The sequence below is a fragment of the Oncorhynchus masou genome, chromosome 17 (assembly GCF_036934945.1).
Source record: "Oncorhynchus masou masou isolate Uvic2021 chromosome 17, UVic_Omas_1.1, whole genome shotgun sequence".
Lineage (NCBI taxonomy): Eukaryota > Metazoa > Chordata > Actinopteri > Salmoniformes > Salmonidae > Oncorhynchus > Oncorhynchus masou.
The window spans coordinates 26,528,872-26,600,960 of record NC_088228.1 but is presented as its reverse complement, the minus strand read 5'-3'; the positions used below and the strand labels follow the sequence as shown (position 1 = coordinate 26,600,960).

Sequence of the window (72,089 nt, the reverse complement as noted above, 5' to 3'; positions counted from 1 at the left end):
GTTTGAACATGTATAAACCACGAGGTTGGCAATATACTGCCAAATGGGCACTAGAGTCTTCTATCTATCTCTATGGTGAGGTCATGAATGATTAACCTGTCCAGATGGGCCCTTTCAGGACAGTAGCAGAGTGGCACTTTGCTTGCTGATGATGACCCAGGTGAGTTACACAAAAAGGGACAGAAGGTCAATGGTTGACCAATGTCAGGGCCTGATGGGAGCAGAGACTCTTGAACCTTTCCCTAGTGATTCAGCCATTGACTTTCTTTGGTTCTTAGAAAACAGTCACTATCATTTCTGATATGTTCATATTACTTATTTTTGTTCATTTCTCACCATTTTATGTCAGAGGCAGACACATGGCATATGTTCAGAACAAAGGAAAATAGCCTTTTTCACAGCCCTTCTACCATTATCGGTAGGCAAGCCAGGACGCACACTGTTTAAATGGCCAAAATGTTGATAGATGTTCTCAAATGAACACATTTTGAATAGCACCAATGTCATAATTTGTTTTGCACAGTAATAGAGGTGAAATATGTTGTGGGTAGCTGTTTCAAACTCATTGTACAGTAACTATATATGGACATTAGATCAATTATGTAAAGGCTTATTCATTCACATTCACTATCATATTATATTTGTATATGTTTAATTATACTTTTATTGTGTACTACTTCAAAGCAATTTGTGTACCACAGTTATTATAGACAAAATACTAAACATACATTCTGCATATACAATATGGATGGCAAGACATACTGTATTAATGCAACATAGATAAATATGAAAATGTCTTAGATAACTAAGAAAAACTCTTGCTTAAGGCCTTTTGGTGACATTCACAGTTTGTCCACTCCAATAGAACTCTTCTCAATAACAAATGGTCAATGACGTGATGTTACACTGGGTACATTGGCCATAACTGTAGTTGACGTCCGGCACATTGTCTAGGAAGGTGCTACCTTTCACAGATGGAAAATCAGACCTAACCACCATTTTGACTGATGTTGGGTGCACTACAACCTGGACTCGGGGCTAGACGTAACACTCCCCAACGAGCTCGGGAGAGGCGAGAGTCAAGTCATGCGTCCTCCCAAAACATGACCTGCCAAGCCGCACTCCTTAACACCCACCCCCTTAACGCGGAAGCCAGCTGCACCAATGTGTCGGAGAAAACACTGTTCAACTGACGACCGAAATCAGCCTGCAGGCGCCCTGACAGCCACAAGGAGTCGCTAGAGAGCAATGAGCCAAGCAAAAACCCCTACCGGCCAAACCCTCCCCTAACCCGGACGACGCTGGGTCAGCTGTGCACCGCCCAATGGGACTCCCGGTCACGGCCGGTAGTGACACAGCCTGGGATCAAACCCCAGGCTGTAGTGACGCCGCACCACTGCGATGTAGTGCCTTAGACCGCTGTTCCAAACGGGAGGCCGTGCAAGTGTTTTTTAATGATATGGTCACACTGTTTTTCAAGTGGCGAGTACTGAAAGAGGTATAGGACTCCCTTACCCTTAAAGGAATTGACTTTGTTGGGGAGGGGACGGTGCATCTGTGTGTTAGTATGTTAGTCACATGTAATATCAAATTATTGTCACATGCGCCGAATACAGGTGTAGACTTTACAGTGAAAGGCTTACTTACAAGCCCTTAACAACAATGCAGTTTTTCAGAAAATACCTAACAAATAAAAAAATAAAGAGATAAGATTAACAAAAAAATTAAAGAGCAGCAGTAAATAACAATAGCGGGGCTATATACAGGGGGAACCGATGTCGAGGTAATATGTACATGTTGTTAGAGTTAATAAAGTAACTATGCATAGATAATAACAGAGAGTAGCAGCACCGTCGGAGAGAGAGGGGGGGGGGGGGTGCAAATAGTCTGGGTAGCCATTTGATTAGATGTTCAGGAGTCTTTTGCTTGGGGTAGAAGCTATTTAGGAGCCTCTTGGACCTAAACTTGGCATTCCGGTACTGCTTGTCGTGCAGTAGCAGAGAGAACAGTCTATGACTAGGGTGGCTGGAGTCTGACAATTTTTAGGGCCTTCCTCTGACACTGCCTGTGATAGAGGTCCTGGATGGCAGGAAGCTTGGCCCCAGTGATGTAAAGGGCCGTACGCACTACCCGCTGTAGTGCCTTGCGGTCAGAGGCCGAGCAGTTGACATACCAGGCAGTGATGCAACCGGTCAGGATGCTCTCGATGGTGCAGCTGTAGAACATTTTGAAGATCTGAGGTCCCATGCCAAATCAGGTCAGTCTGAGGGGGGAATAGGTTGCCGTGCCCTCTTCATGACTGTCTTGGTATGTTTGGACCATGATAGTTTGTTGGTGATGTGGAAGCCAAGGAAATTCAAGCTCTCGACCGGCTTCCCTACAGCTCAGTGAGAATGGGGATGGGGGCATGTTCGGTCCTCCATTTCCTGTAGTCCACAATAAAATCCAATCAAATCAAATTTATTTATATAGCCCTTCGTACATCAGCTGATATCTCAAAGTGCTGTACAGAAACCCAGCCTAAAACCCCAAACAGCAAGCAATGCAGGTGTAGAAGCACGGTGGCTAGGAAAAACCTAGAAAGGCCAAAACCTAGGAAGAAACCTAGAGAGAAACCAGGCTATGTGGGGTGGCCAGTCCTCTTCTGGCTGTGCCGGGTGGAGATTATAACAGAACAAGGCCAAGATGTTCAAAAGTTAAGACACTTGCCAGTTGGTCAGCACATGCTTGGAGTACATGTCCTGGTAATCCATCCGGCCCTGTGGCCTTGTAAATGTTGAACTGTTTGAAGGTCTTACTCATATCGGCTATGGAGAGCGTGATCACACAGTCTTCCGGAACAGCTGATGCTCTCATGCATATTTCAGTGTTACGAGCATTGAAGTTATTTAGCTCTTCTGGTAGGCTCGGGTCACTGGGCAGCTCTCGGCTGTGCTTCCCTTTGTAGTCTGTAATAGTTTGCAAGCCCTGCCACATCCGACGAGTGTCGGAGCCGATGTAGTACGAGTCGATCTTAGTCCTGTATTGACGCTTTGCCTGTTTGATGGTTCGTCGGAGGGCATAGCGGGATTTCTCATAAGCTTCCGGGTTAGAGTCCCGCTCCTTGAAAGCAGCAGCTCTACCCTTTAGCTCAGTGCGAGTGTTGCCTGTAATCCATGACTTGTGCTTGGGTATATACATACAGTCACTGTGGGGACGACGTCCTCGATGCACTTATTGATAAAGCCAGTGACTGATGTAGTGTACTCCTCAATGCCATCGGAAGAATCCCGCAACATATTCCAGTCTATGCTAGCAAAGCAGTCCTGTAGTTTAGCATCTGCTTCATCTGACCACTTTCTTATTGACCAAGTCACTGGTGCTTCCTGCTTTAATTTTAGCTTGGAAGCAGGAATCAGGAGGAAAGAATTATGGTCAGATTTGCAAAATCGAGGACGAGGGAGAGCTTTGTATGTGTCTCTGTGTGTGTGGAGTTAAGGTGGTCTAGAATGTTTTTACCTCTGGTTGCACATTTGACATGTTGATAGAAATAAGGTCAAACTGATTTAAGTTTCCCTGCATTAAAGTCCCTAGCCACTAGGAGAACCGCCTCTGGGTGAGCATTTTCCTGTTTGCTTATGGCGGTATACAGCTCATTGAGCGTGGTTTTAGTGCCAACATCGGTCTGTTGTGGTATGTAGACAGCTACGAAAAGTACAGATGAAAACTCTCTAGGTAGATAGTGTGGTATACAGCTTATCATGTGATACTCTACCTCAGGCGAGCAAAACCTCGAGACTTCATTCCCTGATCCTCACTAGACACCCTGATCTTTTGCCTCAAAATCTCTGTTTCCTTCTCCAGCTAATCCAGCGAATAACGGGGATCTGGGCCTGGTCGGGTGTCCCTCCTGTCAGACTCGTTGAAGAACTCTTCATCCAGTTTGAGGTGAGCAATCGCAGATCTGATTTCCAGAAGCAATTTTTGGTCATAAGAGACGGTAGCAGCAACATTATGTACAAAACAAAGTTACGATCAACGCAAAAAAAAAATGAACAAAAAAGCATGGTTGGCTAACAGCCGATAAGACGGCAGCCCTCCCCTCCGGCACCATCATGGGTTATGACAGCATTGGCCCGATTATGATGAAACGGTGAATGATGTGTCTTGCCATAGAGATCCGTCATTAACAAAATGACACTTATTGACCCAAGTCGGGAGCTTATAGTAATGAACTGAAATGTGTTAGTCACATGCAATATCTAAATTGGCCCAAGGTGGGGTGCTGCATCATTCGTGGGGGACGTCATGTTCACCCCTGTACAGTTGGTGGCAGCAATACAACATGAGTTATGGTACGTCATAAAACCTAACAGAAGAAGAGCAAAAGCCATAGTGAAACAGTGCAAAAGGGCTGTCAGCTCTAGAGATTGTAAATGCCTAAATGTTCTGGAAAGTGTGAGGTTCTATCTCTCTCTCTCTCTCTCTCTCTCTCTCTCTCTCTCTCTCTCTCTCTCTCTCTCTCTCTCTCTCTCTCTCGCAAGGTGTCAAGTAAAATAAAGGCACGTGAAAGACAGATCATAAGGAAAATATATTTTTGTCTCAGATCACAAAATCTCTCTTTGGCCTCAATGAAAAGTACTACATCTGTGGAAAACCAGGCACAGCTCATCACCCATTTAACACCATCCCTACTGTGAAGCATGGTGGTGGCAGCAACATGCTATGGGGATGCTTTTCAGCAGCAAGGAAATACAGGTAAATCATTGATGAGATCCTGCTTCTGAGTGCAAACAACCTTAGACTAGGGGCGAAGATTTACATTCCACCAGGACAATGACCCCAAGCATAAATCCAAAACAACATTGGAATGGCTTCAGAACAATAATGGGAAAGTCCTCTAATGGCACTGCCAATCCCAGACTTGAATACCATTGAAAAAAGTTTAGAAAGTCTTGAAGATTGCTGTTCACCGCCGCTCCCCATCTAAATTAGCAGAGCTTGAGAAAATTTGCAAAAAATAATGGGAGAAAATCCCCAAATCCAGATGTGCAAAGCTGATACAGACATACTCAGGACGACTCATAGCTATAATCGCCGACAAAGGGGCTTCTACAAAGTATTGACTCATTGGTGAGAATACTTACAGTATGTAAATGAGACACCGCATTTCATTTTCAAAACATTTGCAAAAACATATTTTTTTAAATTAAGGCTGTAACAGAACAAAATGTGGAGGGGTATGAATACTTTCTGAAAGCACTGTATGTACAGTTGAAGTCAGAAGTTTACATATACTTAGGTTGGAGTCATTAACACTCGTCTTTCAACCACTCCACAAATTTATTGTTAACAAACTATAGTTTTGGCAAGTTTCTACTTTGTGCATGACACAAGTCATTTTCCCAACAATTGTTTACAGACAGATGAAATGAAATCATGAAATCATCATGAAATCAGCCAAGAAAAAAGTTTAGACCTCCACAAGTCTGGTTCATTTTTGGGAACAATTTCCAAACTCCTGAAGGTACCACGTTCATCTGTACAAACAATAGTATGCAAGTATAAACACCATGGGACCACACAGCCATCATACCGCTCAGGAAGGAGATGCGTTCTGTCTCCTAGAGATGAATGTACTTTGGTGCGAAAAGTGCAAATCAATCCCAGAACAATAGCAAAGGACCTTGTGAAGATGCTAGAGAAAACAGGTACAAAAGTATCTATATACACAGTAAAATGAATCCTATATAGACTACGGTTTGCAACTGTGCATGGGGACAAATATTGTACTTTTGGAGAAATGTCCCCTGGTCTGATGAAACAAAAATAGAATTGTTTGGCCATGATGACCCTTGTTATGTCTGGAGGAAAAAGGGGGAGGCTTGCAAGCCGAAGAACACCATCCCAACCGTGAGGCACGGGGGTGGCAGGATCATGTTGCGGGGGTGCTTTGCTGCAGGAGGGACTGGTGCACTTCACAAAATAGATGGCGTCATAAGGGAGGAAAATTATGCAGCATCTCAAGACTTCAGTCAGGAAGTTAAAGCTTGGTCACAAAATGGGTCTTCCAAATAGACAATGACCCCAAGCATACTTCCAAAGTTGTGGCAAAATGGCTTAAGGACAACAAAGTCAAGGTATTGGAGTGGCCATCCTGACCTCGATCATATAGAAAATTTGTGGGCAGAACTGAAAAAGCGTGTGCGAGCAAGGAGGCTGACTCATCAGCTCTGTCAGGAGGAATGGGCCAAAATTCACCCAACTTATTGTGGGAAGCTTGTGGAAGGCTACCCAAAATGTTTGACCCAAGTAAAACAATTTAAAGGCAATGCTACCAAATACTAATTGAGTGTATGTAAACTTCTGACCCACTGGGAATGTGATGAAAGAAATAATAGCTGAAATAAATCATTCTCTCTACCATTATTCTGACATTTCACATTCTTAAAATAAAGTGGTGATCCTAACTGATCTAAGACAGGTAATTTTTACTAAAATTGAATGTCACGAATTGTGAAAAAACAAAGTTTAAATGTATTTGGCTAAGGTGTATGTAAACTTCCGACTTCAACTGTACATACACACACCTTTTCTGAATGGCCCCAGAGTCTGCAACACCACTAAGAAAGGGGCACCACCAAGCAAGCGGCACCATGAAGACCAAGCAGCTCTCCAAACAGGTCAGGGACAAAGTTGTGGAGAAGTACAGATCAGGGTTGGGTTATAAAAAAATATCAGAAACATTGAACATCCCACAAAGCACCGTTAAATCCATTATTAAAAAATGGAAAGAATATGGCACCACAAATCTTCCAATAGAGGGCCGCCCACCAAAACTCACAAACCAGGCAAGGAGGGCATTAATCAAAGAGGCAACAAAGAGACCAAAGATAATCCCGAAGGAGCTGCAAATCTCCACAGCAGAGATTGGAGTATCTGTCCGTAGGACCAATTTAAGCAGTACACTCCACAGAGCTGGGCTTTACAGAAGAGTGGCCAGAAAAAAAGTCATTGTTTAAAGGAAAAACTGCTGTTCGCCAGTAGACATGTTGTGTACATCAAATGATACAAACTCCCCCAAAAAATACCTTTTAATTCCAGGTTGTAAGGCAACAAACACGAAAAAGGAGGTGAATACTTTCGAAAGGCACTGCATGTATTTCCGTCTCTTGGCTTGAGTTTGTCTTTCAGATTGGATTGAATACTGCAGCTCAGTCGTACTCAACAAATATTAATATATCATTTCCAGCCATTCACATTTTGGACCTTTTTTGCTCAGATAGATGGACACCCTTCCACACAATAATATGGAATTGCCATGTTCACGGAAAATAAAAGTCCAATTCAGAGCAGACCGAATGAAGATGCACATTATTACATTTCCCTGCTGGTATTTTAGAGGTCATTAAGATGCCAAAGGGCATGTCAAGTTGTGATTACACTTTGAACAGTTATTATTTACTTTAGAAGGGTTAAATACCAGCGTAGCCTATTGGCTAATCCCATAGCAGTGTACCACCACCACCACAGATTATTTTGTCTCAAACAGTGTTGTCAATCAAGTAACTGATCACGAAGAACTGTGTTAGTGGAGGGTATTATCTTTTTGTATTTATATTGAAAGGATTCTGATAGTGTATGATTTTACTATTTGATAACAATCTGATTGTAAATTGGTGTACAATTCTGTCTATGGCTGCAATAAACCAATACTACTAGCCTAAAGAAAAATGTGTCTGTTCAAAATGCTTTCGTTTTGATTATCACGACTCAGGATATGACCCAGATGCAGACACAGGAAGCAGATGGTTTGGTTCTCTGAATAGTTATAACAAAGGGTCAGGCAAAAGGGCAGGTTGAGGGCAGGCAGAGGTTCGTAATCGAAGGCAGAGTCAAAAAGGGGGCATAACGGCAGGCAGGCTCAGGCCAGGCAGAAAGGTCGAGAAACGGCAAGACTAGAAAACAAGAACTAGAGCAACGGGAAACACACAGACCTGACAAAACAAGACAAACTGGCCGACAGGCAGAAAACGCAGGTATAAATACACAGGGAATAATAGGAGACACCTGGTGGGGTGTGGAGACAAGCACAAGACCGGTAAAACAGATCAGGGTGTGACAGCCCCCCCCCCCCCCTCCCGCCAGGGGCACCACCTGGTATCCTACCTGGGCCCATACCTGGTTGAACGGGGTACCGGTACTCAGCGATCAGGGTTGGGTCCAGGATGTTCCTATAGGGGACCCAGCACTTCTCCTCCGAGCCATAACCCTCCCAGTCAACCAGGTACTGGAATTCCCTGCCCAGATTTCGAACACTCAGGAAGCGACTCACAGTACGCCCGATGGCTGTCTTATTAGATTCCTGCCAACAAATCATTGTTTCCCAGACAACCATGTGGCCTTCAGAAACTCTGGCACCAAACAGAATAAACCTAATTGTGTATTTCCAATTCAGACTGATGCTTTACACAGTATGCTTTGCACATCCAGCAGTAAGGAGTGGCATATGCCTAAGCAGGACGCTTTGATCAAAGTAGGTACCAGTGATGTGTTCACACTGTGGCAGGGGAAAAGGATCCATGCCGAAGGGTTATTGATCTATGACTAAATATCTTTATTTATTTATTTATCTCTCGCTCTTTAAGATGTATTGTGTGTAGACGTTCTGAAATTAAGCTACATACCAGCAGCTGCAGGATGTGTGAGCAGAACCCGTCAGCTTAAGTAGACCGCCAAATAAGGTAGGCGTGATTGTTACTAGCATCTAATTGTGCTTTCTAAGCTGATGCTCAGCTGAGGTGGGCACTTGGGTTCCCTTTCTGAACTGGCTTATCTTTATATGCACGTTGGAATATTTAAATGAACAAAACTATGACGAGGTGCAGTAACTACTGTGAAAGCACAATTGGGAGATTTCAGCATGAAAGCTGAAATCTCCCTCCCTCTCTCGCTCTCTCGCTCTCTCCCTCTATCCCTCCCTCTCTCTCTCTCTCTCTCTCTCTCTCTCCCTCTCTCTATCTCTCTCTCTCTCTCTCTCTCCCTCTCTCCCTCTATCCCTCCCTCCCTCTCTCTCTCTCTCTCTCTCTCTCTCTCTCTCTCCCTCCCTCTCTCGCTCTCTCCCTCTCTCTCTCTCTCTCTCTCTCCCTCCCTCTTTCGCTCTCTCCCTCTATCCCTCCCTCTCTCTCTCTCTCTCTCTCTCTCTCTCTCTCTCCCTCCTCTCTCTCTCTCTCTCTCTCTCTCTCCCTCTATCCCTCCCTCTCTCTCTCGCTCTCTCCCTCTATCCCTCTCTCTCTCTCTCTCTCTCTCTCTCCCTCCCTCTCTCTCTCTCTCTCTCTCTCTCTCTCTCCCTAAAAGGTCCCTGTAGAGGATTATATCTGCAGGTTCCTTTAGAAGCGGTGGCCTCTCTCTGCCTCCATTATCTTGTCATTTGAGGAGGATTATGTTCTGGAGCACACGCGGTCCAGACGGGGGCTAAAGAACTGTGACAGCTTACAATAATTGCTAAGCTAATTAGTGGGAACGAGCTCAGCATCACCCTTCTCCCTGCTCTCCCTGATCAGGCCTGAACTGATGAATATGGTTTGATTAATGCATGCAGTGGAGGGGTGGATATTTTTGGCACGTTCCTTTTCACTGAAACAAGTTCAAAGCCATCGTAATGGCCTATATGACACTTCTGTCTGATTAGAATACACTGAGTTCGCTTGAATGGAGTCATTCTGATGGGGAAAACACCTGGGGCGTAGACTTCTAATAGGGGGAAATAACTCATGGAAATGATTATGTAGGGAAATTAGTCAAATCAAATCTAATCAAATTGTATTTGCCATAGCAGATGTTAATGCGAGTGTAGCGAAATGCTTGTGCTTCTGGTTCCGACCGTGCAGTAATATCTAACAAGTAATCGAACAGTTCAGCAACTTCTACCTAATACACACAAATCTAAAAGGGGTGAATGAGAATATGTACATAAAAATATATGGACGAGCGATGGAAGAGAGGCATAGGCAAGGTGCAATAGATGGTATAAAATACAATATAAACAGATGAAGTCTGAACTTAGGATGGATTCATTAACACTCGTTTTTCAACCACTCCACACATTTCTTGTTAACAAACTATAGTTTTTGCAAGTCTGTTAGGACATCTACTTTGTGCATGACACAAGTCATTTTTCCAACAATTGTTTACAGACAGATTATTTCACTGTATCACAATTCCAGTGGATCAGAAGTTTACATACACACATACACAAGTTGACTGTGCCTTTAAACAACTTGGAAAATTCCAGAAAATGATGCCATGGCTTTAGAAGCTTCTGATTGGCTAATTGGAGGTATACCTGTGCATCTATTTCAAGGCCTACCTTCAAACACACTGCCTTTTTGACCTTAATCCTACAGACAATTTTTTGGCAGAACTGAAAAAGTGTGTGTGAGCAAGGAGGCCCACAAACCTGACTCAGTTACACCAGCTCTGTTAGGAGGAATGGGCCAAAATTCAACTTATTGGAGGAAGCCTGTGGAAGGCTACCTGAAACGTTTGACCCAAGTTAAACAATTTAAAGGCAATGCTACCAAATACTAATTGAGTGTATGTAAACTTCTGACCCACTGGGAATGTGATGAAAGAAATAAAAGCTGAAAAAAGCCTTCTCTCTACTATTATTCTGACTTTTTACATTCTTAAAATAAAGTGGTGATCCTAACTGACCTAAGACAGGGACTTTTTACTAAGATTAAATAGTGAAAAACTGAGTTAATATGTATTTGGCTATGGTGTATGTAAACTTCTGACTTCAACTGTACATATGATGTGAGTAATGTAAGATATGTAAACATTATTTAGTGCCATTATTTAAAGTGATTAGTGATCCATTTGGTAAAGTGGCCAGTCATTTGGTCTCCATGTAGGCAGCAGCCTCTCTGAGTTAGTGATTGCTGTTTAGCAGTCTGATGGCCTTGAGATAGACGTTGTTCTTCAGTGTCTTAGTCCCAGCTGTGATGCACCTGTACTGACCTCGCCTTCTGGATGGTAGCAGTGTGAACAGGCAGTGGCTCGGGTGGTTGATGTCTTTGATGATCTTTTTTGCCTTCCTGTGACATCGGGTGCTATAGGTTTCATGGAGGGCAGGTAGTTTGCCACTGGTGATGCGTTGTGCAGACAGCACCACCCTCTGGAGAGCCTTGAAGGCTGAGGGAGGAGCAGTTGCCGTACACGGCTGTGATACAGCTCGACAGGATGCTCTGAATTGTGGATCTGTAAAAGTTAGTCAGGGTTTTGGGTGACAAGCCAAATTTCTTCAGCTCCTGAGATTGAAGAGGCACTGTTGTGCCCTCTTCACCACGCTGTCTGTGTGGGTGGACCATTTCAGTTTGTCAGTGATGTGTACTCCGAGGAACTTAAAACTTTCCACCTTCTCCACTACTGTCCCGTCAATGTGGATAGGGGGGTGCACCCTCTGCTGTTTCCTGATCCACGATCATCTCCTTTGTTTTGTTGACGTTGAGTGTGAGGTTATTTACCTGACACCACACTCCGAGGGCCCTCACATCCTCCCTGTAGGCCGTCTAGTCATTGTTGGTAATCATGCCTACTACTGTTGTGTCATCTGCAAACATGATGATTGAGTTGGAGGAGTGCATTGCCAGGCAGTCGTTGGGTGAACAGGGAGTACAGGAGGCGGCTGAGCACGTATCCTTGTGGGGCCCCAGTGTTGAGAGTCAGCGAGGTGGAGATGTTGTTTCCTAACTTCACCAACTGGGGGCAGCCCATCAGAAAGTCCAGGACCGAATTGCACAGGGCGGGGTTGAGGCCCAGGGCCTCCAGCTTGATGATGAGCTTGGAGGGTACTATGGTGTTGAATGCTGAGCTGTAGTCAATGAACAGCATTCTTACATAGGTATTCCTATTGTCCAGATGGGATAGGGCAGTGTGCTGTGTGATGGCGATTGCATCGTCTGTGGACCTGTTGGGGCGGTATGCAAACTGAAGTGGGCCTAGGGTGGACGGTAAGGTGGAGGTGATATGATCCTTGAATAGTCTCTCAAAGCACTTCATGATGACAGAAGTGAGTGCTACGGTGCGGTAGTCATTTAGTTCAGTTATTTTTGCCTTATTGGGTACAGGAACGATGGTGGCTATCTTGAAGCATGTGGGGACAGCAGACTGGGATATGTCCGTAAACACACCAGCCAGCTGGTCTGCGTATGCTCTGAGGACTCAGCTAGGGATGCCGTCTGGGCCAGCAGACTTGCGAGGGTTAACATGTTTAAATGTTTTACTCATGTCGGCCATGGAGAAGGAGAGGGGGGGCGCAGTTCTTGTTAGCTGGCCACAACGGTGACACTGTATTATCCTCAAAGCGGGCAAAGAAGGTGTTTAGTTTAGTAAGAAGGTATCTGGAAGTGTGACGTCGGTGTCCGTGACATGGCTGGTTTTCTTTTTGAAGTCAGTGATTTCCTGTAGACCCTGCCTCGTACGTTCCGTGTCTGAGCTGTTGAATTGTGACTCCACTTTGTCCCTGTACCTGCATTTCGTTTGTTTGATTTAATAACTACACTGTTTATATTCTGCCATATTCCCAGATCTCTTTCCATGGTTAAATGCGGTGGTTCTCACTTTCAGTTTTGCGCGAATCCTGCCATCCATCCACGGTTTCTGGTTAGGGTAGTTTTTAATAGTCACAGTGGGTGCAACATCTCCAATGCACTTCCTTATAAATTCGCTCACCGAGTCAGCGTATAGGTCGATGTTATTCTCTATGGCTGAACGGAACATATCCCAGTCTGCGAGATCAAAACAATTTTGAAGTGTAGATTCCGATTGGTCAGACCAGCGTTGAATAGTTCTAGTCACTGGTACATCTTGTTTGAGTTTCTGCCTATAAGACAAGGGCAAGATGGCATCGTGGTCGGATTTGCCGAAGGGAGGGCTTTGTATGCATCGCAGAAGTTAGAGTAGCAGTGTATTACGACTGCATGTAGTGTAATCAATATGCTGATTGAATTTTGGTAGCCTTGCTTTTAAATTGGCTTTGTTAAAATCCCCAGCTACAATAAATGCAGCCTCAGGATATAAATGGAACATTTAACAATACCATTCTAGGGTGATGAGCCATGTAAGCAAATCAAATGTCCACATAGGTCACTATTCAGCCACTAGTACTGTACACTCTTATAAAAAAAGGTTATATCTAGAATCTATACTGAACAAAAATATAAACGCAACATGTAAAGTATTGGTCCCATGTTTCATGAGCTGAAATAAAAGATACCAGAAATGTTCCATACGCACTAAAAGTGTATTTCTCTAAAATGTTGTGCACAAATGTGTTTACATGTTAGTGAGCATTCCTTCATTACCAAGATAATCCATCCAGCTGACAGTTGTGGCATATCAACAAGCTGATAAAACATTATCATAATTACACAATGCACCTTGTGCTGACAACAATAACAGGCTACTCTAAAATGTGTGTTTTTTGTCATCTGAGTATTTCTGTCTGTAATCAAGCCCTTTAGTGGGGGAAAAAACAAATACTGATTGTCTGGGCCGGCTCCCCAGTGGGTGGGGCTGGCTCCCCAGTGGGTGCAACCCTGCCCATTTATGTGAAATCCATAAATCAGGGCCTAATGAATTTACTTAAATTGACTGATTTCCTTCTATGAACTCAGTAAAATCTTTGAAAGTGTTGCATGTTCTGTTTATATTTTAAAAGGGCTCTTTGGCTGTGCTCATAGAATACATTTCCACAGAGGACTCTACAACGAACCCAAAAGGGTTCTACCTGGAACCAAAGAGGGTTGTACCTAGAACCAAAAAGGGTTCTCCTACAGTATGGAGACAGCCGAAGAGTGTAGATTTCTCTCTCTCACTCGGTACAGTGCATTCGGAAAGTATTCAGACCCCTTCACTTTTTCCATATTTTGTTACGTTAGAGCCTTATTCTAAAATGGATTAAATAGTTTTCCCCCCTCATCAATCTACACACAATACCACTTAATGACAAAACAACAACAGTGTTTTAGAATTTTTTGCAAATGTATAAAAAATTCAAAATGGAGTACTTTGTTGAAGCACCTTTGGCAGTGATTACAGACTTGAGTCTTCTTGGGTATAAGGCTACAAGCTTGGCATGCCTGTATTTGGGGAGTTAATCCCATTCTTCTCTCCTCTCAAGCTCTGTCAGGTTGTATGGGGAGCGTTGCTGCACAGCTATTTCCCAAAAAACTATTATTGCTTTGTCCTTATGGGGTATTGTGTGTAGATTGATGAGGAAAAAACGATTTAATACACTTTAGAATAAGGCTGTAATGTAACAAATTGTGGAAAAAATCAAGTTGTCTGAATACTTTCCAACAAATACTATATTTACAAAAGTATGTGGACACCCCTTCAAATTAGTGGATTCGGCTATTTCAGCCACACCCGTTGCTGACAGGTGTATAAAATCGAGTACGTAGCCATGCAATCTCCATAGCAAAAACATTGGCAGTAGAATGGCCTTATTGAAGAGCTCAGTGACTTTCAATGTGGCACCATCATAGGATGCCACCTTTCCAACAAGTCGGATGATAAAATTTGCCCTGCTAGAATGAGCTTATGAAGTGGAAACGTCTAGGTGCAACAACGACTCAGCCGGGAAGTGGTAGGCCACACAAGCTCACAGAACAGAACAGTTGAGTGCTGAAGAAAATCATGTGTTCTCAGATGCAGCACTCACTACCGAGTTCCAAACTGCCTCTAGAAGCAACGTCACTACAACAACTGTTTGTCAGGAGCCTCATGAAATGGGTTTCCATGGCCAAGCAGCCGCACAAAAGCCTAAGATCACCATGCTCAACGCCAAATGTCGACTGGAGTTGTGTAAAGCTCGCCGCAGTTGAACTCTGGAGCAGTGGAAGATGAACCTGGATTTAAATCTGGCGGACGTCAGGAGAACACTATCTTTCCCAATGGATAGTGGCCACTGTAAAGTTTGGTGGAGGAGGAATAATGCTCTAGGGCTGTTTTTCATGGTTCAGACTAGGCCCCTTAGTTCCAGTGAAGGGAAATGTTAACGCTACAGCATACAATGACATTCTAGACAATTCAGTGCTTCCAATTCTGTGTCAACAGTTCGTAGACGGCCCTTGCTTGTTTCAGCATGACAATGCCCCTGTGCATAAAGCAAGGTCTATACATAAATGGTTTGATGAGATTAGTGTGGAAGTACCTGACTGGCCTGCACAGAGCCCTGCCCTCAACCCCATCGAACACCTTTGGGAATAATTGGATCTCCGACTGCGAGCCAGGCCTAATTGCCAAACATCATACATACATACATACAGTACATACATATTTATAAATATATACTACATGTATGTGGACACCTGCTCGTCGAACATCTCATCCCACTCTGAGTGTACAAAACATTAGGTATACCTTCCTAATATTGAGTTGCACCCCTTTTTCCCCCAGAACAGCCTCAATTAGTCGGGGCATGGACTCTACAGGGTGTCGAAAGCGTTCCACAGGGATGGTGGCAACTGGGTCCTGGACTTTCTGACGGGACGCTCCCAGCTGGTGAGGGTAGGAAACAACATCTCCACCCCCCCGATCCTCAACACTGGGGCCCCAAAAGGGTGCGTTCTCAGCCCTCTCCTGTACTCCCTGTTCACCCATGACTGCGTGGCCATGCACTCCTCCAACTCAATCATCAAGTTTGCAGACGGCACAACAGTAGTAGGCTTGATTAACGACTAGACAGCCTACAGGGAGGAGGTGAGGGCCCTCGGAGTGTGGTGTCAGGAAAATAACCGTACACTCAACATCAACAAAACAAACCTGATGTCACAGGAAGGCCTTAAAGATCATCAAGGACATCAACCACCCAAGCCACTGCCTGTTCACCCCGCTATCATCCAGAAGGTGAGGTCAGTACAGGTGCATCCAAGCTGGGACCGAGAGACTGAAAAACAGCTTCTATCTCAAGGCCATCAGACTGTTAAACAGCCATCACTAGCATTGAGTGGCTGCTGCCAACATACTGACTCAAATCTCTAGCCACTTAATAATTAAAAAATGGGATGTAATAAATGTATCACTAGTCACTTTAAACAATGCCACTTTATATCATGTTTACATACCCTACATTACTCATCTCATATGTATATACTGTACTCTATACCATCTACTGCATCTTGCCTATGCCATTCGGCCATCGCTCATCCATATATTTATGTGTACATATTCTTATTCATTCCTTTACACTTGTGTGTATAAGGTAGTTGTTGTGAAATTGTTAGATTACTTGTTAGATATTACTGCATGGTCGGAACTAGAAGCACAAGCATTTCGCTACACTTGCATTTACATCTGCTAACCATGTGTATGTGACCAATAACATTTGATTTGATTTGATTTGTTGACCCAAGACAGGGCGACAGGTATCCTAGCGGTTAAGAGTGTTGGTCCAGTAACCAAAAGGTTGCTGGTTTGAATCCCTGAGCCAACTAGGTGAAAAAAAAACCTACAGACGTGCCCTTGAGCAAGGCACTTAACCCTAATTACTCCTGTAAGTTGCTCTGGATAAAAGTGTCTGCTAAAATGTAAATAGTTCTCACAGTTCTGTCAAGTTGGCTGGATGTCCTTTAGTTGGTGGACCATTCTTAATACACATGGGAAACTGTTGAGTGTGAGAAAACCTGCAACATTGCGGTTCTTGACACACTCAAACCGTTGCGCCTGCCACCTACTACAATACCCTGTTCAAAGGCACTTAAATATTTTGTCTTGGCCACTAACCCTCTGAATGGCACACATACACAATCCATGTCTCAGTTTTCTCAAGGCTTAACATTCCTTATTTAATCTGTCTCCTCCCCTTCATCTACACTGATTGAAGTGGATTTAACAAGTGACTTCAATTATGGATCATATAGTGCCTTGCGAAAGTATTCGGCCCCCTTGAACTTTGCGACCTTTTGCCACATTTCAGGCTTCAAACATAAAGATATAAAATTGTATTTTTTTGTGAAGAATCAACAACAAGTGGGACACAATCATGAAGTGGAACAACATTTATTGGATATTTCAAACTTTAACAAATCAAAAACTGAAAAATTGGGTGTGCAAAATTATTCAGCCCCCTTAAGTTAATACTTTGTAGCGCCACCTTTTGCTGCCATTTCAGCTGTAAGTCGCTTGGGGTATGTCTATCAGTTTTGCACATCGAGAGATTGAAATTTTTTCCCATTCCTCCTTGCAAAACAGCTCGAGCTCAGTGAGGTTGGATGGAGAGCATTTGTGAATAGCAGTTTTCAGTTCTTTCCACAGATTCTCGATTGGATTCAGGTCTGGACTTTGACTTGGCCATTCTAACACCTGGTAATGTTTATTTTTGAACCATTCCATTGTAGATTTTGCTTTATGTTTTGGATCATTGTCTTGTTGGAAGACAAATCTCCATCCCAGTCTCAGGTCTTTTGCAGACTCCATCAGGTTTTCTTCCAGAATGGTCCTGTATTTGGCTCCATCCATCTTCCCATCAATTTTAACCATCTTCCATGTCCCTGCTGAAGAAAAGCAGGCCCAAACCATGATGCTGCCACCACCATGTTTGACAGTGGGGATGGTGTGTTGTGGTTGATGAGCTGTGTTGCTTTTACGCCAAACATAACGTTTTGCATTGTTGCCAAAAAGTTCCGTTTTGGTTTCATCTGACCAGAGCACCTTCTTCCACATGTTTGGTGTGTCTCCCAGGTGGCTTGTGGCAAACTTTAAACAACACTTTTTATGGATATCTTTAAGAAATGGCTTTCTTCTTGCCACTCTTCCATAAAGGCCAGATTTGTGCAATATACGACTGATTGTTGTCCTATGGACAGAGTCTCCCACCTCAGCTGTAGATCTCTGCAGTTCATCCAGAGTGATCATGGGCCTCTTGGCTGCATCTCTGATCAGTCTTCTCCTTGTATGAGCTGAAAGTTTAGAGGGACGGCCAGGTCTTGGTAGATTTGCAGTGGTCTGATACTCCTTCCATTTCAATATGATGTTTAAAGCTTGGGAAATCTTTTTGTATCAAAATCCGGCTTTAAACTTCTTCACAACAGTATCTCGGACCTGCCTGGTGTGTTCCTTGTTCTTCATGATGCTCTCTGCGCTTTTAACGGACCTCTGAGAATATCACAGTGCAGGTGCGGAGACTTGATTGCACACAGGTGAATTGTATTTATCTTCATTAGTCATTTAGGTCAACATTGGATCATTCAGAGATCCTCACTGAACTTCTGGAGAGAGTTTGCTGCACTGAAAGTAAAGGTGCTGAATAATTTTGCACGCCCAATTTTTCAGTTTTTGATTTGTTAAAAAAGTTTGAAATATCCAATAAATGTCGTTCCACTTCATGATTGTATCCCACTTGTTGTTGATTCTTCACAAAAAAATACAGTTTTATATCTTTATGTTTGAAGCCTGAAATGTGGCAAAAGGTCGCAAAGTTCAAGGGGGCCGAATACTTCCGCAAGGCACTGTACAGTAGCTTTCACCTGGTCAGTCTATGTCATGAAAAGAGCAGGTGTTCCTAATGTTTTGAACACTGTGTATATAAATACCTCTCTACTTCTCTGTCCCTCCCTGAATAATATGTTTAGACTACGCACATCTCTGCCTGCCACCTCATTTCCTTAGTGGCCTCTGGTTACCCCTTTAGTGTGGGCCTTAATGGCCTGCCATGCGCTGCAATGCGCCTGGCTTTCAAGCCCCGGTAGGAGAATGTTTGGCCCCCTGCTGCAGACACAGAGATGACCCTCATTAGTCCCAATGGCTGCATACTGGGGCTTCCGGAACTCACATCATCACTACTAACAAGACCACTCTCTGTCTGAGTGGCCTGCCTAGTCTCTATTGGCTCTAGCTTCCATTAGAGGAGGGTGATGGCCTGAACTTCTAGTGATAAAGGTAGATGTAAAGGTCAATGTCCCTGGAGAGTTGGCATTTCTTTAATATTTTTTTCCCAGGTAGGCTTGTGTTTGTGTTTTAGTGTGGGGGTGAACATTTATATGTCACTGCACATCACAAAGGAATTATGTTTTGTTTCTAGTCTAATAGCCGAATTACTAAATAATAAATAGCACTACATAGCCTACAAATCTGGGGGGATGGTTCATTGCAATACTTCCATCTTGTCTATAATATAAGAACTACACATGTTCAACTGAGCAACAGCCTTCAATTAATTTTCTTAACTCCCCGTGATTTTGAAATCTGATTTAAACACATTTTAAAACAAATATTGTTTCTTAGATCGATGCTAAAATGTTGAGCTGTTTAAATTGGTCACGTGCGTCCACAGTTCACGTTCCAGTCCTTGTCAGCTGACATCCATATCCAATTTCACCATTATGCACTGTCAAAGTCTGAACGTCAACACAACCTTTAATATAGTCCACGCTGTTTACTGCGGAACGTATGTGAGTTATAATATCTGGACTGCTAATTCATTTAATTACCAAGGATTAGAAGCAATACAGTCTTGTGTAGCCTACCAAAAACGACATGAACACTTGCCGACACTTTTCTGTACTCTTGCAACCACCAAATGTTAATTTCAAGTGCGAGAACATAGCCAAATGTCCCGAATATCAATGCTGAATATTGTGTTTTTATTGCTCGGGGTTCACTTGAAGGGAATGTCGGTGCTTGTAAACATTTTCGTACGTTACACGTTGAGTCGAATCTATCAATACCAGTTTGTCCAGGGTTATATTCATTACGCCGATTCTGTTGCAAAACTTTTTGTTTGTTGCAGTACGTTTTGCAACAGAAACAGTTTTGCAACGAAAACGAGAGTTTCTATTGGACAAATTAACGTAGGTTTCGTTCCGTTTGTCCTATTTGCTTCAGTTTGGTTCTTAAACAGTTTCAATAATGAATACACTCCTGGCGAGGAGAGCGACTCTGGCAACTAACCCAGAAGTAATTTAAAGTTACATCAGAAATTCTAACAGTGATGCAGATTTAGTAAGGGTCTATCTGTAATTATTGAGCTATGTATTGTTGTTTAATTATAGTTGTACATTTAAAAAAAAAACATTTGAGTCAATTATCAGACGGGCTCCAGAGCGACAGGTTTTTTTAAAGTTAATTTATTAAGCTAGCTCAGTGAGACATCCACATGTAAGTCTATTTTTCCTCAATAACGAAGTTCTGAGTTTCAGTGATGGACCTGTCAGATCCCGAGGAGCAGTTACTCCACTATGCCAAGACTGGAAGCCTCTCTCTCATCCAGTGTCTTCTGCAGCTACGGATTGAGCAAGATCTCAGACTCAACATCAATTGCAGAGGTATCCTTTAACTAAATGTAGTCTAATGTATCATCATCTTATGTTGAGAAGCCTGTTGCTGTTCTGGTAATCAGTCCACTGTTAAATGACTGGTGTGATGGCCCAGGAAAGACCAAGACCAGTGCAGGTTGGACACCTCTACATCTGGCCTGCTACTATGGACACAAAGATGTTGTGGAGGAGTTGCTCAAGGTGAGAATAATACAGACTATATTATGTATGTTTGACCTAGTGTATTTTCCTAAAATATATGTGTGAGCATCAGTATGTGTCTGTTTGTTAGGCTGGTGCTGATGTGAATTTGCAGAATAGCATGGGTGACACACCTCTACACAAAGCTGCCTTAGCAGGAAGAAAGGTAAACCTTTCATGGGCTTTTTACACAGATACATGTGTGTACAAGATCTGTTCAGGTAATGCAGTGTGCACGGCTACTTAGTGGTGCATTTCTATGGAGAACGTAATCCTATTTTCTCTCACAGGAGGTAGTTCTGTTGCTGCTGCGATATGATGCCAGTTCCACTATCATCAACGGGAAAGCACAGATCCCTAAAGCTGTCACTGAGGATGATGAAATCAACACCATGCTGGAGGGTAGGTTGTGATTAGGGATTATAATAGAGGAATGATTGATGGACTCTTCATCGCTGCACTAGATTTTGTTCAGTAGGTCAAATATTAAGCATTTTTTCCCCCCTTTGCATAATGTTTTGCTACAGTGTGCCCTACTGAACACTACCCCGGTTTCACAATCCCTGTTTAATGTTGTGCAGCTGCAGAGAGAAGAGCTGAGAGGAGACAGGAGGAGAAACTTCTGGAGGCGGCCAGAGAGGGAGACGTCTTCACCCTGTCTGAGCTGGTCAGCATCTGATCATCTCTGACCCTCCACTGAACCTCTGGTTACCTCCCAAATGGCACCCTATTCCCTAAAAAGTGAACTACTTTTGACCAGAGATCTATCGGGGCCCATAGGACTCGGGTCAAAGGTAGTGCACTATATGGGAATAGGGTGCCCTTTAGGGCATAGCCTCTTTACCTCAGAATGGGGTAGTAGAAGCGTGGCTTTGGTCTTCTTGATGATTAAGCACTGTACACATGACTTGAGCTTTCATGTTATTGTCTTCAGCTTGGTTACTGACCTCGTAATTGAAGAGGTCAACCTAGTCCTTCCCATTGAGGAACCAAGATTATGCAACAAACCTGTTTGGTTCTATACACATCAAATTGTATTAGTCACATGCGCTGAATACAACAGGTGTTCACCTTGCAGTGAAGTGCTTACTTACAAGCCCCTCACCAACAATACAGTTTTAAAAAAATGAATAAAAGTAACAAGTAGTTATAGAGCAGCAGGAAAATAACAATAGTGAGACTATATACAGGGGGTACAGAGCCAATGTGTGGCACCAGCTAGTCGAGGTAATTGAGGTAATATGTACACGTAGGTAGAGTTATTAAAATGGCAATGCATAGATAACAGAGTAGCAGTGGTGTTAGAAGAGGGTGGGGGGGGGGTGCAATGCATTTGATTAGATGTTCAGGAGTCTTATGGCTTGGGGGTAGAAGCTGTTTAGAAGCCTCTTGGACCTAGACTTGGTGCTCCGGTACCTCTTGCTGTGCGGTAGCAGAGAGAACCGTCTATGTCTAGGGTGGCTGGGGTCTCTGACAATTTTTAGGGTCTTCCTCTGACACCGCCTGGTATAGAGGTCCTGGATTGCAGGAAGCGTGTACTGGGCCATACACACTACCCTCTGGAGGCCGAGCAGTTGCCATACCAGGCAGTGATGCAACCAGTCAGGATGCTCTCGATGGTGCAGCTGTAGAACCTTTTGAAGATCTGAGGACCCATGTAGTTTGCACATATATATATTGATTGCTTACATGCAGATTTGACTTACATGCATGCATGTTAAGACACCATGTGCTTAATTCATTCACTTTAGATGTTCCTTTTTCAGCTCAGCGGGAAGCGGCCTCCTGACATCGATTGTCGAGACCTGCAGGGGAACACGCCTTTGCACTGTGCTGCCTACAGGGGGCAGAAGCAGTGTGTTGTAAAGCTGCTCAAGTGTGGAGCTAGCTCCAGCATGAAGAACAAGAGTGGTATGTTTCCCTACTGAAATGTCCACTGAGGAAATAAAAACAGAATTTTGGGTAAACCATAATTGACCTATCCTCAACATGCACATCCTTTGTATGGAAAATCTATTATATTTTTTGTAAGTGGGACTTTGTTTGCATGGATATCACATTTGATAGAGTCTGGATGTAGTTTGAAATCATCATCACTTAAGTTTCATAATGTGTAGAAAAAGAAAGGAGGTGTATAGATTACCACATTTGCGAAACAAACGATACGCCTACTTAGCTGGTGTCTGACTGCGTCCCTAATGGCACCTTCTTCCCTATCTCTATGGGCCCTTATCAAAAGTAGTCCACTATATAGGGGGAAGGTTGCCATTTGGGAAAATCCTATGTGGTGTATTCACTGCCTCCCTCCCTGTCAGCTGGTAGGAGGTTTAGTTGAGTTGTTTTGGAACCCCATTCGCATCTGCCCATGCAGCAGCAACTCTTCCTGGGGTCCACATAGAACGTACAAATACATGACAAGGTACAGAACACTTATAGACATGAACAACATAAGATATTACATTCAAAACATTTGTTTTTAAATAAGAGTTTTATATATTGGAAAGACACCAAGAGACAGCAAAAATACTATTTACACCGTTAATATATCATATTCTCATATACTGTACAGTTAAATGAGATTTTTAGATGGAGGTAAATGATAATAGTCTGATAAATGGCTTGGTTCTGTTGCAGACCAAACAGTGTTTGACCTGGCCTGCAGTGAGGAGATTAAGCAGATTCTGGAGGGCAGTCGTGACCAGGTGAGGTGCGAGAAGAACACTGCAGTGAAAAGCTGCAGATACTGTTAAAAGCATCAGTCCAGTGCTCTAGTTTTCGATGAAATCATGACTTACAAAATACTCATGAAACAGAAATGTTTTTTCTTCCCCTAAGGATACAGTTAGTGGTGTGCAGAAGTTTGAAGGCCTCCTATGGAAGGTATTCTTGTGTTTTATTCACAACAAGTATTCTTATATTCTGTACATTCTTGAATGTAATTCAATGATTTCATACAGTACCTACTGTAAGATGTGTACAGTATAGACCAGTGGTGTTTAGTGTTACTGAAACTACTGAAAACTGACATCCTTCAGTATAGTATAGCGATACTGTCCTTGGCCCTGTCCAATACAGAGTTCCAGGTTCCTGGCATGGCGTTCCCATTGGGTGGTCATTCAAGATGGGGTCCTGTCCTGGTACCCTAGACAGTGAGTCCTCCAACCTTCTTCCCCCTCCTCATCTCTCTCTCTCTCTCTCTCCCCTCCCTATTGCATACACAGCCCCTTGCTCCTCCTGTTTTCCCCTGAAGAGCTTGAGGTAGTACAGTGAAAAGCTCTTGATAGCTTTATCTTTCTGTCTGTGTTTGTTTCTAGAGCTGATGCCGTGGCGGATGTCCGGAAGCAAGGCGCTAAGGCTCTGATGAAAGCTCACTGCAGGGTAGGTAGGCACCAGGCCAGGGTTCTGTGTTCAATGCTTTACCAAACATTGAGATGTGGACAGCACAAAATACAGTAACCCTTTACTGTCACTTATAGGCCTACCCTCCAAAACCCAACACCTCCGTTCTTGGAACGCATTTTAATCACATGTTGATATTAGAAATACCTATTTTCATATCTATATTGGCTATTGTTTGTTTGACTGAATTTGATTCATATTCCTCCAGGTAAAAGCATGGGACAAGTGTTTATTCAGCCTCTGGTGCTTTGATCACAGTCTCCATCACTTCAAGGTGCCATCTAAGACGAATCCAGAGGCTATCAGAAAAGTGAAGTTCTCCTAGGATAGATATTATGTGGTTTGGGACATCGCACTTCATAGTTTACAACACATAGGCCTATTTTTTTTTGTTGTTGGTGTGATTTATTTGTTTGTGTGTGCGTGCAGAGATGGCTGGATGCCCTGGAGGAGCATACGGCCTACAGCAGCTGTAACACTACCCAGGAGCAGACCACTGAGGATGAGGAGGGGGATGAAGCTACACTGGGGGACCTAACAGACTCCCTCCAGGTTGACGCAATTATTTTCCACCCGCAGTATATTTTCCACCCAATGCCACACGTACACACACATAATCAGACTGGGATTCAAACCAACACCGATTTACATCCGCACTACAATAGACTTTTAAAGGCAAGTGAATAACGTCCTATCAAAGCTGTGTGTGGCCAGTGTGTACTTCCACAAGGTAAAGTGTCTCTCTCGCTCCTTTGCAGGCTGCTGAAGCCTGCCAGCAGAAATTGGAGACTCAAGTGTCTATTTTTCTGTCCATGGTGAAGAATGAGGAGAACAACAGTAAGAGATCTCCTATTCATGTTCTCACTGCTCCTTCACAGCTTCTGCCAGTCTCTCTCATTTACTGTCTGTCGGTCTATGGCCGTGTCTAGACTTGACAGTTCATGCAGCTTTAGTATTCGGATCATAGAGTTCTGATCAAGGGATTGCAAAGGGGTTAGCATAACTCTTTTTAAAACATTTTTGATTAGCATTTGAGGTCAGCTAACACTCTATGGACTTATTTTCTCCTACAATATAACGAAAAAATGCCTCTCGGTCCCAAAACACAAGTTTTCTGGACACTTGTGGGAGGAGTGTTGATGACGTCGACCACTGTATGTGCTTTCGGTAGTCTGATTGCATCCAGACTGAGGAGAAAGCCGCAGAGAATGCATACAGACAGATCTGAACACAATCCGACCACATGTTAAATGATCTTGTCATTCAATCACAGTGCCTCTTTTACTGATATTGGCATGTATTAACCCTGTAAATTCTATAGAACAAGCCTCAGCAAGGACCACTATTCGATAGAGTTTGGGATATGATTAACCTTTGATTAAAATAAACATTTATGTAATGTGTGTAACTGTCGGATGGTGTGAAAGGCCTAGCCACACAATTAGATAGAACTGTATAGTGTTGACTGTATATCTCTATGGCCCTAACTCTTTCCTCTCTTCGCCCTAACTCTTTCCCCTCTTCGCCCTAACTCTTTCCCCTCTGCGCCCTAACTCTTTCCCCTCTGCGCCCTAACTCTTTCCCCTCTGCGCCCTAACTCTTTCCCCTCTTCGCCCTAACTCTATCCCCTCTTCGCCCTAACTCTATCCCCTCTTCGCCCTAACTCTATCCCCTCTTCGCCCTAACTCTATCCCCTCTTCGCCCTAACTCTATCCCCTCTTCGCCCTAACTCTATCCCCTCTTCGCCCTAACTCTATCCCCTCTTCGCCCTAACTCTATCCCCTCTTCGCCCTAACTCTATCCCCTCTTCGCCCTAACTCTTTCCTCTGTGTTCCAGCATTGGCTACTCCTCTCCTGCTGAAGGCCAGGGAGACCAGTGACCTCTCCAGGGAGACCAGCTCTGCCCTACACTTCTGTCTGAGCCTGTTTGCCAAACAACAGGAGGTACGCTAACTACTATAGCTCCCTCACCTCCTAGCTCACCCCTCCAACCTCACTTCTACCTCACCTCTCCAAACCTACCTCTACCACACCCCTCCAATCTCACCTCAGTCATAAAGCATCTCAGTGCTGATCTAGAATCAGGTCCCTCCTGTACATATAATCATATTCATTATAATCTAAAAGGATCCTAGATCAGCAACACTCCCCCTAAGACGTGGTTTGAATTGTATGCGACCCAGGCTATTTTTAAACAATTTGTTGGTCACATTGCTTTTTTTACTCAGAGGGCTGTTTTATGTGGAGCATCTTTCCAACCAGAGGACACGCTATGCCTCTGTTAAAAAGGGGGGTGATTGGTCCTAAAAAGACCAAACAGGCTGTGATATTATGCGATTCAAAATTCATTGATGAAAAGCATCTAGCCCGTTCACTCGTATTGATGCTTACACAATTGTTTACGTGCTGTGTTCTTATTGGCTGATTCATTCATGGTGAATGGGTTATAGAAGCCTCTAGCCCACCCCCCTGTTGTGACTGGCCAGTAGCGGAGTGTGACTGGGGGTGGTGGATTGGGAAGGGCTGTGTATGTGTGTAGTATGGAGGGGTGTGTGTCCTAGTGGCCGGGCCATGCCCTTGGGACATAATTACAACAGTTTATTAATCACTGGCGCGAGCCTGCAGCAAGGACAGAGCTGCGCAAGATCCGCTTTTATGCTGAGCTCTGCACTCGGCCCGCAGATCAGCACAGGCACGCGCGCACACACAAACCTGCACACTCCTCCAAGCACACACACACTCAATCAAGGAAAATACTGCTTGTTTATAGACAGAACTAAAGCATATGCATATTAACACTGGAGAGGCTGACACACACACACACACACAAGCAGGCACACTTCCACCACCCAGCAGAGCATCCCGGACAGGAGAAAGGAGGATCGGTGACAGCAGTGCCCTCCATCCGCTCAGGTACAGACAAACCTCCTCTCTTTGTTTTCATTTTCTACTGGGTCTATTTGCAATAGACTGGTCTCTGTAGACCCTGCTTGTTCCATTGTGGGGCTTTGTAATTGAAGATTGTTCAGGTGTGTAGTTTTTCAATGTTGTAGGTAGGAGATTATTCTAAACAGGCGTTTTACATTCAGAACAAGTTGTCTTGACTGCTCTGATGGTGATGTGGGGCATTGAGTACACACGAAGAGGGGTTCGCATAGTGTTCAGTGCATTTCTGACTTATCTGGAATTATTTAGTAATTTTATGACATTGGGGTTGTTTATTGTAGTGTACTCTGCCATTTCGTTAGAGCATTAGGAAAAGTACCTGGAGAAGAGATTTAGCAACACAGTAAGGACAAACAGTGATTACCTTAATACTGTGTTCAGTGAACTTGGACTTTAGCATCTGGTACTGTAATGGCATACCCAGAGGGAAGGTTGTATGACAGACTTCCTCTGCAATACTGTTTGAATGCAGTAAGTCATTGATGGTATGACTGTATTCATATACCAGTATCTTTCATCAGCTTCATTGTAAAGAAACAAATATGCCTGGAAAAAGTAGATCACTGTGTAAAAATAACAGTTTGAGTTGGTGTTTGAATGACCCCACAGTGGTTGGATACATTGCCTTCTGTGTGCTGGTCCTGGGCTAGTTCTGTCTGATAGATCTCCGAATATCTCGGTTAAGACTATAGTGTTCTGGAAGATTCTGTCCACAGTGAGAGATGCAAAGTGAGTGTCAAACGGGCTCACTGGCCCGACAGCCGACCACAGGGGATTAGATGCTTTGACAAGAATCACATGATAAGTCTGAAGAAGTACTACGATGTGTCGGCTCCCTCTGAGTGGGATGTGTTAGATCAGACTAATGGGATTAAGACACCTAGCAGAGTGTCAAGGAGGGAGAGATGGACAGTATCAAACTTAATCATTCCATCCATCTCCATTCCACTGTTCCTGCCACAGACACAGCTGTCACTACTGCTGCAGCTTCTGCCTACCCAGCCATTCTTCACGTCATGATTAATAGGACCCTGAGTTTTTCTTGACTAGGAAACCTGACCTGACCAGGGAAAACTCAGGGCCACAGTCATGTAATCTAGGTAGAGCCAGTAGTTTCTCCAGACTGTGTGACTCAGATTAGGAAAAACTCCTGGCCACAGTCATTGTTTACCAGTAGGGCCAGGAACAAGCTGCCCCACTACAAGGGAAAACTCTGAACCTTGGCTTGGGTGGCTGAAGTCTTTGAAAATATTGTGGGCCTTCGTCTGACACCACCTAGTATGCAGGTCCTGGATTGCAGGGTGCTTGGCCCCAGTGATGTACTGGGCCACATCACCACCCTCTGGAGCATCTTGTGGTGGCGTGCCTTGCTGTTGCCGTACCAAGCGGTGGTGCAGCCTGCTCTCAATGAGGAGCTGAGGACCCATGCTAAATCTTTTCAGCCTCCTGAGGGGGAAGAGGTGCTGTTGTACCCTCTTCACAACTGTATGGGTCTCTGTGGACCATGTTAATTCCTTAGTGATGTAGACACCGAAGACCTTGAAGCTCGCCTCTCCATTTCCTGTAGTCCATTATCAGCTCATTTAGCTTGCTGACGTTGAGGGAAAGGTTGTTGTCCTGGCGCCACACTGCCAGGTCTCTGGTGACCTTACTATAAGCAGCCTTATCGTCGTCGGTGATCAATCCTACCGAAGTCGTGTCGTCAGCAAACTTGATGATGGTGTTGGAGTCATGCACGGCCACACAGTCGTGGATGAACAGGGCGTACAGGAGGGTACTAGGCACACACCCCTGAGGGGCCCCTGTGTTGATGGTCAGCATGGCAGATGTGTTGTTGGCTACCCTCACCACCTGGGGGTGGCCCATCAGGAAGTCCAGGATCCAGTTGCAGAGGGAGGTGTTCAGTCCCATGGTCCTGAGCTTGGTGATGAGCTGTAGTCAATGAACAGCATTTTTACATAGGTATTCCTTTTGTCCAGATGGGTGAGGGCAGTGTGGAGTGGAAACCAATGTAATTTTGTAATTTGGCTGAACTATCCCTTTAACGTTGAGGGGACTTCAAACTTTTTTTCACATTCAAGCAGGAACAGCACCATCTAGTGGTCAGAACCTGGTAATATCAGGATGTAGAATGGGACATAAACATAACTTCAATGACTAATTTGTCGGGGGGGGGGGGGAAACTACCAATTTCACTGGGAGTACATTACATAGGATAAAGAAACAATAATCAGAGCCGCAGATACATAATATTTGTCAGACACAGAGAACTGATACTATATACTCGTTGTTGGGGTGGGATTGGCGTGGGGCGTGGAGGGTCCATGGGTCGCTTTTGAACATTCCTTTGGATTCCTCATTTCTAACTCCTTGTTAGAAAAAAGTTTGGTCCAAATCGGATGTTGGGTACTATATTTATTGAAAATTATACTAATCCTAGAAATAAAAATGCTCACTTTAGATGCAATCAATTACCTTAATTTCTCAGAGACTAAATTATATTTAAACAAAATAATATTACAGAAATGCTAATCTTATCTGTTTATAACAACAGAAACAATTTCAGGCCTCCCAAGTGGCGCAGCGGTCTAAGGCACTGCATCGCAGTGCTTGAGGTGTCACTACAGACCCAGGTTTGATTCCAGGCTGTGTCACAACCGGCCGTGACCGGGAATCCCATAGGGCGACGCACAATTGGCCCAGCGTTGTCCGTGTTAGGGGAGGGTTTGGCTGGGGGGGCTTTACTTGGCCTATCACGTTCTTGCAACTCCTTGTGTCAGATCAGGCTCCAACACATTGGTGCAGCTTCCGGGTTAAGGGGGCGGGGGTTAAGAAGCTCTGTTTGGTGGGTCACGTTTCACAGGACGCACGACTCGACCTTCGACTCGCCCGAGCTCGTTGGGGAGTTGCAGCAATGAGACAAGATCGCAATTGGATATCATGATATTGGTGAGAATAAAGGGGGTAAAATAAGGTTAATAAAAAAAGATTTCAGAACGAGCTAAGATGGTGGGTGTCAAAATCCTCTTCCTTGTGCTTTTTGAGGTGGAACAACCCATTACAGACCGTGTCAGGGATAGGTTAAAAATGTCAATGAAGACACTTGCCAGTAGGTCAGTGCATGCCCTAAGTACACGTCCTTGTGAATGTTAACCTCTTAGAGGTCTTACTCAAATCGGCTTCGGAGAGCGAGATCATACATTCATCCGGAACAGCTAGTGTTCTCATGCATGGTCCAGTGTTGCTTGCCTCAAAGAGAGTATGGAAGGCATTTAGCTCAACTGGTAGGCTCGCTTTGCTGGGCAACTCACGGCTGGGTTTCCCTTTGTAATCCGTGATAGTTTGCAAGCCCTGCCACATCTGTCACGCGTCGGGGCCGGCCTAGTGGGATTCAATCTTTGTCGTGTACTGACACTTTGCCTGTTTGATGGGTCGTCGGAAGTCTTAGTGGGATTTCTTATAAGCGTCCGGATTGGTGTATCGCTCCTTGAAAGCGGCAGCTCTAGCCTTTAGCTCAATACGGATGTTGCCTGTAATCCATGGCTTCTGGTTGGGGTGTGTACGTACAATCACTGTGAGGACGACTTCGTCGATGCACTTATTAATGAAGCCGGTGACTGATATGGTAAATTCCATATTCCAGTCTGCGAGCAAAACAGTCCTGTATCTTAGCATCCGCTTCATTGGACCACTTCTGTATTGAGCCCGTCACTGGTACTTCCTGTTTGAGATTTTGCCTCTAAGCACAGGGATAGAATCATGGTCTGATTTGTGTCCTCGTTCAGCCACGATTCTAAGAAACACAGGATATTAGTTTTTCAGGTCCCATGATCTAGTCTCGAATGGAGCTCAATTGAAGTCTCATACTGTAGCAAAAGGTCTGAACACTTATGTAAATAAGTTACTTTTGTTTTATATTTCTTATACATTTGCACACACACACACACAAAAATTGTTTTTGCTTCATCATTATGGGGTATTGTGTGTAGATTGGTGAGGGGGAAAAAATATTTGATTAATTTTAGAACAAGGCTGTAACGTAACAAAATATGGAAAAAGTCAAGGGGTCTGTATGAGTGCATTCTAAAAACACAATTTAAATTTGACAAATTGAATACCTGAATTCCCACCCAAATGATTTCTGTGCCAATCAAATGTTTTATGTGCTATATTTCAGTAAAAAAAAATCTGTTTGCATCTATTGTGTTTGCATCCATTGTCTAACTGTGCATGTTATTAGAATTGTTTTTAAAACCGTTTAGTAATTTTGATGGCAGTTTCTACATTATGTAGATGTTTAATTAAATGCACAACTGGAAGGGAGTGGAGAGACTAAACTGCTTTGTGGTAAAGAAGCCATGACCCCATTTTGATGAATAATTTATGTACAGCCTCGATGGGGGCCATTTGCCCCATAATCTCTTTCCCGTCTTGCGTGAAAACAAAGTTAAAGCTTGCAGCTTCATGGTCCCGGGTAGGAAGGCAGATGGCTGTGATTGTCCCAGGTGTTTCCAGTACAGCCACAGAGCCTCAGTCTCAGTAGAGCCTAAAATAGCGCTTTGTGTGCTGAGGCGAGAGGATGGAGGGATGGGGGGGGGGAGAGTGAGGAGGAGAGAAATAGCACTGGGGCACGTTACACAACAAAGTATTCCCAAATGGGTCTCCTTGGCTCGGGCTCCTGCTGCATCGTGAGTTCATTTAGTTTCAGTAGCTTCAAAGACAAGTAGGACAAGCTACAAAGACGAGTCAAATAAAATTGTATTGATCGTGTACACATATTTTGCAGATTTTATCGCAGGTGCAGTAGAATTCTTATGTTTCTAGCTCATCTAGTGCAGTAATACACTACATAGCCAAACGTAGGTGGCTACCCCTTCAAATTTGTGGATTAGGCTATTTCAGCCACACCCGTTGCTGACAAGGTGTATAAAATCGAGAACACAGCCATGCAATCTCTATAGACAAACATTGTCAGTAGAATGGCCTGTACTGAAGAGCTCAGTGACTTTCAACGTGATACTATCATAGGATGCCATCTTTCCAACAAATTTCTGCCATGCTAGAGCTGCCCGGTCAACTGTGAAGTGGAAACGCCTAGGAGCAACAACGGCTCTACCGTGAAGTGGTAGGCCAGACTCACAGAACGGGACCGCCGAATGCTGAAAAATCATCAGGCCTCAGTTGCAACACTCAATGCCAAGTTCTAAACTGCCTCTGGAAGCGACGTCAGCACAGAAAACTGTTAATCGGGAGCTTCATGAAATGGGTTTCCATGGCCGAGCAGCCGCACACAAGATCAACATGTGCAATGCCAAGCGTCAGCTGGAGTGGTGTAAAGCTCGCCGCCATTGGACTCTGGAGCAGTGGAAACGCGTTCTCTGGTGTGATGAATCACGCTTCACAATCTGGTAGTCTGGGTTTGGCGGATGTCAGGAGAAGGCTGGATGTCAGGAGAAGGCTGGATGTCAGGAGAAGGCTGGATGTCAGGAGAAGGCTGGATGTCAGGAGAAGGCTGGATGTCAGGAGAAGGCTGGATGTCAGGAGAAGGCTGGATGTCAGGAGAAGGCTGGATGTCAGGAGAAGGCTGGATGTCAGGAGAGGGCTGGATGTCAGGAGAGGGCTGGATGTCAGGAGAGGGCTGGATGTCAGGAGAGGGCTGGATGTCAGGAGAGGGCTGGATGTCAGGAGAGGGCTGGATGTCAGGAGAAGGCTGGATGTCAGAAGGCTATCTGCTCCAATGCATAGTGCCAACTGTAAAGTTTGGAGGAGGAATAATGGTCTGGGTCTGTTTTTCATGTTTCATGTTAGGCCCCTTGGTTCCAGTGAAGGGAAATCTTAATGTTACAGCATACAATGATATTCCTGACAATTCTGTGCTTCCAACTTTGTGGCAACAGTTTGGGGAAGGCCCTTTCCTGTTTCAGCATGACAATGCCCCCGTGCACAAAGCAAGGTCCATAGAGAAATGGTTTGTCGTGATCGGTGTGGAAGAACTTGATTGACCTGCACAGAAGTACAGACCTTCCCAGGAGAATGGAGGCTGTTTTAGCAGCAAAGGGGGGACCAACTCCATATTAATGCCCATGATTTTGGAATGAGATGTTCGACGAGGAGGTGTCCACATACTTTTGGTTATGTACTGTATGTGTGTCCAGTGCATTCGGAAAGTATTCAGACCCCTTCACTTTTTCCACATTTTGTTATGTTACATCAAAAAACATCCTCATCAATCTACACACAATACCCTATAATGACAAAGCCTAAACAGGTTTTTGAAATGTTAGCAAATTTATTACAAATAAAAAAACAACCTTAATTACATAATTATTCAGACCCTTTGCTATTAGACTCAATTGAGGTCTTCAAAGTAGCCTCCCATTGCCTTGTTGACAGCTTTGCACACTCTTGGCATTCTCTCAACCAGCTTCATGAGGTAGTCACCAGGAACGCATTTAATTTAACAGGTGTGCCTTGTTAATTTGTGGAATTTCTTTCCTCCTTCGTGAGTTTGAACCCATCAGTTGTGTTGTGACAAGGTAGGGGTGGTATACAGAAGATAGCCCTATTTGATAAAATACCAAGTCCATATGGCAAAAACAGCTCAAATAAGCAAAGAGAAACGACAGTTCAAAATTTCTTTGAGACTTGAAGGTTAGTCAATCCATGGTGGTCCTCTCATGAGGGCCACCACAGGAAAGGAAGACCCAGAGTTACCTCTGCTGCAGGCTCAGAAATTTCAGTCCAAATAAATAGTTCAGAGTTCAAGTAACAGACACATCTCAACATCAACTATTCAGAAGAGACTGCGTGAATCAGGCCTTCATGGTCGAATTACCGCAGAGAAACCACTACTAAAGGACATCAATAATAATAATAAAAGACTTGCTTAGACCAAGAAAGATGAGCAATGGACATTAGACTGGTGGAAATCTGTCCTTTGGTCTGATGAGTCCAAGTTTGAGATTTTTGGTTCCAACCGCCTTGTCTTTGTGAGATGCAGTGTAGGTGAACGGATGATCTCTGCATGTGTGCTTCCCACCGTGAAGCATGGAGGAGGTGGTGTGGGGATGCTTTGCTAGTGACACTGTCAGTGATTTATTTAGAATTCAAGGCAAACTTAACCAGCATGGCTACCACAGCATTCTGCAGCAATATGCCATCCCATCTGGTTTGCGCTTAGTGGGGCTGTCATTTGGTTTTCAACAGGACAATGACCCAACACACCTCCCAGGCTGTGTAAGTGCTAGTTGACCAAGGAGAGTGATGGAGTGCTGCATCAGATGACCTGCTGGCCTCCACAATCCCTTGACCTCAACCCAATTGAGATGGTTTGGATTGAGTTGGACCGCAGAGTGAAAGAAAAGCAGCTAATAAGTGCTCAGCATATGTGGGATCTCCTTCAAGACTGTTGAAATGCATTCCAGGTGAAGCTGGTTGAGAGAATGCCAAGAGTGTGCAAAGCTGTCATCAAGGCAAAGGCTATTTGAAGAATCTCAAATATAAAATATGACGCTTTTTGTTACAATATTCCATATGTGTTTTTTTCATAGTTTTGCTAAAGAAAATCCTTGAATAAGTAGGTGTGTCCAGACTTTTTACTGGTACTGTATGTTTCAGTGGTTTAAAAAGGAACAATGAACCAGTACTTTTTGGGGGTTCGAGCCTTTTCAGAACTTTATTTTGCTGGTCGAAACAGTGGAACAGAACGGAAAAAAATTATAGTTCTGATCCGAACGAAACCATTGGAAAACGATTACGGTTCCAACCCCTGGAGTGTATGGATAGTATATGAATAGAAAAGGGTGTGTATAGGTGTTGAAATCCTGGTGAGTGACCACCAATCTAATATCCAAAATATATTTTTGGACGTCGGTAATAATGCAAGAAACGTTTTGAGCAAATAATGTACGAAATAACATGCCAAAAAATATACACTGTAAAGATGGCTAGGAGCTGGAATCAGGGTGACCCAAGTCTGTCGGCGCCATCTTGTCAAGTAGGACGACTACTTTATTCTGAGTGGAATAGTGAACATTGTGGTGACAAGTGCTTGTTTTATTTCACGGGCAGAGTGAGAACGAATGTACTATTTATAAGGATGGTCTGTCAGGCTGGCTTTAAGATCTACCAATGTTATGCTCATAAAATGGAAGGTTCTCATAATTATGTCCTAGATTGGAATGTTCTACTGGCCAGTAGATATTCCTTGCATATTGTGATCGAAGTGGGAAATGGAGAGGGGTAAAGATGTGAACAAAGCATCTTTCAGTAACAGACAACACTTAGTCAGTAGATCCACTACCCTTCAAAGTTTGGGGTCACTTAGAATTGTCCTTGTTTTTAAAAGAAAAACAACAGTGTCCATTTAAAATAACATCACATTTTTCAGAAATATAATGTAGACATTGTTATTATTGTAAATGACTATTGTACCTGGAAACGGCTGATTTTGTTATGGAATATATACATAGGCGTACAGAGGCCCATTATCAGCAACCATCTCTCCTGTTTTCCAATGGCAGGTTGTGTTAGCCTTTTTTAAATGATCAACGTGGATTAGCTCATGGATCATTAGAAAACCCTTTTGCAATTATGTTTGCAGAGCTGAAAACTATGCTGATTTAAAGAAGCAATAAAACTGGCCTTTAGACTAGTTGAGTATCTTGAGCATCAGCATTTGTGGGTTCGATTACAGGCTCAAAATGGCCAGAAACAAAGAACTTTCTTCTGAAACCCGTCAGTCTATTCTTGTTCTGAGAAATTAAATGAAGGCTGTGGTGAAAATGAAGGCTATGATGTTATTCTAATGGACAAAAATATGCTTTTCTTTCAAAAACAAGGACATTTCTAAGTGACCCCAAACTTTTGAACAGTAGTGTAGGATGGTTTCTAAATTTGAATGTCTATTATATCTGATCTATTCACTTACTTATTTATGATATTATACTGAAAAAAATATAAACGCAACATGCAACAATTTCACAGATTTAACTGAGTTAATAATAATAATAATAATAATAATAATAATGTCACTGATAGGATTTTGCACTTGGCAAGGTTCAGTGATAGGAGTTAGTTTATTTAAGGAAATCCGTCAATTGAAATGAATTTATTAGACCCTAATCTATGGATTTCACGACTGGGCAGGGGCACAGCCATGGGTGGAGTTTTTTCCCTACACAAGGGCTTTATTAAAAATTCTCTAAAACAACATTGGAGGCGGCTTATGGTAGAGAAATTAACATTCAATTCTCTGGCGAAAGATCTGGTGGACATTCCTGCAGTCCATTGCAATTGCGCGTGGCATTGTATTGTGTGACAACTGTACATTTTAGAGTTGCCTTTTATTGTCTCCAGCACAAGGTGCACATGTGTAATGGGACCAACACTTTACATGTTGCATTTATATTTTTGTTCAGTATATATCTAAGGAAATCCCCCTCCAGAGCATACAGACTGTGCCTAACCCTGACCTATGACCAGAGCGTATCTTATGTTCTCCCTCTCGCTACAATACCAACTCTCCATTAAGACATAACCAGTACATAACCTCCATTGAGATCTCTAGAGGATGTCTTCTTAGCTGGTGTTCATATGCCTAGCAGTTAAGAGCATTGGACCAGTAACGGAAAGCTCGCTGGTACAAATCCCAGAGTCAACTAGGTAAAACATCTGTCGATTTGCCATTGAGCAAGGCACTTAACTCTGCTTGCTCTTGATAAGTGTCTGCTAAATGACTAAAATGTCAAATTTTGACAGGCCTACTGTACTGTAAGTATATGGGGGAAAAGAAGGAAGGCTAGATAGCCTGTTTCTGACGCTAGGTGCCAGACAGCTGAAGCAAATGCCAAGGAATTTAGAGTATGGCAATAAATCACCAGCATTTCACAAAGGAAATTGATGTTACCACCCTTCAGAAAGTGAAGAAGATACAGTACAGTTTATACTAGTCTTATACTAGTCTTTTTGTTAGTAGGTTAGTGGAGCGATATGGAGAACGCGGACGCAATCCAGACACAACTGAATTCAACAGTATTCAAAAATGTATTTAACTTAATAGGGAATCAACTAAATGTATTGAATGTTTATTAATTTTCCCAAGTTTATTTTAAGACATGAACAGAGTGCATATTTCTGAAGAGACAAGGAGAATTCCCCGTCTGTGTAATTCTCTGGCAACAGCTCTGTTGGACGTTCCTGCAGTCAGCATGGGAATTACAAGCTCCCACAACTTGAGACATCTGTGGCATTGGGTTGTGTGACAAAACTGCACATTTTAGAGTGGCCTTTTATTGTCCCCAGCACAAGTGTAATGATCGTGCTGTTTAATCAGATTCTTGATATGCCACATCTGCCAGGTGGATGGATTATCTTGGCAAATAAGAAATGGTCACTAACAGGGATGTAAACACAATTTGAGAGAAATAAGCTTTTCATTCATATGGAACATTTCTGGGATATTTTATTTCAGCTCATAACATGGGACCAACACTTTACATGTTAATTTTTGTACAGTATCTTTGTTTTTCTATTAGAAAGGTGTGATTTTTGAGAGCGAAAACCAGAAAAAACGGGAAAACAGAAACCTGGAAAAACAAAATGAAAACTAAATGGGGGTCAGGCAAAACAATTACAGATTTTATAGGGGCCTAATGTAGGTTAGGGTTTGACCAAAATAAATCCTGTTTTATTGGGTTCAGGATTCCCTTTTGATGTTGTTTCAGGTACATACAGCAGCGTGTTTGCCTTGCCTTGCTTCCTGTTTGATGTGTTGTTGTTCAATCAAAGCCAAGGTAAAGTAATGATCCTGCCAACCTGATTGAGCAGAGAGAAGAGCTGTTTTTAAAGAAGCTCGGCACAACCTGCATCAGTATATTGATTCACGGGAGTCATCTTCACCTCTGACCTCAGACGCAGCACTGGAGCAGGCTTGGGTAATTAACGTTGGGCTAGAAGCCAGAGAGGAAAGATTGAGTGTATATTATTATAATGTTGCAGTAGTTTCTCCTCCATCGTCTGGGTTTGAGGGGATGAAGAGTATTTTGTATGAATGTTTTAGCCCACCAAAGCTCAGCACCTGCTATGGCTGACACTGTAAACTTACAAGGCAATTACTTTGAGTTTTTTTTTACTGTCTACTATGTCTATCTGTAAGTGTTCTGACTCCAAAGAAAGCCATATCATAGTGACTGCACTCTACAGACGTTCTTCTGCTGTTGAAGTGTTCTCTTTTTGGAGTTTTTATCAAATCAAAATCATCAGATTTTGAAGTTGATGTTTTTGTATTTTACCCCCTTTTTTTCTCCCCAATTTCAATATTGTCTCGGGAGGCGAAGGTCGAGTCACTTCTTAATACACGCCCACACCAATGTGTCGAAGGAAACACCGTTTCTCCTGACAACCGAGGTCAGCCTGCAGGCGCCCGCCCTGCCACAAGGAGTCGCTAGAGTGAGATGAGCCAAGTAAAGCCCCCCCGGCCAAACCCTCCCCTAACCCAGACGTCACTGGGCCAATTGTGTGCTGACGCTAGGTGCCAGACAGCTGAACCAAATGCCAAGGCATTTAGAGTAATAAATCACCAGCATGGGACTACTGATCACATCCGGTTGTGATACAGCCTGGGATCAAACCAGGTCTGTAGTGAAGCCTCTAGCACTGCGATGCAGTTCCTGAGACCGATGTGCCACTCGGGAGGCCCTTTCTTCCTTGTTTTTATATAGTTATGTAAACGAGTCCATTTTATTCACCAATTCATTCCTAGGCATTACTGTCTTTAAATAATCATATAGAATAGATAGCAAGTACACTCTCTCAGTCCGTCCCCTACCCCTCTCACTGACTACAGTATGATTTTTACATTAGAGGTGTTTTGTTGTTATTGATTGCTTTTGACTTTGAGTACAAGCTTGACAATGTATGCACAGTACTACTATAGGGGACAGTAACTTCTCTTCGCTATCTCAGATTTACAGTTGATTTACAGGCTCCAGTTTCTGACGGAGACTGTCGGCTCAGGCTGCCTTCCTTCCTTCCCCAAGGTGACTTTGGCATCTTCTCACTCTGTGGAGTCTTGGCTCACTCTGTTTTTGTCGTCAGTCACTGAGCTTTCTTTTCAGAATTCAATTGACTTCTCCTCTCAGTAGGGAAAATCGACACTTTAGTTTTTACACATTTATTTACAGTATTTACCACAGTACTTATTTTCTCTGGAAACACATAAAAAGAGAAACTGTATTAATATAACTTGAAGTAGGTTGACTTTCTTTCCAGCTGTCTCTTGAGTGATCAAAGCCCCAGTTTATGACGTACTGTAGGCTGTTGCTTGGTAAGAGTGTTGTTTTGTCAGATTGCTGTTTATTAGTCTCTTGCTCCTGGGGTTAGTGGAGGATCCACAGCACCAGCATCAGAGAGGGGGAAATGGCTATCCAGTCAAACACCCCAGTCCAGCCGAGCTCAGGTTGCCCAGGAGAGACACTCAATCCTGGGCCACGGTGCTGTCTGAGACCGGGGTGTTTGGTTCAGAGTGGAGGAAACTGGATCTGAAGGGCCGTGGGTTAGAACAATGACCTGCCATCCCGTCAGGAGCATTATCAACCACAGAACTCTACAGAGGAAGAGATCAATACCACAAACACACCTATCACAGTCTGCTTTTCACATGATCTGTTAGAAATGCATTAAAACAAATGTCAAATGTTTATCTGTGTGAGTGTTTGTAATGGCATGTTGTGCCATGTCTTGTCTAATGTGCCAACAAGTGTGTTGTGCACATGTTCCGCACACTGTGGCATGTCTAATATACCGTGTGTGTGTGTGTCCCAGGTGTGGAGCCTGAAGTTGGAGCAGGAAGTAGAGAAGAACAAGCTGCTAACAGAGGCTCTCCAGACCTTAGCTACAGAGCACCAGGATCTAGACCAGCAGTCCCCCTGTAAAGGCAGGAGGTCCTCCACGCTAAGCACACTCACAGAGGATGACTTCTATGATGCCCTGTCCGGTCAGTCAAACCCAACTGTCTTCATTAAACCCTTGGAATGCATCGTAAATGGCACCCTATTCCCTACATAGTGCGCCATACTGACCAGAGCTCTAGAAGTATTCTATATAGGGTGGGGATACTCAACTAGTATTTGAACACAAGTCAAGATAATTTTTCTGCGATTCTACACATTGAGCCATGGGGTGGTGAGAACATTTAGCCGTTTTAAAGCTAATTTCCTGCCATTCTACACATTTTGCCATATCGTACTGTATGTGTGTTTATGTGATACCTGAGTGACTTCCAGGCACCCATGTGCTCACAATCTGGCCATGATAACTACAGGTTTTAGATCGGCTAACTTCCTTACCAAGCTAACATGGGCTACTTGGTCAGCTGGACATTTCTGGTTATAAATAGCTCTCTTAGATCTGTCAGTGAATTACATAACTAGGGAAACTGCCCATGCGCTCCCAAATGTCTGAATTACATAACTAGGGAAACTGCCCATGCGCTCCCAAATGTCTGAATTACATAACTAGGGAAACTGCCCATGCACTACCAAATGTCTGAATTACATAACTAGGGAAACTGCCCATGCACTACCAAATGTCTACATTACATAACTAGGGAAACTGCCCAAGCACTACCAAATGTCTACATTACATAACTAGGGAAACTGCCCATGCACTACCAAATGTCTACATTACATAACTAGGGAAACTGCCCATGCACTACCAAATGTCTACATTACATAACTAGGGAAACTGCACATGCACTCCCAAATGTCTACATTACATAACTAGGGAAACTGCCCATGCACTCCCAAATGTCTGCATTACATAACTAGGGAAACTGCCCATGCACTCCCAAATGTCTGCATTACATAACTAGGGAAACTGCCCATGCACTCCCAAATGTCTACATTATATAACTAGGGAAACTGCCCATGCACTCCCAAATGTCTGCATTACATAACTAGGGAAACTGCCCATGCACTCCCAAATGTCTACATTATATAACTAGGGAAACTGCCCATGCACTACAAAATGTCTACATTACATAACTAGGGAAACTGCCCATTCACTACCAAATGTCTACATTACATAACTAGGGAAACTGCCCATGCACTCCCAAATGTCTACATTACATAACTAGGGAAACTGCCCATGCACTCCCAAATGTCTAAATTGCACCTTATGCATTCTACTATTACAATTCTCAACAGCTTTCAATTGAAAGGCCGACTGAGTTCCTAAAATCTGGTCCGTGGTCCGTATTCACCCCTTTCTGGGTCTGAATCTGGTCCGTGGTCCGTATTCACCCCTTTCTGGGTCTGAATCTGGTCCGTGGTCCGTATTCACCCCTCTCTGTGTCTGAATCTGGACCGTGGTCCGTATTCACCCCTTTCTGTGTCTGAATCTGGTCCGTGGTCTGTATTCATCCCATTCTGGGTCTGAATCTGGTCCGTGGTCCGTATTCACCCCTTTCTGGGTCTGAATCTGGTCCGTGGTCCGTATTCACCCCTTTCTGGGTCTGAATCTGGACCGTGGTCTGTATTCACCCCTTTCTGTGTCTGAATCTGGACCGTGGTCCGTATTCACCCCTTTCTGTGTCTGAATCTGGACCGTGGTCCGTATTCACCCCTTTCTGGGTCTGAATCTGGACCGTGGTCCGTCTGTTAAGTGTGTGTGTGTGTGTGTGTGTGTGTGTATAGGCATATAGAGAATAGGGTGCTGTTTAAGATCGCAAAAATTGACATTAATTATACCATTAACATATTTTTGTTTCAGGCTATTCTGTTTTTCATTGACCTGTACCTCAGAACATGTTTGAAAGACCTCTATAAGCACCTCTATACAAAGTGATGTTACACAAAGCTACACCGAGATAAGAACCAATTAAACGAGCCTTGTAAATCTGTAATAAAAAAATGAGCCGGCTGACTATCGTGGCTCTGCAGCTCTGAACGATAAAGCTGAGTTGATTCCTTCAGTCTAAATTGTTCATTGACCCTACCTGGCTCCCTAACCTTAAAGCTCCTCCACACTGTTGTCAGTAATGAAAACCACTTCCCCTGTGGAGTTGTTTCTGTGCTGAAGAATCGGCTGAGGTTCACAGACACCTTGTTTATTATTATCAGCAGCACAGACACCTCCAGGATCCAGCAACACAGACACCTCCAGGATCCAGCAACACAGACACCTCCAGGATCCAGCAACACATCTCTCTCCAGCAGACGGTAGCTTCTGAGGCTGAGGAGGATTTCACTCTTTATTTGGTTCTTTCTTTTGTACAGTTTGCAGAGACTGACTTGATAATTGTGCAGTGTGCTGAATGATGTATGACCTAGGGAAGTTCCACGGTAATGGTTCTTTCTTTTATACAGTTTGCAGAGACTGACTTGATAATTGTGCAGTGTGCTGAATGATGTATGACCTAGGGAAATTCCACGGTAATGGTTCTTTCTTCATACAGTTTGCAGAGACTGACTTGGTAATTGTGCAGTGTGCTGAATGATGTATGACCTCGGGAAGTTCCACGGTAATGGAATTACGCGCTCTCCGATTTGTCAGTTTAAAATGTGTGCCAAACAAAAACCGTTGATTTCAAAGTTTAACAAACCATGCAACTCTATGCACAATGACTGCTTCAAACAATTTACAAAGTATATGCAAAATAAATACAAATATTGGAAAAATTACTGGAAGAAAAACTTTTGGTAACAGATTTACGAAAACATCTCCTTTTTAGTTTTCAAGTTTTTATTGTCACTTGCACAAGTACAGTGAAATGCCTTTCCCAACAACGCAGTAATCAATATCAGCATGTGTCTCTGTCTGTGTGCACGGAACATGATTCACTACACATGCTAACAGGGTGGCTGAGGTGCCCAGAAGGTCCCCAGGGTACGCCAGCCTCCCTCCATGTCTTCCTGTCTAATGACCAATCCCAGCGCTGTGTCACACGGCTGGTTACCCAACGATCAGCTACCTGCTACACTGGCTAATTGTCTCCATGTTGGGATAATGGCCCTTACAACTAGTGTTGCAGAGAAGTAACAAACTCAAAATGGCCACTGCTGATGAATCCCAAGGCTAATGAGACAGCTTGCAAGCGCTTCTTAAGGCTGAAATATTCTCTCTAGTTTCAGGCGGAAATATCTCTCGCTGTAGTTAGGCACTAAAATTCCAACTCAATTCAAAAGGAGCTGGTTAAGTGAAACCTTTTAAGAATATGATATGACCAGATTAAATGGAATTGTTAGCTACAGTAATTACTCTATGCTTGGCTAACAGTGCTTTAGTATTGAAATAGATGTCGAACTCTGTGGGCTTCTCCAGCATAGTGTAGAGTAGTGATTGATACTGTATGCTGGCTAAAATAGGAGCGTGCTGCTTTGCTATACAGTATGTTTGTGCATTTTTAGAGTGATCCCTGGTTCTCTGGGATTGTTGCATCATTCATCCATCCACAGTGATCTACTGGTCAGTGCTTTCTCTCTCCCTACTCTTATAAATATACCCTGCTTACAGCAATCTATAATTCCGTGTTTACGTTCAATGTAAGAGAGAGAAAATCGACCAGCATGTTAGACATCTTCAGTCTTCCTTGTTTACATAATAAAGATGCATCATGTCTGTTTGTTATTATTGGATGAAGCCACATGACCTAAATCAATCAATACCATTGCTCTACTTACGAGAGATTTTGAAGCTTGTTCCCATAACCGATCATGCCGGCTAAATTGTTTCATTAAAAGCATTATTGGCAATATCAGCTCTGTGACCCTGCCTCACACAAAGAACTACAAAACTATTATACAATATTCTATGATCCAGTCTCTTAGCTCCTCCTCCTTTGTTCTGTTTCCCCTCCCCTTTTTCCTGGGTGTTACTACCTGTGTTGTCCCTAGTAGCGGTTACATGCAGTCTAAGTTAGAGACGGAGCCAGAGTACTGTACTAACCACAGCAGACACAGCACCCAGAGGAAGGTGAACATCTTTGTGGCCTCTCATAGGAACCCTATCTCCCAGGTGTGGTTTCGCTGGCTGCAGGGAGGGAGGGAGGGAGGAGGAGGAGGAGGGAGTTCTGTCAGTCACTACCGGGTGGAGGAGTGTGAAGGCAGGCTGCAGAATTAAAGTTTTTTTTTTTGTTTTGGTTTGCTTTGCTTCCTCAAAGGTGACATGACTCCCTCTCTGTCTCTGGCCCCTGGCACCCCCTCTCCCCCTGCAGAGTCCGACGACGAGCATTCTCTCTCTCTGAGCGGCTTCCTGTCTGTGGCCGGACACTCGTGTGAAGAGGAGGAAGAAGGGGAGGTGAAGGAAGAGGAGAGAGAGCCCTCTCTGTTCAGCAGCAGCACCCTCAGGGGACCCGCTGCCGCCTGTGACATGTCTGGGGAGGTTAACCATGGCGACAAGAAGGCCCAATGCAACGGAGTGAAGAAACACAGGTGGGGTCAGGATGCAGTTAATATGTGATGTAAACAGCTTGTTTTCAACTTGGTTTCCTGCTTGATTTTCTTGTCCCCTTCTCCAGCTCATATTAAAGCAAGGCTTTTAACGGTGCGGTTAATTTATTCTAGTATATTCTATCATTATTTATATTGTATTGTTTCGAAATGTGTGTTTTTATCACATGACATTTGGTAGGAAATGACTTTATGCAATAGAGCCAACGGCATATAATGTGATATATATACCCCAGTACGTCTAGGTTTTTATTCCTGTGTTTGGGCACCCAAGCCCCATAGACGGGTCTCTTGTTTTTCCATCCACAGTGATGTCATTCAGATTCAGCAGGCTAGTGGCTTATTGGTGCTTGGTACATTGGGTCAGAGCAGAAGGCTTTTTGAAGATTGGTCAGTCTACTTTATTTCTGTGGATGAGGATGGTTGCATGCCCTCTCTTTCTCAATCCAAACAATTGACCCGTGAATAATTTAGTGCTTGCCAGTTTAGAGCACGAAATACTGAGTGAGAGGAAAGGGGTGTGTGTGTGTGCGCGCCTGTGTGTGTGTTGTAAAAGATTGATGAGGAGCTTGTTTATACGCTATAGCTGTCATTCAGAGTTATAGCTTCTCTAGCTATGTATGTGTAGATACATCTCTGTTGTGTGATGGAATGAGGGAGCCCTATGGGCCCTGGTCAAAAGTAGGGGAGATTGGGGTAAGTTGAACCGAAGGAGTGAGTTGAGGCACCCTTGTTTCTAGTAAACCACACACACACAACGAATCATCTGACCAAATATTTAGGAAGAGGTTGTCATTTCATGGAGTCTGTGAAGAAAGAAACCACATGGAAAAAGTGGTAAGCAAGAAACAGTTTTTCACCAATAATTTTAAGATGGTTCTATTACATCAGTTTGGGGTCTCTAAGCTTTAAAGAGGCCCTTAACTCAGCATGAAAGTGCATCCTTGTAGCTGTGTGGGCTAATATCGTCAAAATGTTGGCCTTGGGGTAAGTTGTGCAAATTGAAGTGTTTTCTTCCCAGGTGTAATGCAAGGCATTATCGGTGGGATATGAGGTATCAACATGGCCTGGCCTATGTTAAAAGTGTTTAAAAAGTATAAAGTGTTTGTTTGTTTATAAGCCTCTGATAAAATATGTGCAAAATTATTAAAACACCAAAAAGCATTTTTGTTTGGGAAATTAAGATTGACATGGTTTTAAAAAGAAAGTAGTAATATTTCAATCAGTACAGACATTTGAAGGCTGTTTAATTGACCCTATCCTGTGGCTCAACTTACCCCATAACCGGTGTAAGTTATGCCCGAGAGACCACTTTTTTTGGGACAAGCTATGTTTTCAAAACAGTAATGTTTTACATGAATTTTGATTATTTCCAGGGATACACAATATCCTGAAACATATGTAGATATCTTTGTTAGAAAGAATACTACATTCTCTGCACCTTACACACACACACATCATGCTACACACACATCACAATTGCTACTACCAGACTTATTATAATAGCTAAATACTGAACAATTTAAACACTTTCCCCCTAATCCCCCTTCCCCAAAACTCATGTAAAAATTGGCCTATATATTGTACATTCCTGTATTATACTATTCTATAATATAATATTCTACTGAGCCATTTACTTTGTTCGTTTTCTTAACTTTTATTATTTCTTATTGTTGCATTGTCGAGAAGGAACCCGCAAGTAAGCATTTCGTTGGCTGGTGTATACCATGTGCATCAAGTACATACGATTAATGAAACCTGAAACTATACTATATTTCCCTTGACGGAGTGATGCTGAAAGTACAAAATGGTTCAACTTAGCCCACTCTTCACCTAGTGCACTAAATTGAGGATAGGGTGCCATTTGGAATGCTCCCATTCTCCTTCCAGGATTCTGGACTCACTCCAACCAAATAAGCTAATTGATATCAACAGTGCTTCACAATCGTGGGCCCACTATTAATCATGGTGCAGTCAGACATGCTCTCCTAAAGGAGATGGGATTCAGTCATTGTCTACCTCAGTATGTTAAAGATAACTCATTTTTTTAATTGATACCTCAATTTGTAATCCCAGGAGCGTATGATAAATCCTTGATTATGTGTTGTAAGGCTTGATTTGAGTCAAGCGAAAATGTATATGTCTATGGGAACTGAATGAAGCTGTAGAGTGAGTAAGCGTAGCGAGTTAAAGTACGAATCAGTTTCTTTAGCGTAACAGGTTATGGCGTGTTGTGGAGCCGGCAGAAGTACTGCTCCACCATGCTCCATTGGCCTGCTCATTCCACTGTTAAGAGAGAAGGGTTAGGATTTAGCCCCACAGGCCTCCTCTTTCCTCTCCCTTCATCTCCTGCTGCGTTCGCTGTGTGTAGCTGCTTCACTGCTTATCGCTAAGTAAACACGCCGCCTCCCTGAGGTATGCACACCTGGTCCACAGGCGGGCCGCAATGCACACACAAACACTGACGGGAACATGCAAACACTCCCATTCATCCATGGGTGTTGCCTGAGGCTTGACCGCAGCAGCTACAGTTGGCTAATTAGCTGTCAGGTTACTTTGTTTCGAAATAGTAGGTCAAGCCATCACTGATGTTCCAGATAAGGTTCATGTACAGCTGTACTCTCTGCATAACTAAACAATGGCTTACTTTTGTGTATTCCAAACCTAGTTCCTCTCCATGAACAAAGATGGCCAAGAGCATCACATAAAACCAAGGGTACTTGCTTAATTGCAAATACTTAGAAAGTAAACACGCCTCACCAACAACATGATACCTACTATCTGATTTAATGATAGCCTCGCCTTAGAGCATTGTTGAGACGTAGGAGGAAGAGAGCCGTGCCTTATCTATAAAGTAGCTATATACAGTGCCTTGCAAAAGTATTCGGCCCCCTTGAACTTTGCGACCTTTTGCCACATTTCAGGCTTCAAACATAAAGATATAAAATTTTATTTTTTTGTGAAGAATCAACAAGTGGGACACAATCATGAAGTGGAACGACATTTATTGGATATTTTAAACTTTTTTAACAAATCAAAAACTGAAAAATTGGGCGTGCAAAATTATTCAGCCCCCTTAAGTTAATACTTTGTAGCGCCACCTTTTGCTGCGATTACAGCTGTAAGTCGCTTGGGGTATGTCTCTATCAGTTTTGCACATCGAGAGACTGACATTTTTTCCCAATCCTCCTTGCAAAACAGCTCGAGCTCAGTGAGGTTGGATGGAGAGCATTTGTGAACAGCAGTTTTCAGTTCTTTCCACAGATTCTCGATTGGATTCAGGTCTGGACTTTGACTTGGCCATTCTAACAACTGGATATGTTTATTTTTGAACCATTCCTTTGTAGATTTTTCTTTATGTTTTGGATCATTGTCTTGTTGGAAGACAAATCTCCGTCCCAGTCTCAGGTCTTTTGCAGACTCCATCAGGTTTTCTTCCAGAATGGTCCTGTATTTGTCTCCATCCATCTTCCCATCAATTTTAACCATCTTCCCTGTCCCTGCTGAAGAAAAGCAGGCCCAAACCATGATGCTGCCACCACCATGTTTGACAGTGGAGATGGTGTGTTCAGGGTGATGAGCTGTGTTGCTTTTACGCCAAACATAACGTTTTGCATTGTTGCCAAAAAGTTCCATTTTGGTTTCATCTGACCAGAGCACCTTCTTCCACATGTTTGGTGTGTCTCCCAGGTGGCTTGTGGCAAACTTTAAACAACACTTTTTATGGATATCTTTAAGAAATGGCTTTTTTCTTGCCACTCTTCCATAAAGGCCAGATTTGTGCAATATACGACTGATTGTTGTCCTATGGACAGAGTCTCCCACCTCAGCTGTAGATCTCTGCAGTTCATCCAGAGTGATCATGGGCCTCTTGGCTGCATCTCTGATCAGTTTTCTCCTTGTATGAGCTGAAAGTTTAGAGGGACGGCCAGGTCTTGGTAGATTTGCAGTGGTCTGATACTCCTTCCATTTCAATATTATCGCTTGCACAGTGCTCCTTGGGATGTTTAAAGCTTGGGAAATCTTTTTGTATCCAAATCCGGCTTTAAACTTCTTCACAACAGTATCTCGGACCTGCCTGGTGTGTTCCTTGTTCTTCATGATGCTCTCTGCGCTTTTAACGGAACTCTGAGACTATCACAGTGCAGATGCATTTATACGGAGACTTTATTACACACAGGTGGATTGTATTTATCATCATTAGTTATTTAGGTCAATATTGGATCATTCAGAGATCCTCAATGAACTTCTGGAGAGAGTTTGCTGCACTGAAAGTAAAGGGGCTGAATAATTTTGCACGCCCAATTTTTTAGTTTTTGATTTGTTAAAAAAGTTTCAAATATCCAATAAATGTCGTTCCACTTCATGATTGTGTCCCACTTGTTGTTGATTCTTCACAAAAAAATACAGTTTTATATCTTTATGTTTGAAGCCTGAAATGTGGCAAAAGGTCGCAAAGTTCAAGGGGGCCGAATACTTTCGCAAGGCACTGTATATATACTGTAAGAGAATCTGGCTTAAACCCCTCATTAATTACTCTGTCACCAGAGTAATTAGTAGCTCTCATTCTAGCTCTCATTCTCTGGGACCATGTCTGCATCCATATATATATTCAGTGGGATCACCCCATTTAGTTCTGACCTAATTGTTTGTCTGTTTCTTTTCTATTCGACAGAACGTCTTTGCCCGCGCCCATGTTCTCCAGGAATGACGTCAGCGTCTGGAGCATCCTGAAGAAATGCATCGGCATGGTGAGAATTCACACTCAGTATTCATTTAAAGAAGGGTACTGCATCGGCACAACCCAAAGGCACAGTAGCTGGATGAAAATGAATCTGGCTGGGCAAAGAAGGACAGGGATGCCAGTTCACTGTTTCCTGCACCCCCCCCAAAAAAACGTTGAAAGGAAACAGTGAGCAAACATGCCTTTCTCTCTGTCTGCTAAGAATTCAGCCACAAACATTACATTTGCATTTGTCATTTAGCTGATGCGTGCTGGTCCCCCATAACCCTGGCGTTGCAAGAACCATGGCTCTACCAACTAAACCACACGGGATAGATGTATTTTCTGCTGTTTTTTCCCCCCTCTGTATTTGCTCTTTATACTTTGTTCAATCTGCTGCTTCTTTAATGTGGATTTGTGCTGTGTTAGTGGGAAATACTGCTGACCTGAGAATGTGTCCTTGGGCCGACTTACCGCCTAATGAGTTACTGTAGTTACTGTAGCTATGGAGACATTTACTTGCCTTGTTATAGTCACAAATATATACTATCTAAGCACAGGTCTATGATGTGAGAGACCCTGTCATCGGTAGTGGTCTGTAGGGATCCTAATCCCCCTTTTCTACTTCCTGGATGATTTTTAATTGGATGATATAAGCTCTACACTTCCTGTACTTCCCCTAATTAAAGCGGTGTAATGATTCCCATCTGTGGCTCAAATGGCAACCTATTCTCTATGTAGGGTGGTTGTTCCACGAAAAGAGTGCCTTTTGCATCCCTTTGATATTTTGAAAAGAAATTGTGCACCAATATTGCATTTTAAAAGCCGGTTATATTAAATGAAATGCCGTAGACCATATGGAGAATTAAATCCATCTGGTTTTAAAATATGAATAAAGACATGATAAAGTGCCAAAATCCAGTTTTCACCATCATTGTAAAGCCCTAGTTATTTTGTTGCTTTGTCAGTCATTTCTGAAGATGATTATTTGTTTCATGTGATTAGTGAATCATTTACTTCTGTCCCTCATTTTAAGGTCAACCGTGTTACATGAACTGGACTTTTTTTCTTTTAAATATTTTTTTTTGAATGAAACATTGAACATCTAATAGTCAAATAAATCATAGTGTAAAAGCAGGCGAACTGGTTCTTCTCTTTTTGGCCATTTTGTGGTGGAAAACTGACTGGGTCGGGCATAACACGTCAACCCTGAAATGTTTTTGGAAGCTTGCATTCAGTCCCTGTTGCACACAACAAGCTTCCATTCCCCATCTCAAAAGGGGATTTATGGCTGATTTTTAAGATGAAATCGTCAACCCTGTTACTTTATTTGGCATTTAATAGGCACTTTACTATAGTCATTTTTTATGGGAAGGGAAAACATTTTTTTGTTTGTTTTTTTTTGACCATGTTACACTTCTCAAGGCACCGAATTGGTGGAACCACATCAGTGCAATACTTTGACTAGGGCCCCTTGACCAGAGCCCTAATGGGCCCTGGTAAAAAGTAGAGCCATACATAGGAAATGTGGTGCCATTTGGGACACAGCCCTGGTGTAAGGGCAGACACTAATGGCAATGGAGAAACTACCATAACTATGTGTGTGTACTCTGGGTTACTCTGGATCCATGGCAAACCATTGTTTTAACCCAGGGTTGCTACTGAAATGTGGGCCTTTTTACTGACACTGCAGAGACTAGTCGGTAAGGGTGTCAAACTGTGTTCCAGACTGGGATCTAGACTAAAGCTTATTGCTGATGTTATATCACACCTCTGTCATTGAAACACAATTATGTGAGCTTTATAGGGACTTCCACTCTATTACCAATGTCCTGTAATTGTCTCAAGTACTTTCAGTCTATTGCACTCTCTAATCACTATATTCCCTATATTGTCTGATATTACTGTATAATATAATACAGGTATGTCTGTGTGGGCTGTGGATGAACTTCTTGTGCTTGTGTGTTTCCTTACCTCTCTCTCTATGACTCGTCTCCTCTTTTTCTCTCCTCTCCCAGGAGCTGTCTAAGATAGCCATGCCAGTAATCTTCAACGAGCCCCTGAGTTTTCTTCAGCGGCTGACAGAGTACATGGAGCACACGTATCTCATCCACCAGGCTAATGCTGCCACAGACTCCATGGAGAGGATGAAGGTATTTTGCCCATGTCTTCATCATCCTCTCTGGTATAGACATGCGCGTGAGTTTTCACTCACAATCACCGCTGTAGTACATACTCTTTTGTGGCTGTGCTCATCGGCAGCTTCTGACGTTACACATTTCTGTTCATCTATGATGGTTTCAGTGTGTGGCAGCATTTGCTGTGTCTGCTGTAGCATCACAGTGGGAGAGGACGGGAAAACCCTTCAATCCACTTCTAGGAGAAACCTATGAGCTGATCAGGTTAGACATATTACTGTGGTTGATGTTTCGGTTGACTGTTCTGTATGTGTTGTGAGATGGTGGTTACTACTAGTGGTACTAGTTTGACTCAAGACGTCACCAAAATACATTTGAATCCTTAAGTCCGATGTCTCAAGACATCTGAAGATGGAAGGTGATGGCTAAGTATGTACCATTAACCCCCTCCCTCCTGTCCCCTCAGAGAGGACCTAGGGTTCAGGTGGATGTCTGAGCAGGTGAGCCACCACCCCCCTGTCAGCGCCTTCCACGCCGAGGGCCTGCAGGAGGACTTCCTGTTCCACGGCTCCATCTACCCCAAACTCAAGTTCTGGGGAAAGAGCGTGGAGGCAGAGCCTAAAGGCATCATCACCCTGGAGCTGCCCAAGTAAGTCTGGAGCTGAGATTCCCTCCACAGTGTACATGTACACTGAACAAAAATATAAACCCAACATGTAACGTGTTGGTCCCCTGATTCATGAGCTGAAATGAAAAACTCCAGAAATGTTCCATACACACAAAAAAGCTTATTTCTCTAAATTGTTTGGCACAAATGTGTTAACATCCCTTTTAATGAGCATTTCTCCTTTGACAAGATAATGCATCCACCAGACAGGTGTGGCATATCAAGAAGCTGATTAAACAGCATGATCATTACACTGGTGCACCTTATGCTGGGGACAATAAAAGGCCACTCTGAAATGTGCAGTTTTGTCACACAGCACAATGCCACAGATGTCTCAGGTTTTGAACAAGCGTGCAATTGGCATGATAACTGCAGGAATCCACCAGAGCTGTTGGCAGATCATTTAATGTTAATTTCTCTACCAGAAGCCGCCTCCAATGTCGTTGTTGAGAATTTGGCAGGCATAAGTTACGAACACAATTGCTTTGTGACGAGATCCTGAGGCCCATTGTCGTGCCATTCATCTGCTGCCATCACCTCATATTTCAGCATGATAATGTACAGCTCCATGTCGAAAGGATCTGTACACAATTCCTCGAAGCTGAAAATGTCCCAGTTCTTCCATGGCCTTCATACTCACCAAACATGTCACTCATTGAACGTGTTTGGGACGCTCTGGATCAACGTGTACGACAACATGTTCTAGTTCCCGCCAATATCCAGCAACTTCACACAGCCATTGAAGAGGAGTGAGACAGCATTCCACAGGCCACAAACAACAGCCTGATCAACTCTATGTGAAAGAGATGTGTCACGCTTCATGAGGCAAATGGTGGTCACACCAGATACTGACTGGGTTTCTGATCCATGCCCTGACTTTTTTTAAGGTATCTGTTACCAACAGATGCATATCTGTATTCCATTAATGTGAAATCCATAGATTAGGGCCTAATGAATTTAATAAAATTTACTGATTTCCTTATATGAACTGTAACTCAGTAAAATTGTTGCATGTTGCGTTTTACATTTTTGTTCAGTATGGCTTTCCCTCCCTGAGAGTTTGCCTTGGAGTTTCCTTGATTTGGCCTTTATCTCCCAGTAAATATAGCAATACATACACTACCGTTCAAAAGTTTGGGGTCACTTAGAAGTGTCCTTGTTTTTTAAAGAAAATAATATTTTTTGTCCCATTTTATATTAATATCAAATTGATCAGAAATACAGTGTAGACATTGTTAACGTTGTAAATGACTATTGTAGCTGGAAACGGCTGTTTTCTTTAATGGAATATCTACATAGGCGTACAGAGGTCCATTATCAGCAACCATCACTCGTGTGTTCCAATGGCACGTTGTGTTAGTTAATCCAAGTTTATTATTTTAAAAGGCTAATTGATCATTAGAAAACCCTTTTGCAATTATGTTAGCACAGCTGAAAACTGTACTGATTTTAAAGAAGCAATAAAACTGGCCTTAGACTAGTTGTGTATCTGGAGCATCAGCATTTGTGGGTTCGATTGCAGGCTCAAAATTGCCAGAAACAAATAACTTTCTTCTGAAACTCGTCAGTCTTCTGAGAAATGAAGGCTATTCCATGTGAGAAATTGCCAAGAAACTGGAGATCTCGTACAACGCTGTGTACTACTCCCTTCACAGAACAATGCAAACTGTCTCCAACCAGAATAGAAAGAGGAGTGGGAGGCCTCGGTGCACAACTGAGCAAGAGGACAAGTACTTTGGAGTGTCAAGTCCTCAACTGGCAGCTTCATTAAATAGTACCCGCAAAACACCAGTCTCAACGGCAACAGAGAAGAGGCAACTCCGGGATGTTGGCCTTCTAGGCAGTTACAAAGAAAAAGCCATATCTCAGACTGGCCAATTTTAAATAAAAGATTATTCCTTGGCCTCTTGCTCAGTTGTGCACCTGGGCCTCCCACTCCTCTTTCTATTCTGGTTAGCCAGTTTGCTCTGTTCTGTGTCTACACTATTTCTGATCAATTTGATGTTATTTTAATGGACAAAATATATATTTTTCTTTCAAAAACAAGGACATTTCTAAGTGACCCCAAACTTGAACAGTAGTGCATATTCTGGGAGCTTTTTTCTTAAGCCTGGATGAAACTAATGAATTCATGTTGAAGTTTGAAGGACATTTGAATCTCTGAAGTAGTTTGGTATGAGTTGGCATCGCTAAGTTGACGTAGTTGGTGGTCGGTTATCTGCTGTGACATGTTCGCTCTCTCTTTCTCTGCAGATGTAATGAAGCATACACCTGGACAAACCCCACCTGCTGTGTCCACAACATCATCGTGGGCCAGCTGTGGATCGAGCAGTATGGCAATGTGGAAGTGATCAACCACAAGTAAGGGAGACTCCCTCGCCGTGTGTGTCTACACGTGTATCTGTGTGTGTGCAGTGGTCTGGATCCACGTTTGTATCCAGTTGATTGAGCAATGTAGCGGAACTGGGACAGATACTTACCTTTACAAAGCCGACAGACTTGAGCAGCAAAATGGTGGTTGTTTGAAAGCATTGTCTGGCTGTGGGGAATAGTGAAAGAGAATATGTAACTAGAAGGCTTCGTCTTTCGGTGACAGGACGGGCGAGAGATGCAGCCTGACGTTCAAACCATGCGGTATTTTTGGCAAGGAGCTGCACAAAGTGGAGGGCTATATTCTGGATAAAAGGTACTTGTTTGTTACAGTTTTTTTCCACCAACTGTTTTACTGTATCAAGATGATTTGTATGTTAGCAATCAGAAAAGCCAAACCGCTCGTTTTGACTGTGTGTTTGCAGCAAAAAGAAGCTCTGCGCCATATATGGTAAATGGACTGAGTGCTTATACACTGTGGACGCCGCCACCTTTGATGCTCACAAGAAATCTGACAAGAAGAACTCTGAGGAGAAGAAAAGCAACACGCAGGTACTGTGTGTGCACTAATCAAAAACATTCCATATCAAAAACAAGGTTGTGCCTTCAGCCCCACCAGGGTGGTTATGTAACTATCATATCCTTTGCTGAGTAAAATAAGCTGTACTATACCTCATGCCAGTCCAGTGCTGTTCAGTACTATTCATGAGATCAGATGATAATGTAGTGATAAAAGTATTACTCAATAAGCCAATCAACGGCAAAGATGTTTGTGGTGCAAAAGCAAGGGAGAGACTAAGGGAACTTTTCTGACCAGCACGTCAAATGTTGCACAGCTTTCGCACGATGAACATGACTAGACAAAATCTTTTTATTTATTTATTTAATATTTAATTAACTAGGCAAGTCAGTTAAGAACAAATTCTTATTTTCAATGACTGCCTAGGAACAGTGGGTAAACTACCTTGTCAGCTCGGGGATTCGATCTTGCAACCTTTCGGTTACTAGTCCAACACTCTAAGCACTAGGCTACCTGCTGCCCATAGACAAAAATCTATAACTGATCCTTACCTTAACCAAACCCTTAACCCTCATCTAACCAATTTGAAATTTCAATATTGGTTTGCGCGTCAGCCACATCCCCTTAGTGTTTTCCCTAAAGCAGTGTGTTAGGTGCAAAAATGAAATGAACAAAGTGTCCTGAACAAAGTGTATGATCATGAGGTGGTTATTTGACTAGAGTTTAGTAAACTGAGCAATACATAAATAGTAGCCTGAAAAATGTTGCGCGCTTTCGCACCATGAAAATGGAGCACAAAATGTCTAATTTTGTTCCATGCTTATGGATGAGTGACGATAATGGCGCCGGAGGGGATGGCTGCCGTTTTATGGGCTCTTTAACCAACTGTGCTATTTTGTTAGTTTTTTCCGCATTGTTTGTAACTTATTTTGTACATAATGTTGCTGCTACCGTCTCTTATGACCGAAAATAACTTCTGGACATCAGAACAGCGATTACTCAGCTTGAACTGGACGAAGAATTTTTCTTTAATGAGATGATCGAGAGAGATTTACTAGAGACACCTGAACAGGACCTCATCCCCGTCATTTGCAGGAGAAAGAGACGGAGGTTTCGCAGAAGGAGATCGGGGTGCCTTGTGAGGATTAGGCGACAAGTGTCTAATCTGCCTTTGCCATCGGTACTATTGGCCAACGTACAATCACTGGATAATAAAATGGACAAACTAAAAGCACGTATATCCTACCAACGGGACATCAAAAACTGTAATATCTTATGTTTCACTGAGCCATGGCTGAACGACGTCATTAATAACATACAGCTGGTGGTTATACACTCTACCGGCAGGATAGAACAGCAGCCTCTGGTAAGACAAGGGGTGGCGGTCTATGTATATTTGTAAACAACAGCTGGTGCACGATATCTAATCTGAGCATAATTCTATCCTCCTAATTCTATGTTTCAAGCAGACCACCATAGTCCCTGTGCCCAAGAACACTAAGGTAACTTGCCTAAATGACTACCGACACGTAGCACTCATGCCTGTAGCCATGAAGTGCTTTGAAAGGCTGGTCATGGGTCACATCAACACCATTATCCCAGAAACCCTAGACCCACTCCAATTTGCATACTTCCAACAGATACTCCACACTGCCGTTTCTCACCTGGACAAAAGGAACACCTATGTGAGAATGCCATTCATTGACTACAGCTCAGCCTTCAATACCATAGTGCCCTCAAAGCTCATCTAAGGACCCTGGGACTAAACACCACCCTCTGCAACTGGATCCTGGACTTCCTGACGGGCCGCCGCCAGGTGGTGAGAGTAGGTAGCAACACATCTGCCACGCTGATCCTCAACACTGGAGCTCTCCAGGGTTGTGTGCTCAGTCCCCTCCTGTACTCCCTGTTCACTCATGATTGCACGACAACATCATCATTAAATTTGCAGATGACACAACAGTGGTAGGACTGATCGACAACAACGAGACAGCCTATAGGGAGGAGGTCAGAGACCTGGCCATTTTATGCCAGGACAACAAACTCTCCCTCAACGTGATCAAGACAAAGGAGATGATTGTGGACTACAGGAAAAGGAGGACCGAGCACGCCCCCATTCTCATCGACGGGGCTGCAGTGGAACAGGTTGAGAGCTTGGAGTTCCTTGGCGTCCACATCACCAACAAACTAACATGGTACAAGCACACCAAGACAGTTGTGAAGAGGGCACAACAAAACCTATTCCCCCTCAGGAGACTGAAAAGATTTGGCATGGGTCCTCAGATCTTCAAAAGGTTCTACAGCTGCACCATCAAGAGCATCCTGACGGGGTGCATCACTGCCTGGTATGGCAACTGCTTAGCCTCTGACACCAAGGCACTACAGAAGGTAGTGTGTACAGCCCAGTACATCACTGGGGCCAAGCTTCCTGCCATCCAGGACCTCTATACCAGGCGGTGTCAGAGGAAGCCCACACATTGACTCTGGAATGGTACCCCCAGTATATAGTCTCGCTATTGTTATTTTACTGCTGCTCTTTAATTATTTGTTACTTTTCCTTTTTTTTGGGGGGGGGGGGTGTATTTTCCTTAACTGCATTGTTGCACCTGTTGTATTCGGTGCATGTGACAAATAACATTTTATTTATTTAAGCTACCATTACACTCGTTTTGCAGTGAGGGCCCTTGATATGACCCAAGTAGCTATTGTAGTTGCATACCTGTTTGAAGGTTGCGTGTCCCCCTGTCTGTCCCTCCAGACCAGTGTAGACGAAGAGCCAGAGGAGATGCCCCTGCCTGATGGAGACACGGTCCAGGTCATCCCAGGAAGTGAGCTCATCTGGAGGATAGTCCCCCGACCAGACAACTCTGCAGAGGTAAGAGGGGAGGGGAGGCAGGGGGTCGAGGGGAGGCAGGGGGTCGAGGGGAGGCAGGGGGTCGAGGGGAGGAAAGCAGGTCTGGAGGATTGCTCCCCGACCAGACAACTGCAGAGATTACACGGATGAGAGAGTACTGTATTGGAGGAATTACTAAGAGGCAGAAATCTGGGATTTACTGTTGACATTTTTAGCCTTCTGGAGTGATTGAACTGGTTGTCAGTCATTGATTTGTAGGCCCTTCCCCCTCTCTCTCTCTCTTTGGTAGTTCTACGCCTTCTCCACGTTTGCCATGCAGCTGAATGAGCTGGAGGGGGGCATGAAGGGGGTCCTGCCCCCCACAGACTGTCGGCTCAGACCTGACATCAGAGCCATGGAGAGAGGAGACATAGGTATGGTGATATAGTTATATAGAGCATTGTGTTGTTGTCAATGATCCACATCTGGTGTCCAGCAATTCAATGAGCATTTTGTCAATGAATCTAAATATTTTGATAGATTGAAATATTTCTGTGTTTCTCAGATTTGGCAAGTGCAGAGAAGAAGAGGGTAGAGGAGAAACAAAGACTGGCCCGGAAAAATCGCTCCAAATCAACAGAGGAATGGAAAACAAGGTGAGTGATTGGGTCTTCTCTCTTCCCCCATGAAACTCCTCTCTGATTCTGCTGTGCTGAACAATTAGTGCTTTTTGAGGTCGGTTCGGTTTCCATTCGATTATTTTAAAAATTATCACGGCTTACAATTTCGGGTTTCGATTATAATTTATTTGACAATAAATGCACTATGCATTATGTGGGTTGAATGCTGTAACACAGAATAAACAATTAAAAAGTCCCATCATTGACTTTACTTTAATAAAACATTTCAGTTATTGTGTATATTACGTTACATAGATAGTTTTATTTGATGACTATTTAATTCCAAGTCTTCATCTCATCTCTATAGAGCTGCTGCCTACACTTTCTGACAAAATCACTATTTTATTAATGCTTCAAAGTACATTAAATATGCATACTGTTATGACTGCTGAAAACCAACTATCAATCACTTAGATCATGTACAGTATTTTCAGGTAGAGATACCCCACTAAGCAACTGCTCGCTGTCCCTCTCGATCTTGCATTCTTCTCTCTTCTCTCTCTGTGTCTGCCCCACACTAACCTAACATAGCAGGCGTAGAAAACCCCTCGCAGACCAGACAAGTAGGCACGCAGTGGATTATGGTCATTGTAGTTAATTACCACATTTTCTGTGCTAAACTATATAGAATATTGGCCTGTTGGAAACTACAACTCTCTACTACATCAACAGTTCAGGCTTGATCTTATTTATCTCCAGGGAAACTGAGCGAAAAATGTTCTAAATGGAATTCAAATAATTGAACAGATGTTGGTTAAATCATTGAAGAATAACACAAAAAAACAACATTTCAGTTAATTGCTCAACACTACTCTCACTGGATGTATGCTAGCGCTTGTGCTAGATCTGCTTTGCTAATTGTCACCCATTTGTGTCATCCTGTGCTATGTTATGCTCTTCCCCTGTGTTGTCATTGAGAAGGAACTCAGCTCTTGGCCCCAGGTTTGGCTCTGCTTGTCTGCTGTGGCTTTTGGTTGTGGTTCACTGTTTTGAGTGCTGCCCTATACCGGCTTCCTCAAGACCGCTTTGGAACGGCAGCAAATGCATTGATTCAAACACTGATCACACACCTGTACAACCCGAGTCCAGTTGACTCCTGATAGGTACAAATCGAAAAAGCTCAAATAATTGCAGTGAAATTCACCTTACCTGGATATTTGCATGCTATAGTTTGCATGAATTCACGAAAGACCTAAGCTATATCGAGAAAAAATAACATTTTCAATGGAATCTTGGTTTGTATCAGGAGTCAACTGTACTGTGTTCTGTTTGTGTGGCTTTGTATTTATCACAATCATGTCAAACACTCGTGCCTGTGTCTGGATACACCTGTGCCTGAACACTCATTTCTATGTTTGTCTGACTCGGTTCCTCTCATATAGGTGGTTCCACCAAGGCTCCAACCCCCACATCAAAGCTCAGGACTGGCTCTACTCCAATGGCTACTGGGAGCGGAACTACTCCCAGCTGCCTGATATTTACTGACCTCCAAGACACACATCTCTATCTGTACACATCTCATCTCTACTGTCTCTACTGTTTTTCATGTTCAGGTTGGCACTTCAAGTCCCTCACCTGCTCTGGTCCTATATATGGTAAGGCTATTATTGGGAATTGACTGACTGCAAAGGCAACAACCATTCAGTAGTCCCCAAATATTCTCTTATCGCAGCCTATGTCTCACTCAAAGCATAAGGGTGAAGTCCTCATGAGCATGTAAGCTATGGTCATTGACTAGTGTATAGAATTATAATAAATCTATAGGGTGTAACCTGCCGTTCATTTGAACAAATGGGAGTGTTTTGAACGGCGTGAATTGAATGCAGTATGTCTCCAGAATTCTTTTCCTGTCAAAGACACGTTGCGCTCAGTGCTATTACTTACGAGTGTGTGCAGCTACATTATCCTTCTGATACAGTATCAATTTATGGAAAAATAGAGCTTTCAAATAGTGTGTGAAATAGGCGTGTTCATTATGACACATTTTATCTGCTTCCACCTCTAACTATGCCTGGGAATATTATACATGTTTGTACATATTATTGGAAAGAGGTCTTCCATTCTTCTGAGCTGTAATACAATGGAGTTCTTTATGAATTGAAGATGTATAGAGGAGAATAACTACTGTACTTAGTAAGGCTTTCTTCAATGACGCTTGAGAGAACTTATTTAATCCGAGTTTGACCACTTGGCTCTATATGAAGATATCTTTATCTGTATGCAAAAATGTCCTCTATAGTAAAAATGTCATTCAGGATATTCTGAGAAGTAGCCCTCACACACTGAATACACATACTGCACATGCACCACTTTGACTATGCAAGCATTAGCTGCACTACACCCACAGAGGCACAGTAAGGCTGTCCAAATGACACCCTAGTTCCTACATAGCACACTACTTTTGACTTGAGCCCTATGGGGGAATAGGGTGCCATGTGGGAGACGACCACTGTTCAACACACTCATGCACGGCATAATATTCATCTCCCTGGTTGTGAACAGCTGCTGCTGTAACCTCTGTAAATTGGTAGGTAGGTAGGTAGGAGTATCATGTAATACATGACAGTACAGTAGACTGGGCCTGTCGCCCCCTCTGAATGCACGTTTTTTTCCTCGAGGCTACTCTCCCTTTGTGTATAGCACATTACAGAATAAAGATCATTTCTATTGTTGCTAAATAAAAACGTAATGTTACCTTGGGTGTTTGTCCTGTTTCTTATTGCCACCACCCTCACCCACTGTGCATCCTTGTAGCATTATGTAAGTTGTGGACTGGAGGTAGGCCTAGTGATTCCTCATGTGGGTAAGGCTAGGGCGGAGGTGTGTCTCTTGGTTAACAGCAGCTGGTGCGCAATCTCTAATGTTAAGCAACTTGATCCTGGACTTCCTGACAGGCCAACCCCAGGTGGTGAGGGTAGGTAGGCAGGCAACAGCACATCCACCAAGCTGACCCTCAACACGAGGGGCCCTCGTGAGTGCTTGCTCAGTCCCCTCCTGTACTCCCTGTTCACTCACCTGATCACCAACGATGATGAGACAGCCTATAGGGAGGTCGTCAGTGACCTGGTAGCGTGGTGCCAGGACAACAACCTTACCCTCAATGTCAGCAAGACAAAGGTGCTGATCATGGACTACAGGTAACGGAGGGCAGAGTACACCCCTATCCACATCGACGGTGCTGTAGTGGAGCAAGTCGAGACTTTAGAGTTCCTCGGTGTCCACATCACTAAGGAATTAACATGGTCCACACACACCAACACTGTTGTGAAGGCACAACAATGTCTCTCTTATTTTAAAATGGATTATATATATATATATATATATATATATCTCAGCAATCTACACCCCATAATGACAAAGCAAAAACTTTTTTCTTTTTTTTTTACATTTTGCAAATGTATTAAAAATGCATACTTATTTACATATGTATTCAGACCCTTTGCTATGAGACTTGAAATTGAGCTCCGGTGCATCCTGTTCACATTGATCATCCTGGAGCTGTTTCTACAACTTGATTGGAGTCCACCTGTGGTAAATTCAATTGATTGGACATGGATTTGGAAAGGCCAGATGGAAGTCACATGACAGCCTGCTTGGAGTTTGCCAAAAGGCACATAGACCATGAGAAACAAGATTCTCTGATCTGATGAAACCAAGATTGAACTCTTGCCTGAATGCCAAATGTCACGTCTGGAGGAAACCTGGCACCATCCCAACGGTGATGTATGGTGGTAGCAGCATCATGCTGTGGGGATGTTTTTCAGTGGCAGGGACTGCGAGACGAGTCAGGATCGAGGGAAAGATGAACAGAGTAAAGTACAGAGAGATCCTTGATGAAAACCTGCTCCAGAGTGCTCAGGACCTCAGACTGGGATGAAGGTTCACCTTCTAACAGGACAACCACCCTAAGCAAGTCTAACAAGTCTGTGAATGTGCTTGAGTGGTCCAACCAGAGCCCGGACTTGAAGCCGATCTAACATCTCTGGAGAGACTTGAAAATAGCTGTGCAATGACGCTCCCCATCCAACCGAACAGAGCATGAGAGGATCTGCAGAGAAGAATGGGATAATCTCTCCAAATACAGGTGTGCCAAGCTTGTATCGGCATATCCAAGAAGACTCGAGGCTGTAATCGCTGTCAAAGGTGCTTCAACAAAGTACTAAGTAAAGGGTCTGAAAACCTATGTAAATGTATGTTTTTAGTTTTTTAAATAAATTAGCTAAAATGTCAACATTTTTGCTTTGTCATTATGGGATATGGTGTATAGACTGAGGGGAAAAAACAATGAAATCCATTTTAGAATAAGGATGTAACGTGGAAAAAGTCAAGGGATTTGAATACTTGCCGAATCCACTGTATATAATTCCTCAACTACCTCGTACCCCTGCACATCGACTCGGCACTACTGGTACCTTGACTGTATAGCCAAGTTATTGTTACTAATTGTTTATTTTTCCCTTGTTATCTTTCTAAAAAAAAAATTATAGAAAGATAAGGACAAATGCATTGTTGGAAAGGGCTCGTAAGTAAGCATTTCACTGTTATTCTATACCTGTTGTTTACGAAGCATGTGACACACATTTGATTTGAATGTCCTTAATTTCTCAGCTTCAGATCAGCCTAACTGCTCACTTACTGTTTGTTTAATACATGAAGAGGGAGAACATTTGTTATGATATGCAAATGTATTTATTGATACTCACTAGACCAGGGTTTCCCAAACTCAGTTTTGCCCTGCACAGCTGATTCAAATAATCAAAACTGGTTGGTTATTTGAATCAGCTTTGTAGTGTTCGGGCAAAAACCGAGTTTGAGAAACCCTGCACCAAACAGTCCCCTACCAATTAAATGTGGCACTAGTTGGCTGCCTCCTGTCTCCTTCCTGTTCCTCTTCTTCTGTGGTGAAAATGTGCATGAGAGCAGGAGAGTAAACAGTGTTCCCCTTGTCACTGATGACCTGAAAGAACTGGGCCTGCCCGCCCTGACCAGATCCTCTGCTCACCGTCTCCATGGGAATGGAGAATGACAGGTACCCCGGGGGGTCACCTGCCTGGACCGCAGCAGACCTCGACCTGGTCTGCATCGCGGTCGGAATGCTACGAACGATCTTGCCTGGGGACACAGGAAGAAGTTGGGGATGCGTGAAGAAGTTGGGGATGTTGATCTCCTGGTTGTGGACGGTTGGAGGCTGGGGTAGAGAAGGAGGAGGGAGGGTGGAGGACTGTGCCCTGTGTGTGAAGGCCCTTCTTGGGCTCATTAGGAAGGGTGGTGGCTGTTGTCTGGGTTGGCCACTCCAGGACTGGGCGTCAGATTTCTGAGGGGAAGGGGACCTCTCAGCCAGTAACACATGTCCAGCCCCAAAGTTGCGAATATAAGCACTACCATTGTACGGAGGCTGGGAGATAACTTTAGCGGACAGTGTGCCCTCCTCTGTCTCATTGGCCAAGTGGTAAAGTGTCCAGACCTGATTGGTGTAATTTTCACGTGCAGGCTGAGCATCAGGAGTGACGTGTCCTGCGCCAATGGGAACGCTCTGTGAGGGCGCGCCATGATAATCTAATATGAGAATAGAATGCAACATCAAAAGTGAACATCCTAATTTCCACAAATATATTGGAGGGGGAAAAAAATCCCCTAATATCTTCAATGCACACAAAATGATTGAACAATTATTAAAGATTAATTATTGTATTCTGAGGATAAATTTACCTCGACTCGTCTGCACACCCTGTGAACGTGTGTTTTGAGTTCTCGTGTTTGGAGATGCTGGAGATGCTCCTAGATAAACTTCAAGTCCCAGGGTCCCCTGCTGCACTTCTATAGGGTAGGCACTCACCTCTTCACAAAGGCGGATTGCAGTTTGTGAAACCTGTGTGCTGTTGTCCAATACTGCTATGCGATTAGGAAGATAAATGTTTAGAAAATAGTCTGGTTTCTGTTAATAATATTTCAGAAAGTTGATATTTACCATTTGCATGAGATGTTTGCGTTTCTGCTGTTCTCATCACAACCTCCTCTCTACTGGGTATCCTCCCTGATGACTCTCGGTGTACTGTCTTCATTGCAGCAGTGTCAGAGGGAAATTGTGCTGTGATGTCACTCACCGACGTATTCATCTGGTCAGACTCCGTGTCTAAAACCTCAAGACAAAACCCTGCAGTCATGGATGGTCTGTGCAAAACTGCCACATCAGAAAGGATGCCTGTCTTAGATGTCTGTGGATATATTCTGAAAGAAACTCTGTGAGTTGTGTGACTCTCTGGTGCCTCTGCTGTTCTCGCTACACTCTCTCCTCTGTGTGCTGCTTCCACTGTTGCTGCAGGTGGAATCCTGCAAACAGAAGCAGTTGAAGACACCAGTGGCTCCTCCATTGATGGGGCTGATGGAATCCTGGCCAGACTGGATCGAGGAGAAGTTCTGGGAGACATTCTAGGAGAAACTCTGGGAGATGTGTGTGTCTCTGCTCTTCTCCTCACACTCTCCTCTCTACTGGGTATCCTGACTGAGGGGACACTGTGTGCTGCATCAACTAGTTTTGTTTCAGAGAAAGCTCTTCCTGATAAAGCACTTTCATAATATCTTATGATTGTTTCAGAAGGAGCTCTTTCTGTTAAACTACTTTTTGAAGATCTTCTTGAAACTGCTGGTGACATTCTTCCAACAGAAGTAGATGGAGAAACCATTAGCTCCTCCATTGATGGTGCAGATGGAATTCTGGACAGACTGGATTGTAGAGAAACTCTTTGAGAAACTATGGGAGATGTGGGTCTGTCCATTGATGGTGCAAAGGGAATCCTAGGCAGACTGAATTGTGGAGAAATATCTGTACCAGACAGAGATTCACCAGCATGAGCTGTGGATAGAGACACAAAACTAAGCACATATTGTTTACATTTCACCTTACAAGTTTTAACCATTTTTACCCCCCAACAAATTTTTTAAATATTTTTTTTTACCCCTTTTTCTCCCCAATTTTGTGGTATCCAATTATTAGTAGCTACTATCTTGTCTCATTGCTACAACTCCCGTACGGGCTCGGGAGAGACGAAGGTTGAAAGTCGTGCTACACCGCACTGCTTCTTAACACAGCGAGCATCCAACCCGGAAGCCAGCCGCACCAATGTGTCGGAAGAAACACATTGCACCTGGCAACCTTAGCATGCACTGCGCCCGGCCCGCCACAGGAGTTGCTGGGGCGCGATGAGACAAGGATATCCCTACTGGCCAAACTCTCCCTAACCCGGACAACGCAAGGCCAATTGTGCGTCGCCCCACGGACCTCCCGGTCGCGGCCGGTTACGACAGTACAGCACCCTTAACCACTGCGCCACCCGGGAGGCCCTCGCTCCTCCAATCTTATTAATATCTTATTAGTAGACCTTTCTGCAGAGTGTGGATGACAATTGTACCTGAAAGGAGAGAAGTTTGTGGAGAAACTCTTTGCGACGATCTAGGAAACACTCTGGGAGATGTGTCTCTCTCTGGTGTCTCTGCTCTTCTCCTCACACTCTCCTCTCTGCTGGTTATCCTGACTGAGGGGGCACTGTGTGCTGCATCAACTAGTGCTGTTTCAGAGAAAGCTCTTCCTGTTAAACCACTTCCAGAATATCTTACAGAAGACACTGCAGGTGAAAGTCTACCAACAGAAGCAGTTGGAGACATCCGTGGCTCCTCCATCGATGGTGCAGAGGAAATCCTGGCCAGACTGGACTGTGGAGAAACTTTAGCTGAAAGTCTGGGAGACGTGTGTCTATCTGGTGTCTCTGGTCTCGTTACTTCTTTTTCAGAGAAAGCTCTTCTTGTTAAACCACTGCCAGTATATCTTGCAGACACTACTGATGAAGGTCCACCAACTGAAGCAGGTGGAGTCTCCTTCTCGGGAGACGGTACTTCGTAAGCCTCCACCACAAGTTCCTCGCCAACAGATGGAGAAAGATGTAATTCTCCCACAGATGAATCTCTGTAGAAAACTGTCCCATCAGAAACAACACCTGTAAACAAAGTCTGTGGAGAAACACTGGGAGATGTGTTTCTCTCTGGTGTCTCTGCTGTTCTCGTCACACGCTCCTCTCTACTGGGTCTCCTTACCAAGAACCCTCTGTGTGCTCCATCCACTGCTGCTCCTCTTAAGCCTAATGAGTCACTTTCCGAACCGGCTGGTGACCAATGAGAATACAATGGAGACGTCATAAGCTCCTCCATTGACAGTGTTTCGTTGTCTATCTGAGCTGGTTCTGTTGCACCATCACTGAGAGACACAGAGGGAACCCTGGCCAGACTGAACTTGGATGACAAGCCTGTAGCTGTTGGAGTAACGTCAACATGAGTTGTGAAAAGACAGACCAGATTGAAGTATTCTGTGGTATTTCACAATTCATTTTGCCCACAATACTGACATAACAACCTTATATTTCATTCAAGATAGTTCAAAACGTTACCTGAGCTCACAGATGTTTGCGGAGAAACCCTAGGAGGAACACTGGAAGATGTGTCTCTCTCTACTACTGTTTCCGAGGGGATTCTTTCTGCCATGTGGCTTTGTGAACATCTAGCAGACACTGTTTGTAAAATAGCTCCAACAGCAGCTGGAGGCCCTGGTAGTTCGGCCATTGATGCTTTATACATCTCCTCCATATACATCACTTCTCTAGAAGATGTTTCTGCTGCTCTTTCACCAATAGAGGAAATCCTGTCCAGACTAGATTTAGGTGAAATGTCTGTACCTCTCATAGATTCACCAACATGAGCTAGAGACGGGGGAGACAAAGTAAATCATTTGAACAATATTTTAAACTTCCCACTTTTACCCGAAAAGGTGATATGGACCTTACTAATGCAGCAATCTTAATGTATTTAATAAATCATGAATGACTTTACCTGACATTAACGATGTCTGTGGAGAAACGTTTGGAGAGGCGTGTTTCTCTGGTATCTCTGCTCCCACTACTGCTGTTTTGAAACAAGTTCTTCCAGAGATGTTATTTGAGGAGCATCGAGCAGACACTGCTGGTGAAATGCAGACCACAGCAGCAGTTGAAGAAACAATCTGCTCCACTGATGGTGCTGTATAAATATCCTCCACATTAGAGACGACTTCCATAGAGACGGACTCTGCTGCACCATCACTGAGACACACAGAGGGGACCCTAGACAGGCTGGACTTAGATGACAAGCCTGTAGCTGTTGTAGAAACAAACATCACCATTGAGTTGAGGAAAGACAGATTTTTTTGTTGTTGTTGTATGTTGTGATGTTACACTGACATTTTCTTAAACATTTTACCAGGAATAGTAACATGGACCTCATTAGAAGTATATCATAGAGATTGGATGACTACTGTACCGGACACTGAAGATGTCTGTGGAGATACTCTGGGAGATGTGTGTCTCTCTGGTGTCTCTGCTGTTCTCCTCACACTCTCCTCTCTACTGGGTATCCTGACTGAGGACACGCTGAGTGCTGCATCCACTAGTTCTGTTACAGAGAAAGCTCTTCCTGATAAAGCACTTTCAGAATATTTGACCCCCTCCACTGCTGATTCTGAGGGAGCTCTTTCTGCAAAACTCCCTCTTGAAGATCTTGCAGTCACTGCTGTTGAAATCCCAACAACAGAAGCAGTTGGTAATACCAAAAGCGCATCCATTGGTGGTGCAGAGGGGATCACTCTGAGCTCTGTTGTTGCAGAGGAAGCTCTTTCTAGTAAGTCACTAGCAGAACATCTTGCAGACACTGCTGGTGACACGCCATCACTGAGATATGCAGAGGGAATCCTGGCCAGGCTGGATGGAGGTGACAAGTCTGTAGCCTTCAGTGACTCTTCAGAATGCGCTATGGATAGAGACAAAATAAATGATGTTAAATAAAGTAGTTGACTTTGTTCCTCTAACAACATTGAAGAAAATTGTGCTTGGAAGTTACCTTGTGAGGAAGTGGAAGTGACACATACCTGACACAAATGAAGTCTGTGGAGATACACTGGATGATGAGTGTCTCTCTGAAGCCTCTGCTCCCGTTACTGATGTTTCAGAGGGAGCTCTTTCTGATACATCATTGGCCAACACCGCTGGCGAAATCCCACCCTCAAAGACTAATGCAGTTGGTGCCTCTGATAACTCCTCCATTGATGACGCTGCTGCTCCCAAAACTGCTGTTTCAGAGGGAACTCGTTCTGATACGTCACTGGCAGAACACCTCGCAGTCACTGCTGGTGAAATCTCTCTCACAGAGCTTCCTTCACTCTCTACTGCTGTTCCAGAGCGAGATCCTTCAGTGACATCACCTTTTGAGCATCTTGCTGAGGCAGTAGAGAATTCTTCAGTGACATCACCTTCTAAGCATCTTGCTGAGGCAGAGAATTCCTCCACAGCTGAAGGCGAGTAAGAGAGATCATCATAAGAAAGTGCGTTTTGAGACTGTGAGACAACCACAGGGTCCGATGGGGCCATTTCAGAGATCTCCCGCCATGGGCATTGTAATTGTTTATTTACAATCTCTAAAGTCTTGAAGGTTACTTTATCAACGATGGATTCTGATGTCTGTAGAAGCTCCTCCCAGGCTAAATTTACGCTGGGTGAAGTAATAGGTGAGATCTCTTCGGAGGGGTTGAATTTGACTGCTTTCTTCACTGGAGCAGAGGGAATAGTGATTACACGCCAGTCCTCTTTTTCAAACATCACTGGGCACTCTATAAAACACAGACATTTCTTTTAAAATCAACAGAAGATAATAGAGAAGATATAGAGAAGCTGTAATGCATGTGTGACTATGTTCCTTTTAGAACTGTGATATAGAGACATTTTACTCTGGGCGGCAGGTAACCTAGTGATTAAGCGCATTGGGCCAGTAATCGAAAGGTTGCTGGTTCAAATCCCGAGCCGACTAGGTGAAAAATCTGTTGATCTGCCCTTGAGCAAGGCACTTAACCCTCATTGCTCCTGTAAGTTGCTCTGGATAAGCGCGTCTGCTAAATGACTAAAATGTATTCTGTTACCTGACACATAAGATGCATGTGGAGATACTGAGGAAGTGTGTCTCTCTGATGTTCTCCTTACACTCTCCTCTCTACTGGGTATCCTGACTGAGGACACTCTGTGTGCTGCATCCACTAGTTCTGTTACAGAGAAAGCACTTTCAGAATGTTTTGCAGCAGTCACTAATGCTGAAACCCTGCCAACAGAAGCAGTTGGAGGCAGCAGTAGCTCCTCCACATTACTGAAGACTTCTCTTGAAGTTGATTCAGCTGCTCTCTCATCTACAGAGGCAGAGGAGAGCCTGGCCAGACTAGATTGATGTGAAATGGCTAATTCTTTCCCTCTCTCACTGCGAGGTGCAGAAGGAACCCTGGTCAGGCTGGAGATGGATGATTTGTCTGTACCCTTCAGAGATTCATCAGAATGAGCTGTGAGGATAGAGGATGCAATGGCAAAGGGTTTAAACATTACTATGTATCTTGTCATATCTTGTCCCTAAACAGTTTGTACCAAACTGGCAATACATTATAGTATAGATTAATAGCATACTTGACAGAAGAGAATATACTCTGGGTGAATCTCTGGGAAATGTGTGTCTCTCTGGTGTCTCTGCTGTTCTCCCTACACTCTCTTTTCTACTAGGTATCCCGTCTGACGACTCTATCCATGCTGCTCTGGCTCCCACTATCTCTGAGGAGGATACTTTCTCTGTAAGTTCAATGGTAGATCTTATCTGATCAGTTTCTGCCTGCTGCAAAGCTGCAGCTGTAGCCACTTCCCCAAAGGATGGAGAGCCAGACAATACATTCTCCAGTGAGAATTCTATCCTGTTTTTTGAAACCACTTGATCCATTTTTTCCTCAGTAGCTAAAGAGGTATTACTCAAGGCAGACGACATGCGAGACAGGCTGTCCATTGAGGGCACTTTGTGGAACACCACCACATCATCAGACAGTCCGTCTGTTGGGTCATTTACCCAAACCTTATTCCCCTCACCACCCGAAAGAGTCCAGGTCAAACTACCCCTGGAAGATATACCTGAGGCTAGATGGCTGTCGCTGTGGAAGATAATGGTCTCCGGAAGATTCTTAGAGCGGACAATGGCGGTGTTGTTGGTTGGGGCTCTGGCGGTGCCGATCAGGACCGCATAGTGGTTGGCCTCCAGTAGACTGTCCCCTGATGGAGATCTCTGGAACACGGCTGACTGCACGGCAGAACCCAGCCCAGCCTGGGCCTCCTCTTCCACAGCTGGACTGGGTTGATCTCCAAGCTTGGTTGGGCTGGATTGACCTCCAACGTCATCTCCATTGTGGGTTCCTCCAGGGGGACTGCTCAGCGACTGAGCCTGCTTATCTGGCCCACCCATGGGCTCACTGCAGGGGACATTGGACTCCTGGGTGGACCTTGGGCTGACCCTCTGGCTGACTGACAGGTTCTCCTCAGCCAGAAGGACTGACATCTGGTCGCAGTGCAGAGGTGCAGGCTCTCCGAGTGGATACTGTGGGCCGAGCTGCCTGTGCATTAAGTCTATGGCAGCTTTCCAGTCTTCGACATAATTTGCCTCTATTGAAAAAATACAAATGTAGGAAATTGTGAGGCATGTGTGCAAGACATTCAACTGTATTAATTTTAAAACATTTTAAAGTCCTTACCGCGTATCTCTTGGTACAGATGTGTAACATCCTTGGTATCCATCAAAGGATTACCTGAGCAAAAGGAAATACAGTTCATTCCTTGTTCCACTCTAATTAGGTAACGTCAGCCTTTAAAATGTTAGAATGAACTAGGGGCATAGCATATATGAATTCCAAATGTATCCCACTGTTTCAATCAATCAATCAAATGTATTTATAAAGCCCTTTTTACATCAGCCGATATCTCAAAGTGCTGTACAGAAACCCAGCCTAAAACTCCAAACAGCAATCAATGCAGATGTAGATGCACCGTGCTTAGGAAAAACACCCTAGAAAGGCAGGAACCTATGAAGAAACCTAGAGAGGAACCAGGCTCAAAAGTTACTAGGGTCTACAAAAATAAGCTAGGCTACTTTTTTAAACATTGACTACTTTTATGTGTTTGTAAACATACTGTAGGCATCTACATTAGTCCACATGTTAAAGGGACAATATTCAGTTGCTACATATGAGGCGACAGTACAGAATATCACCTTTTATTTGAGGGTATATTCATACATATGTTTTACCATTTAGAAATGTACAGTAAATGTACAGTACACTGTTTGTACGGATAACTGGCAAAATAATGGAAACACTTGAGTAAATAAGGGATACAAAGTAGACTGAACAAAAATATAAACACAACATGTGAAGTGTTGTTCCAATGTTTCATGAGCTGAAATAAAAGATCTCAGAAATGTTCCATATGCACAAAAAGCTTATTTCTCTCAAATTGTGGGCACAAATTTGTTTGCATCCTTGTTAGTGAGCATTTCTCATTTGCCAAGATATTCCATCCACCTGACAGGTCTGGCATATTAAGAAGCTGATTAAACAGCATGATTATTACACCTTGTGCTGGGGACAAAAGGCCACTCTAAAATGTTGTCACACAACACAATGCCACAGTTTTGAGGGAGAGTGCAATTGGCATGCTGACTGCAAGAATGTCCACCAGAGCTGTTGCCAGAGAGTTGAATGTTCATTTATCTTCCATAAGTTGCCTCCAACATCATTTTAGAGAAATTGACAGCACGTCCAACCAGCCTCCAACCAACTCCATCACTCTCCTTCTTGGTCAAATAGCCCTTACACAGCCTGGAGGTATGTTGGGTCATTGTCCTGTTAAAATAACGAATTATAGTCCAACTAAGTGCAAACCAGATGGGATGGCGTATCCCTGCAGAATGCTGTGGTAGCCATAATATATAATAATAAT

General features: G+C 43.5%; 1 protein-coding gene and 1 pseudogene across 1 annotated transcript; one reads left to right on the top strand and one right to left on the bottom strand.

Moving 5' to 3' along the window:
- Positions 1-8,359, bottom strand: part of LOC135558245 (histamine H3 receptor-like) — an 11,867-nt pseudogene extending 3,508 nt beyond the window's left edge.
- Positions 8,360-20,185: 11,826 nt separating this feature from the next.
- LOC135558776 (oxysterol-binding protein-related protein 1-like) lies at positions 20,186-60,923 on the top strand. The gene is made up of 27 exons (XM_064992895.1): positions 20,186-20,309; positions 20,416-20,501; positions 20,593-20,667; positions 20,792-20,903; positions 21,083-21,168; positions 22,268-22,412; positions 23,136-23,203; positions 23,337-23,381; positions 23,577-23,650; positions 23,816-23,879; positions 24,109-24,210; positions 24,330-24,452; positions 24,659-24,737; positions 25,738-25,844; positions 39,669-39,840; positions 44,059-44,275; positions 48,969-49,044; positions 51,035-51,169; positions 51,321-51,418; positions 51,621-51,803; positions 54,075-54,182; positions 54,418-54,507; positions 54,617-54,743; positions 57,470-57,586; positions 57,855-57,978; positions 58,110-58,200; positions 59,607-60,923. Exons 1-27 carry the CDS (start codon positions 20,186-20,188, stop codon positions 59,707-59,709), a joined length of 2,931 nt encoding a protein of 976 aa, XP_064848967.1. The 3' UTR covers positions 59,710-60,923.
- The last annotated feature ends 11,166 nt before the right edge of the window (positions 60,924-72,089 follow it).

Bases quoted from the DNA above. Each gene is read 5' to 3' on its own strand.
- LOC135558776 (XM_064992895.1), top strand. From the start codon at position 20,186: ATGGACCTGTCAGATCCCGAGGAGCAGTTACTCCACTATGCCAAGACT. The intron at 21,169-22,267 runs GTCAGCATCTGA...TTCCTTTTTCAG, and splicing joins TCTTCACCCTGTCTGAGCTG to CTCAGCGGGAAGCGGCCTCC. The intron at 25,845-39,668 runs GTACGCTAACTA...TGTGTGTCCCAG, and splicing joins TGTTTGCCAAACAACAGGAG to GTGTGGAGCCTGAAGTTGGA.